The sequence below is a fragment of the Anomaloglossus baeobatrachus genome, chromosome 4, assembly GCF_048569485.1.
Source record: "Anomaloglossus baeobatrachus isolate aAnoBae1 chromosome 4, aAnoBae1.hap1, whole genome shotgun sequence".
Taxonomy (NCBI): Eukaryota; Metazoa; Chordata; class Amphibia; order Anura; family Aromobatidae; genus Anomaloglossus; species Anomaloglossus baeobatrachus.
The window spans coordinates 685465826-685537914 of NC_134356.1; the positions used below are offsets into that span (position 1 = coordinate 685465826).

Below are 72089 nucleotides of genomic sequence, written 5' to 3' on the forward strand. Positions count from 1 at the left end.
GTTGTGGCTTCTGACATTCATGCGGACAGGTTGGTTCGCGCCTTCCATCATGCTCATCCCGAGCGACCCGGTGGTGTGGGTGAGGGTTCGGTGACCCCTCCTCAAGGGGGGGGGTACTGTTGTGAATGTTAGTTATGTCTTGGCTGCTGGGAGGCTCCCTCTGGTGGCCAGGAAGGGTTTGGACAGAGACCAGGTGGGTTGTGCAGTGGGTGTTTCCTTTCCTAACTCTCTGCTTATTTAAGTCCTGGTCTGATTGCAGGCTGTTGCCGGATGTCAGTTGTTCTTTGTATCTCCAGCCTGCTTAATCCTGCTCTATATTTCATCCACTCCAGATAAGTTCTTGCTCTTTATTTATTGCCTGGTTCTTTTGCTTATCTGGGTTTGTCATTTGTTGTGGTTGGTTTCAGTTTATTTCCTTCCAGGGATTTTCCCCCTCAGTGGATTGTTGAGGAACTCCCTGCAGTTCTGTGTGGAGTATTGCTCCTTTGGGTCCATGTGTTTATGGCTTGTTGAATTTGTTATAATTCTTGTTTTCTGTTCATTGGTATGACAAGGGCACCTGGTATAGGACGGAGTTCAGATCGAGCGATCTGAGGGCCTTTTTGTACTATCAGGAAGTTGGTATTTTGCAGGGTTTTTCTCTGGCTACCATCAGTCCCTTTCCTGTCCTTTCCTATTTTAGTCAGTGGGGGCCTCACCTTTTGCTAATCCTGTCATCTACCTGTGTATTGTGTTTTTCCTATATCACCGCAGTCTTTGAATGTGGGGGGCTTGCTATTCTTGTCTATTTTCGGAGGCAGAGAATTATTCATCTTTCCTACCTATAGGATAGTTAGTTCTAAGGCTGGGTTCGCAGTGCACAGGATGTTAGTTCACCCCTCGGCTACTTCTAGTTGTGTTGGTTAGTAAGGGGATGGCGGCCAGATTAGTTGCCAAGGCTCTTGTCACCTTTTTGCCAATGATTTGTGATGATCTTCCATGGTTCCGGATCATAACATTCAGCTTTCTGAGGTTAGGCTTTATCTATTAAAGGTTTTTCTAGATATTGATAAAAAAAGTTACCATGAACCTGATAAAATCGCAAGGCCTTACACATTAGATGAACATGGAAGGTCAAACAGTAGAGTGAATGATTTTCTTCAAAGGCCCTAAATACACAGACTATAACAGCCAATTTTAGAGCATGCTCAACCCATATTTTAAATGATTCATACATGTCACCAAACCAGCCAACAGCTAATCGCCATCGTCATAATTTTGCCTTTTTGGTCAACTTGTGTATGAGCTCTCTTAACCTTCCCAATGGGATATTTTTTTAATTACACAAGTATTACTTACAGCAAAGATGGGCTGCAGTGTATACATCGCCCAGGCCAAAAACTAGTACTCTAGAAGGATACAGCTAAACCCCCAATAAGTAGAGGCATCACAGGTGCAGGAGGAGCAAATCACAGACATTTCCATGGAATGGAGGGGGCGATTGCTTGAGGATAAATCTGCACACTGATGGCTTGCATAGAGCACTATTCACACATGCAGATAAACAGTCACAAGCCCGCAGCCTCTTAGGTGACGTCCATACTATTAGATCAGGTGGGCTGAAAAGCCGTACTCCATATGTGCATCATGCAGGGGTCTGTCTGTATCCTATACAAAAAAATGAGGTTTTAGTTGGTATTATGGCCATAAAACGGAAGCCTTGTTGCTATTTTTATATTTAGCGTAGTGACCGACAAGCATGAGGTTCCCATGAGGAGGGTTGTAGGCTTCCGTTTTATGGCCATAATACCAACTAAAACCTCATTTTTTTGTACAGGATACAGACAGGCCCCTTTCTGTTAGACCTTCCATATTAGAGTTCCTGTCCCTGTATGGTGCACAGATGGAGTACGGCTTGGCAGCCCGCCTAATTTAATAGTATGGGCATCACCTAATATGAGGCGGGCTTGTGACTGTGCATCTGCATGTGTGAACAGCGCTCTTTGCAAGCCATCAGTGTGCAGTTTTATCATCTAGCATTCGCCCACTCCATGTTTTGGAAGTGTGTGTGATTTGCTCCTCCTGCACCTGTGATGCCTCTACCTAGTGGGGGTTTAGCTGTATCCTGCTGGACTACTTGTTTTTGGCCTGGGCGATGTATACACTGCAGCCCATCTTTGCTGTAAGTAATACTTGTGTAATTAAAAAAAATACCATTGGGAAGGTTAAGAGAGCTCATACACAAGTTGACCAAAATGGCAAATTATGATGATGGCGATTAGTTGTTGGCTGGTTCGGTGAAATCTATGAATCATTTAAAATATGGGTTAAGCATGCTTGATTTTACAGCACTGGCTGTAATGAAAAAAAATCTGTTATCAATTTTATTGAGAACCTGTTATCCCCCCTCAAAATCCGAATGGTCAAACACAAACTCAGAAATTGTGATGAACGTCAAGCACTGATTAGGCAAGAATGGGTTTTCATCAGTAAGAATTTGGCCCAGAAGTAAAGAAGTAGAGGTGAGCGGATCTGACGAAAATCAAATTTGTTAGTTTCAATGAATTTGTGGCAAATAAATTCACTTAAATCAAATAGTTAAAAAACCTCAAATTGTCTGTAAATACAGTTAGGTCCAGAAATATTTGGCCAGTGACACAATTTTGGCGAGTTGGGCTCCGCATGCCACTACATTGGATTTGAAATGAAACCTCTACAACAGAATTCAAGTGCAGATTTGTAACGTTTAATTTGAAGGTTTGAACAAAAATATCTGATAGAAATTGTAGGAATTGTCACATTTCTTTACAAACACTCCACATTTTAGGAGGTCAAAAGTAATTGGACAAATAAACCAAACCCAAACAAAATATTTTTATTTTCAATATTTTGTTGCGAATCCTTTGGAGGCAATCACTGCCTTAAGTCTGGAACCCATGGACACCACCAAACGCTGGGTTTCCTCCTTCTTAATGCTTTGCCAGGCCTTTACAGCCGCAGCCTTCAGGTCTTGCTTGTTTGTGGGTCTTTCCGTCTTAAGTCTGGATTTGAGCAAGTGAAATGCATGCTCAATTGGGTTAAGATCTGGTGATTGACTTGGCCATTGCAGAATGTTCCACTTTTTTGCACTCATGAACTCCTGGGTAGCTTTGGCTGTATGCTTGGGGTCATTGTCCATCTGTACTATGAAGCGCCGTCCGATCAACTTTGCGGCATTTGGCTGAATCTGGGCTGAAAGTATATCCCGGTACACTTCAGAATTCATCCGGCTACTCTTGTCTGCTGTTATGTCATCAATAAACACAAGTGACCCAGTGCCATTGAAAGCCATGCATGCCCATGCCATCACGTTGCCTCCACCATGTTTTACAGAGGATGTGGTGTGCCTTGGATCATGTGCCGTTCCCTTTCTTCTCCAAACTTTTTTCTTCCCATCATTCTGGTACAGGTTGATCTTTGTCTCATCTGTCCATAGAATACTTTTCCAGAACTTAGCTGGCTTCATGAGGTGTTTTTCAGCAAATTTAACTCTGGCCTGTCTATTTTTGGAATTGATGAATGGTTTGCATCTAGATGTGAACCCTTTGTATTTACTTTCATGGAGTCTTCTCTTTACTGTTGACTTAGAGACAGATACACCTACTTCACTGAGAGTGTTCTGGACTTCAGTTGATGTTGTGAATGGGTTCTTCTTCACCAAAGAAAGTATGCGGCGATCATCCACCACTGTTGTCATCCGTGGACGCCCAGGCCTTTTTTGAGTTCCCAAGCTCACCAGTCAATTCCTTTTTTCTCAGAATGTACCCGACTGTTGATTTTTCTACTCCAAGCATGTCTGCTATCTCTCTGATAGATTTTTTCTTTTTTTTCAGCCTCAGGATGTTCTGCTTCACCTCAATTGAGAGTTCCTTAGACCGCATGTTGTCTGGTCACAGCAACAGCTTCCAAATGCAAAACCACACACCTGAAACCAACCCCAGACCTTTTAACTACTTCATTGATTACAAGTTAACGAGGGAGACGCCTTCAGAGTTAATTGCAGCCCTTAGAGTCCCTTGTCCAATTACTTTTGGTCCCTTGAAAAAGAGGAGGCTATGCATTACAGAGCTATGATTCCTAAACCCTTTCTCCGATTTGGATGTGAAAACTCTCATATTGCAGCTGGGAGTGTGCACTTTCAGCCCATACTATATATAGAATTGTATTTCTGAACATGTTTTTGTAAACAGCTAAAATAACAAAACTTGTGTCACTGTCCAAATATTTATGGCCCTAACTGTATGTATATCACACTGGGATTTTGAATTGAACACATTTTTAAGCTTTGTAAGGCAAGCATGTCCAAATGGCTTAAACCTATCTGGCTAGAAGAAATGGATGGTAATTATAAGGAAATCCATGGGATCGAAACTGTGAGTATATGCTTAAAGAAACAATATAGGGACAAACCTGGTTGATCAGGTAGTGCAACTCTGTTTGCTGTTGTGCATCAGTTTTTCCACCAGCAGATATACCATATGGGCTGTCATTTCATATATATGGTAATCGGTGCTGCTGACTCGGAAATTTCATATCACACAGAAGAAAAGTAGGCGATCATGTGGTTCAAAAAACCGCATTACCACCGCAGCGATATTTGTCTAGGTAATGTTTATTCGTTGCTGGCTTACCCTGACTAACAGCGTTTTTTGTATTTGTGCTACTCCCAAACAGTTCTCTGTGGAAGCGGTCTATTTATGGTACATTGGTACCCTATGTGTTGCACTCTGGTTGTCTTATCCCCCTGGGCGGGTATATGGGGACAGGTGCCTCTGTCGGTTTTTTTGATTGCATCAATTTTCTGGAGCACTTATTGGATTTAGTCTTTCCTTTCAGTGGGAATTTTCTGACGGGTTTCAGTCTCCACTGTTATGTATCTATGTATCTATTAATGTGCTCTTTTTACGATTGTGCTGATCTTTGTTACCGACATAGGCACATGTCATAGTACACTGTATGAAAAATTCCCTTGCCCAAGGGGGAATGGGTCATCTATGATGTGCAGTCTATGGGTAGGTTTATAGTGATATCACATGTGCCGTTAAATATCCATGTCTGTGGCCATTCCTTACACAGTGTTGAATACTTCAGTGGCTTCCTTATTTTTTGGTATGCCGGCAGTTTTATACTGTGCTCTAGATATTCTATCTCTCTGGGCCTTCAACTCTGTGAATAGTAATGCATGTGTAATTTTTTACATTGATAATTAATGGGCTACTGGACAATCGATGGGATATTGACCCAATTCAAGGGCCCTTTTTTGCACTGTTTATCTGGATTCTGCCAGCTACTCTGTATGTACATCTAAATATGCTCGTTACCCCTCGACTGCGGTGACGTAATCCGTTTTGCCTTACCCTTTTCACCTCTCTGCACTAATTAACAAAAAGCATTTTTTGAACCACATGATCGCCTACTTTTCTTCTGTGTGATATGTTAGTTCTTAGCGATTTGGTTCATATATTGTTGTCCTTCTTTGCATATTATATGGTATATATATATATATATGTATTATTTTTCTTTTTAATATGCTGATGTTTATGCCGTTACTTATTCTGATTCTGAAATTTGTAAAGTTGCCAATTCTGTGAAAGAATATTACACCAATGGAATTCAAAGTATTTGGGTTTCAAAACTTTATTGTTTTTGTTTTGTACTGCCATATCCAGGAGCAGTTAAGTGTTTAATCTGTAGGGCACCGTTCACTGTGCAAAAGCTTTACCAATTAGGGAACATATTTTCACTGGTAATACACTAATTCCCCTGCCCCAACATTTCTTAACAATTTTGGAAAAAAAATGATAGTTTTTTGAAAGATAATTTCACTTTTGAAATTCAAAGAATGTTGTTTTGATAATTTTAAACAATTTAGCCATTTCTGACCTGCTCTGCCCAAAGGCCGCAGACACAGAGAAGTGTTTACTCTGCACAGAGCACATAGTGGTCACCTGGTAATAAATGTGGTCAGCAACCATTCCCTTTACAAAAACATCACCGTTGGGAGACCATAGATTTTCCTGCCATTATGTCAATTCAAGTGTTCCCAGAATTTCAGAATTATTTTGAAAAAAAAAAAATAATTTTGTTAAAGTAGATCAGATCGATTGCTGGGTGGGGCTGCGGAAAACCCAGCGGTCATGGTCCACATTGGGGCTTATAACAAAGTTAGAGGCAGGTGGAAGGTGCTTACAAATGATTACAGGGAACTAGGAGAGAAGTTGAAGTCCAGGACCTCCAAGGTGGTGTTTTCAGAAATACTACCGGTGCCACGAGCATCACTAGATAGACAGCAGGAGCTTATGGAGATATATACGTGGCTTAGAAATTGGTGGAGGAAAGAAGGGTTTGTTTTCATGGAGAACTGGGCCAACTTCTCTGTCGGCTACAGGCTCTACAGTAGGGGCAGACAATGGGAAGGGTGCAGCTGTGCTGGGGAAGAAAATGGTCAAACGGATGGAGAAGCTTATATACTGGGATCTGGGGGGAGGTGGGGTAGTTGTGCAAAAATGAGACAGAGAGTGTGAGACAGTAGGAGTCAAGGGAGGTTTAGAGGGGCAGAGAAATGCAAGGAAAGTAGGGAGCTGAGGAGTAAGAAATGTGTTAATAGTATTAAATGTCTGCTGGTAAATGCAAGAAGTCTTGTAAACAAAATGAATGAGTTGGAGACTCTTATGTCAACCATGGATTATAATGTGGTGGGCATTTCGGAAACCTGGCTGGATGAAAGCCATGACTGGGTGACAAATCTAGAGGGTTACACTACATTCAGGAAGGACAGTAAAGACAAAAAAGGTGGTTGGGTGTGTATATTTATCAATTCCAATCTAAGACCTGTGTTCATTGCTGACATTGGGAGGAACAACAACATTGTAGAGTCAGTATGGGTAAATGTACATGGGGTGGGGAATAATGCAAAGCTGCTAATTGGAGTTTGCTATAAGCCTCCTAACAGGTAGAGGGTGAAATGCTGTAACAAGTGGAAAAGGCAGCTAATAATAATAAGCGGGTCCTTATTATGCGTGATTTCAACTATCCAGATATTCAGTTGAACAGAGATTTTTCGGGTTGTCCTAAAAGCTGCAAGTTCTTATCTACTATTCAAGACAATTGCATATCTCAAATTGTAGATAAACCAACAAGGGGAAATAATCTGCAGGATCTGGTCCAGTCCTAGACCAGATACAATTTCAGATCTACAGGTCCAGGAGCACTTGGGCACCAGCGATCATAATATGATAAGCTTCGAAGTAATATTCAATAGAACATTAGAAAGGGGAAATGCTAAAACCTGGAATTTTAGAAAAGCTGATATCAACATATTAAGAGAGAAGCTTAATCGTGTAGATCAGGACAATTTCATGGTAACTGGGGATACCGAACATAAATGGGGTAAATTTAAGGATTTACTCCTAGAGTCCTGTAAACAACTTATACCCTCTGGTAATAAAATGTCCAGGAATAAAAAGAAACCACTATGGATAAATAAGACTATGCAAAGTATAATAAAAGAAAAACAAAGGGCGTTCAAAATGCTGTCAATACAGAAATAGCATTTCACGAGTATAAAGATATCAATAGGAAATGTAAAAAATAAATCAAGCAAGCAAAATTAGTTACTGAAACAAAAATCGCCAAGGACATTAAAATAAATCCCAAAATGTTTTATAAATACATCAATTCCAAAAAGAAAAAAAGGATGGTATCTGCCCCATAAAACATTCTAGCAATATAATTAAAGAGGACAAAGCAAAGACTGAGATATTAAATAGACATTTTTTATCTGTGTTCACCAAGGAACGGACTGTTCCAGGGATCATTCAAGAAGGCAAAAATCAAAGTCCTCTGGGATATAACTAATTTAAGACAAGAAGTACACCTGTGTCTGAGTAAATGGGTAAAATAAACATTGACACATTTTCCAGGCCAGATGGCATTCATCCACGGATATTAAGGGAATTGAGCTCAGTAATAGTCTTCTCTTGTAACAGAGTTGGTGCCTCAGGATTGGAGGATTGCTGATGTGATATCGATATTTAATAATGGTAAGATGGTAGATCCAGGCAACTACCGTCCAGTAAGTCTGACATCAGTGGTGTGTAAAGTTTTTGAGGGCATTTTAAGAGATGACATGCAAAAATATATTGCAGAAAATAATATAATAACTGACAGACAGCATGGATTCATGAAAGATAAGTCGTGTCTAACCAACCTGTTGGGGTTCTATGAGGAGGGAAGTGCAAATCTGGATATTGGTAATGCAGCTGATGGGATTTATTAGAACTTTGCAAAGGCATTTGATACTGTGCCTGGGTGATTTCCTCAGTACACACAACATTGTCAGTTATAAATGATTTAGTGATAAATTACACAACTGGTGGAGGAAGGTGAACTAGATGGACCAAGGATTTTTTCAACCTATGCAACTATGACTGAAATCATATAAGTAGAATAGTTTTGGTTTAATAATTTTCAACAATTTTACAAATTCTCTTAATCACGACGGGGTACGTAGACCATAGGCCGGAAAGTAGCTTAACGCGTTTCGGTAATTTAGCCCACTGGGGGTGATGACTTCAAGATTCATCCCCAACCTGCTCCAAAATCAAGGTACTAGCACACCGATGGGATAGGACTTTTACAATACAGTCCAAAGAAATCCTACGTGTGAACCCTGAGAGCAAGCTCACTCTGTTAGCCATACGGGTGAGCAGGACCCGAAAAGTTTTATACCTGAGGGTCCAAATAGAGACAAAGGTGCCAAGGAAAGGGCCACAGGTTAACAGCAACACCAAGGGCACGAACCCCAGCGTGCTCCCTACAAGCTGCAGTGGTGCTCAGAACTCTGGTTTACAAGCTGTCGGTGTTGTTATTCCTGGACTGAGTGAGTACACTGGAAACCCCCTTTCCAATTCACCACAGCACCCCAAGCACTAACCATCCAACGGGCCTCGGGACACAAAGCCCCTACCCACGGAGAGGTTAAACATCCGGCTGCTGCACCATCGTCACCGGGCTCCCCAACAGCAGCAGCAGTCCCTCACATTACCACACACCGTGGGTGGCGTCACGAACTTTCTATCTCCCTTCTACATATCCCCCCTCTTCTTTTAATTCGAGTGTCTGCGCGGACCCCCCGGATCCGGAGACCCCTTGAGCCACCGCGGCTCCGGATCCGAGTGGCTCGGCCGCTGGCACGGGGGCGGTACACTAAGATCTGTCATCTGCTGCTAACATTCTTGTTACCGTAATAATTTCCAACCAGCAATGGCTTTCTGCTCTGTACCATCCTGGGACTTCTTAGACATGGCAGATCAATTTGTACGAAGCTGACCAATGCTCCATTAAAGGGAACCTGTCACCAGATTTGGTAACTATAAGCTGCGGCAACCACCAGTTGGAAGCGGTGTGAAACACGTGTTGGAGTGGTTGGCAGGGGAGCAGTATTTTACCATTAATATGACAGCAGGTCTGGTATTCATATGAGCTAAGTGTGGTAATGGGCAGTTTTTAGTGCATACTAATGCAGATTTTTGCTGGTATTTTACCAATATAGGGATGTTGTAAACTGCTTTTGTAATGCTCTATACTTTGAGCTTGTTATTTGGCCTGCTAAAGATTCAGTAAATTTATTGTATATGCTTGGTTATTGTGGGTTTAGTACGTGCTCCCCTTGCCTTGATTTTTAATTAATGTTTGTGTCTATGTTTTTAATATGCCATCAATAAAGGAACTTTTTAGTAATCTATAGCTTTACTGTATATAAGAGCCCAGGCCGCTGTGTAGAAAGTAAAAATCGCTTTATAATTAGAGATGAGCGAACCGGTCGTGGTTCGGTTCGAGTTCGGTTCGTCGAACGGAGGTCCCGTTCGAGTTCAGTTCGTCGAACGTTCGACGAACCGAACTCGAACCGCATAGGAAACAATGGCAGGCATTCACAAACACATAAAAACACCTAGAAAACACCCTCAAAGGTGTCCAAAAGGTGACAAACAACTCACAACACAACACAAACACATGGGAAAGTGACAAGGACATATACTCATGCGAAAACAAAAGGGCTGGACAAGGAAAAAAGAGGAGGAGACACAGATATAGGCATGGCACGCCCTTCTAAAATCATGTAAAACACCGCAAGGTGACTCCAAGCGGAGTCTCCCTTTTTTCCAAAAATTGGGCCACACACACACACCCACCCCTTCAGTGGCAGCAGTTGTGCCCCAGTTGTACACTTCACAGCTAGATTTGCATCAAGCACATTCAAAAATACGCCATTCTTAACCGTCCCCAGGATGACACCGGGGTAGGTAGCAAAGTCTTTCCTGATCCCAGCTCTGTTCATCTTGGCTTCTTTTAAAAACACAGCAAGCAAGGGTTACTCCAAGCGGAGTCCCCCTTTTTTCCAAAAATTGGGCCACACAGACACTCACCCCTTCAGTGGCAGCACTTGTGCCCTATTTGCAAACAGGATGTTTTGATTTGCATCAAGCACATTCCAAATCCACAAGCATTTACTCTCCCCAGGATGACACAGGGGTAGTAAATTCCTTGTGGATCCATGACTTGTTCATTTTGATGAACATTAGTCTGTCCACATTGTCACTGGACAGACGCGTGCGCTTATCTGTCAGCACACACCCAGCAGCACTGAAGACACGTTCAGAGACAACGCTGGCAGCTGGACACGACAAAATCTCCAAGGCGTAACTGGAGAGCTCTGGCCATTTTTCAAGATTTGAAGCCCAAAATGAGCAAGGCTCCATTTGCAAAGTCATGGCATCAATGTTCATTTGGAGATACTCCTGTATCATCCTCTCCAGCCGTTGACTATGTGTCAGAATTGTTGTCTCTGGTGGCCTTGCAAAGGAGGGTCTAAAAAAATTATGAAAAGATTCCATAAAATTGCTGTTACCAGCACCAGATACGGTGCTACTGGTACGGGTAGACTGTTGAAGATGACGAGACCGTCCCATGTTTGTCAAGTTACAACTGGGAGATTCACTCCCTGCACCTGCACGGTTGTTTGGTGGAAAAGCCGAGCTAAGATCGAGTAGCAGCTTCTGCTGATACTCCTGCATACGTGCATCCCTTTCTATGGCTGGAATTATGTCACAAAATTTGGACTTGTACCGGGGATCTAATAGTGTGGCAAGCCAGTAGTCATCATCACTTCTAATTTTGACAATACGAGGGTCATGTTGGAGGTAGTGCAGCACGAAGGCGCTCATGTGTCTTGCGCAGCCATGTGGACCAAGTCCACGCTGTGTTTGTGGCATAGAGGTGCTAACCGTTCTTTCTTCCTCTGACATCTCCCCCCAACCTCTTTCAACTGAAATTTGACCAAGGTCTCCCTCATCCGCTGAGTCTTCCATGTCCATGGACAGTTCGTCCTCCATTTCTTTATGTTCTCCAGCACCTTCCTCAACATTTCGCCTGCTACCATGCGCCCTTGTTGATCCCTGTCCCCCATGGTCCCATGCCTGCCGCGTTGGTGATGATGAACGTCTGGACCTTGGTGATGTTGTTGTCCCTTGCGCATATGAATCCTCCTGTAGTTCCTCCCCTTCCTGTTGTCCCACCCCCTGACTCCGAATAGTGTTTAGCGTGTTCTCCAGCATGTAAATGACTGGAATTGTCATGCTGATAATGGCATTGTCAGCGCTAAACATATTCGTCGCCATGTCGAAACTGTGCAGAAGGGTGCATAGGTCCTTGATCTGAGACCACTCCATCAAAGTGATCTGCCCCACCTCTGCATCTCGTTGGCCCAGGCTATACGTCATGACGTATTGCACCAGAGCTCGGCGGTGCTGCCACAGTCGCTGTAACATGTGGAGAGTCGAATTCCAGCGTGTTGGCACATCGCATTTCAGGCGATGAACCGGCAGGCCGAAAGACTTCTGGAGCGATGCAAGTCGCTCAGCTGCGGCGGTTGAACGGCGGAAGTGAGCAGACAGTTTTCGTGCCCTGGTCAGAAGGCCATCTAGGCTGGGATAGTGTGTTAAAAATTGCTGGACAACAAAGTTCAACACGTGAGCCATACAAGGCACGTGTGTCACCTTGCCCAGGCGAAGGGCCGCACCCAGGTTTGCAGCATTGTCGCACACGGCCTTACCAGGCTGCAGGTTGAGTGGAGACAACCATTTATTAAACTCGGACCGCAGAGCTGACCACAACTCCTCAGCTGTGTGACTCCTATTCCCAAGACATGTCAAGCTAAAGACCGCCTGATACCGTTGCACTCTGCTGCCAGCATAGTAATGAGGGGTGCGTGATTCCTTCTGCGCAGTGCGAACGCTGGTGGCCTGACCAGGCAGGCTTGGGGCGGAGGTGGTGGACCCAGATGAGGTGGAAGAGGCAGAAGCAGTGGCGGAACTTGGACAGACAGAGGATTGACACACAAGTCATGGGGACGGCAAGACTTGTGCAGCAGACCCTTTACCATCTATCACCATAGTTACCCAGTGCCCAGTCAGCAACATGTAACGTCCCTGTCCATGCTTACTGATCCAAGAATCGGTGGTGAAATGCACCCGTTGACACACAGAGTTTCTCAAGGAAGCGGTGATGTTTTGTGCGACATGCTGGTGTAGCGCGGGCACACCTTTCTTAGAGAAGTAGTGGCGACTAGGCATCTGGTACTGGGGCACAGCGACAGACATAAGGTCTCTAAAATCCTGTGTGTCCACCAGGCGGAAAGGCAGCATTTCGGTAGCCAAGAGCTTACAGAGGGATAAAGTCAACCTCTTAGCTTTGTCATGGGTCGCAGGAAATGGCCTTTTATTTGTCCACATCTGAGGGACAGAGATCTGGCTGCTGTGTGTAGACGGTGTTGAGTAGGGTGTTCCTGGAAAAATGCAGGTTTGTGAGGAAAGTGCAGGCGTAGACATGATGTTGCCTTCATCCAACGTTGGTGCTATCGATGTCTGAGAGAGCTGTACACACGTACTTGTTTCCCCTTCCAAACCAATTGATGACCTACCAAGCAAACTGCCTGTTGCGGTTACAGTGGTGGAAGTTGTGCTTGGAAAACCAGGTGTGACAGCTGTCCCCACAGTCCTAAAAGATGAAGAGCGCGCAGATGGTTCGCTCCGCTAGGCCGCATTGCAGCACGGTGAGCTTCCCACCGGGACATATGATATTTATTCATGTGACGATTCATGGAAGAAGTTGTCAAACTGCTGAGGTTTTGCCCTCTACTAACAGAATCATGACAAATTTTACAGATCACATAATTTGGGCGATCTTTTGCTATGTCAAAAAAGGACCAGGCTAGGCAAGGCTTAGAGGGCATGCGACCTGCTGGTCCACCCCGTCTAGTGCTCAGAGGCACAGTGGTGGCTGAGGATGCAGTTGTAGACGTGCTACCAGTACTCCTACTCTGTCCAGGAAGGCGCAAGGTAACTTCGTCGTCAGTTGCATCCTCCTCCACCATCTCTGTTGACCTCCTCGAGGGCCTGACTGTGGGTTGACAGTAGGTGGGATCTAGAACTTCCTCATCAATTGTTGTGTTTGCACTCCCCTCACCCTCAGACCGAGCCTCTTCTTGCCCTGACCGAATATTTAAGTTGTCATCCCAATCTGGTATCTGCGTCTCATCGTCATCAGTATGTTCCTCATTGTCTATTACAACAGGTGTTTCAGTTTGTGAATAAGGGTCAACATTATGCTCAGAAACTTGGTCATCATGGCCTGAATCTGAGTCACAAAGGTTCTGGGCATCACTGCAGACCATTTCCTGGTCTGTACTCACTGTAGCTTGGGAGCAGACCTCTGATTCCCAGGCTATAGTGTGACTGAACAGCTCTGCAGACTCAGCCATCTCAGTTCCACCATACTGTGCAGGGCAGATGGAGACTTCAGAGCTGGGAGAAAGCAAGTTTGATGGGGATGACAACTCAGAGGACTGGTGTTTTTTGGATGCGGTAGTTGAGGTGGCTGAGAGGGCACTTGTTGGACCAGTTGAGATCCATTCAAGCATTTTCCTTTTTTGGCCATCATCTACCTTTGTTCCAGTTGTTCGTGTCCATAAAAAAGGGAGCACATCGGATTGTCCACGGTAAGTAGTAGACATCTTACTTTTGCTGGAAGATGGTCTATCTTCAGCAGATGTTAATGGAGCTTTGCCACCTTCCCCACGGACAAACCCTTTTTTTCCTTTTCGACCACATCTCTTCCCCTTTCCACCAGCATCTGTCATTTTGCCACTCATTTTGATTGCGACAAGATTGTGCACTTAAAATGTTGTAGTAAAAATTGAGAGGTGGTGTAGATTGCAGCGGTAGTCTAGCTTTATTAACAGCAGAATAAGCAACATAAATTATCCCTGACAATGCAACTACGGCCCTTAAACTGGCAGCAGTGTTTGCTAGTATAATGGCTTAGTAACAATGAGTTTGAGCGTGCAATGCAGGCAGACGTGCTGCAAATATCTTTGCACTAGTGGGACAATACAGAAGTCCAACAGCCACTTTTAGGATGCCACTAAGTTCACTCAGTGTTTGCTAGTATAATGGCTTAGTAATGGCTTAGTAACAATGAGTTTGAGTGTGCAAAGGGCAGGAGGGTACAGTGGCAGGGTTGTGGGTCTCTGGGTAGAGGAAAGGAAGCCTGCCTTTCTATCCCTCCTAATGGGGAAATGCAGCGAGGAAATCCCTGACCTTAGCTACACAGACGCTGTCATCTTGTGTAGCTGTTAAACTCTGTTTTCAGGACCTGTCACCTATGGCTCTGACCCTGCCGGTATTAGCCCTTAAAAGTATGCAAATAAGAAAGCCGCGGAGACACCATCACGTGTTTCTCAACGCTGGCAGGAAACTAGCCAGGTCTTTCACTGGGAAGGAACAACCACGGGAAGGGCAGTCTCCAGTCAAGGAGACCACCTATACCAAACATGGTATCCATCCACAGACAGCCGTTTCGGGGTATTTGCCCCTCATCAGTGTGGAGTAGGAATCTGGCTAGTGGGGGCAATGCCTAGTAAAAGACTACTTAAGCAAGCATTGTTGACCTTAGGGAGATCAACATATCCACTGCGGAGACACCATCACGTGTTTCTCAACGCAGTGATTCTAGAGCATTGCCCCCTGGGAAGTATGCAAATAAGAAAGCCGCGGAGACACCATCACGTGTTTCTCAACGCTGGCAGGAAACTAGCCAGGTCTTTCACCGGGAAGGAACAACCACGGGAAGGGCAGTCTCCAGTCAAGGAGACCACCTATACCAAACATGGTATCCATCCACAGACAGCCGTTTCGGGGTATTTGCCCCTCATCAGTGTGGAGTAGGAATCTGGCTAGTGGGGGCAATGCCTAGTAAAAGACTACTTAAGCAAGCATTGTTGACCTTAGGGAGATCAACATATCCACTGCGGAGACACCATCACGTGTTTCTCAACGCAGTGATTCTAGAGCATTGCCCCCTGGGAAGTATGCAAATAAGAAAGCCGCGGAGACACCATCACGTGTTTCTCAACGCTGGCAGGAAACTAGCCAGGTCTTTCACCGGGAAGGAACAACCACGGGAAGGGCAGTCTCCAGTCAAGGAGACCACCTATACCAAACATGGTATCCATCCACAGACAGCCGTTTCGGGGTATTTGCCCCTCATCAGTGTGGAGTAGGAATCTGGCTAGTGGGGGCAATGCCTAGTAAAGGACTACTTAAGCAAGCATTGTTGACCTTAGGGAGATCAACATAACAAGCTACTGCCCTTCCCGTGGTTGTTCCTTCCCGGTGAAAGACCTGGCTAGTTTCCTGCCAGCGTTGAGAAACATGTGATGGTGTCTCCGCGGCTTTCTTATTTGCATACTTCCCAGGGGGCAATGCTCTAGAATCACTGCGTTGAGAAACACGTGATGGTGTCTCCGCAGTGGATATGTTGATCTCCCTAAGGTCAACAATGCTTTCTTAAGTAGTCTTTTACTAGGCATTGCCCCCACTAGCCAGATTCCTACTCCACACTGATGAGGGGCAAATACCCGGAAACGGCTGTCTGTGGATGGATACCATGTTTGGTATAGGTGGTCTCCTTGACTGGAGACTGCCCTTCCCGTGGTTGTTCCTTCCCGGTGAAAGACCTGGCTAGTTTCCTGCCAGCGTTGAGAAACACGTGATGGTGTCTCCGCGGCTTTCTTATTTGCATACTTCCCAGGGGGCAATGCTCTAGAATCACTGCGTTGAGAAACACGTGATGGTGTCTCCGCAGTGGATATATTGATCTCCCTAAGGTCAACAATGCTTGCTTAAGTAGTCTTTTACTAGGCATTGCCCCCACTAGCCAGATTCCTACTCCACACTGATGAGGGGCAAATACCCCGAAACGGCTGTCTGTGGATGGATACCATGTTTGGTATAGGTGGTCTCCTTGACTGGAGACTGCCCTTCCCGTGGTTGTTCCTTCCCGGTGAAAGACCTGGCTAGTTTCCTGCCAGCGTTGAGAAACACGTGATGGTGTCTCCGCGGCTTTCTTATTTGCATACTTCCCAGGGGGCAATGCTCTAGAATCACTGCGTTGAGAAACACGTGATGGTGTCTCCGCAGTGGATATGTTGATCTCCCTAAGGTCAACAATGCTTGCTTAAGTAGTCTTTTACTAGGCATTGCCCCCACTAGCCAGATTCCTACTCCACACTGATGAGGGGCAAATACCCCGAAACGGCTGTCTGTGGATGGATACCATGTTTGGTATAGGTGGTCTCCTTGACTGGAGACTGCCCTTCCCGTGGTTGTTCCTTCCCGGTGAAAGACCTGGCTAGTTTCCTGCCAGCGTTGAGAAACACGTGATGGTGTCTCCGCGGCTTTCTTATTTGCATACTTCCCAGGGGGCAATGCTCTAGAATCACTGCGTTGAGAAACAAGTGATGGTGTCTCCGCAGTGGATATGTTGATCTCCCTAAGGTCAACAATGCTTGCTTAATTAGCCCTTAAAAGGACTGATAGAAAGTGCTATCCCTAAGCTGTCCAGCGCTGTGTATGGAGCGTATACAGCAGTATCGGAGATAGGAGCTGCGCCAGTGATGACTGACACCAAGGACGCAGAAGGCAGATAATGGCGTGCTGGAGGAAAATGTCCGGTTTTATAATGCAGGGACATGTGACATGGACATCCTATTACACATGCCGTTGCTTCTCTGGCTAAAAGTCCACTTAGCTGTGTGTGTGTCTGGGATTGGCTGACATGCTGGCCCGCCCCACTACACGCGCGCGCTTAGGGAAGGAAGACAAGGGAAAAAAAAAAAATGGCAATCGCCATTATCCAAACAGCAGTGATCTGAATGCGCTGTTCCCGCACACTATACACTGAAATTTCATAATAGTGTGAGTATCATAGTATCATAGTATCATAGTTTTAAGGTTGAAGGGAGACTCTAAGTCCATCTAGTTCAACCCGTAGCCTAACATGTTGATCCAGAGGAAGGCAAAAAACCCCAATGTGGCAAACAAGTTCCAATGGGGAAAAAATTTCCTTCCTGACTCCACATCCGGCAATCAGACTAGTTCCCTGGATCAATACCCTGTAATAAAATCTAATATACATAACTGGTTATATTAAATTTTTCAAGAAAGGCATCCAGGCTCTGCTTAAATGTTAGTAGTGAATCCCTCATTACAACATCATGCGGCAGAGAGTTCCATAGTCTCACTGCTCGTACAGTAAAGAATCCTCGTCTGTGATTATGATTAAACCTTCTTTCCTCAAGACGTAGCGGATGCCCCCGTGTTCCAGTCGCAGGCCTAGGTGTAAATAGATCTTTGGAAAGGTCTCTGTACTGTCCCCTCATATATTTATACATTGTGATTAGATCCCCCCTAAGCCTTAGTTTAATAACCTGTCTTGGTATTGCAGCCCCCCCATTCCTCTAATAATCTTGGTTGCTCTTCTCTGCACCCTCTCCAGTTCAGCTATGTCCTTCTTATATATCGGTGACCAGAATTGTACACAGTATTCTAAGTGCGGTCGCACTAGTGACTTGTACAGAGGTAGAACTATATTTTTTTCATGAACACTTATACCTCTTTTAATACATCCCATTATTTTATTAGCCCTGGCAGCAGCTGCCTGACACTGTCCACTAAAGTGAAGTTTACCATCCACCCATACACCCAAGTCTTTTTCTGTGTCTGTTTTACCCAGTGTTCTACAATTAAGTACATAATCATAAATGTTATTTCCTCTACCCAAGTGCATGACCTTACATTTATCTACATTAAACTTCAATTGCCACTTCTCAGCCCAATCCTCCAATTTACATAAATCTCCCTGTAATATAAAATTATCCTCCTCTGTATTGATTACCCTGCAGAGTTTAGTATCATCTGCAAATATTGAAATTCTACTCCGCATGCCCCCAACAAGGTCATTTATAAATATGTTGAAAAGAAGCGGGCCCAATACTGACCCCTGTGGTACCCCACTATGAACTGAGACCCAGTCCGAGTACGTACCATTAATAACCACCCTTTGTTTCCTATCACTGAGCCAGTTTTTAACCCAGTTACAAATATTTTCCCCTATCCCCATTATTCTCATTTTATGTACCAACCTTTTGTGTGGCACCGTATCAAAAGCTTTTGAAAAGTCCATATACACAACATCCACTGCATTTCCCTGGTCCAGGCTTGAACTTACCTCTTCATAGAAGCTGATCAAATTAGTTTGACAGGATCGATCCCTCATAAACCCATGTTGATACTCTGTCATAAGGTTATTTTTCTTGAGATACTCCAGTATAGCATCTCTCAAGAACCCCTCAAGGATTTTACCAACCGTAGAGGTTAAACTTACCGGCCTATAATTTCCCGGCTCAGTTTTTGTCCCCTTTTTGAATATTGGCACCACATTTGCTATGCGCCAGTCCTGCGGTACCGACCCTGTTATTAAGGAATCTGAGAAGATTAAAAATAATGGTCTATCTATCACGGAACTCAATTCCTGTAGTACTCTGGGGTGTATGCCATCCGGGCCCGGAGATTTGTCAACCTTAGTGATTTCGAGGCGGCGGCGTACTTCCTGCTGGGTTAAGCAGGTAATATTCAAGGGTGAATTTATGGCATCACTGGTCATGTCATCTGCCATGGCATTTTCTTGTATAAAAACCGTAGAAAAAAAGTCATTCAGCAGGTTGGCTTTACCCTCATCCCCTTCCACCATTTCACCAAGACTATTTTTAAGGGGGCCAACACTATCGCTTTTCAGTTTTTTACTGTTTATGTAGTTAAAGAATATTTTAGGATTATTTTTACTTTCTCTCGCAATGAGTCTCTCTGTCTCAAACTTAGCTAACTTAATTTGCTTTTTACATATTTTATTTAATTTTCTATAATTATATAATGCCTCATCACTACCTACCCTCTTTAATTCTTTTAAGGCTTTCTGTTTTTCTTTTATTGCTTCCCTTACAGCTCTATTTAGCCATAGGGGTTTCCTCCTATTTCTAGCATGTTTGTTCCCATAGGGTATATTTTCTGCACAAGCCCTATTCAGGATGCTCAGAAAAGTCTCCCATTTGCTTTGTGTACTTTTATTACTTAGTACATCATCCCAGTTTATTGCACTAAGATCATCTCTCAACCGTTTAAAATTTGCTTTCCTGAAGTTTAGTGTCCTTGTAGCCCCTCTACTATACATCTTACTAAAGAATACATGAAAACTTATTATTTTGTGATCACTATTCCCCAAGTAACCCCCAACTTGTATATTTGATATGCGGTCTGGCCTATTGGTTAGTACAAGGTCTAGTAGTGCTCTCCCTCTTGTGGGGTCCTGTACCATTTGTGAAAGGTAATTATCTTTCATTGTTATCAAAAATCTATTTCCTTTGCTGGAACTGCAAGTTTCTGTTCCCCAATTTATATCAGGATAGTTAAAGTCCCCCATAATAATTACCTCTCCGAGACTCGCTGCTTTATCAATTTGCTTTATGAGGAGATTCTCTACCTCTTCCATAATATTCGGCGTCTTATAACACACCCCTATCAGTATTTTATTATTCATTCTCCCCCCCCCTTATCTCCACCCATAGGGACTCTACATTCTCAGTACCCTCACATATGTTGTCACGCAGGATGGGTTTTAAGGATGATTTTACATATAGACACACACCTCCCCCTCGCTTATTTGTACGGTCATTCCTGAATAGGCTATAACCCTGTAAATTAACAGCCCAGTCATAGCTCTCATCCAGCCATGTCTCTGATATCCCCACTATATCATAATTTTCTTCCAACAATATTAATTCTAATTCCTCCACCTTATTTGTGAGGCTTCGCAGAGTGACTTACACTATTACAGCGGAAAGCCAGCTAGGAATTAGCTTGTCTTTTTGCTGCTAGAACCGTTCTCGAACGTATCTAGAACTATCGAGCTTTAGCAAAAAGCTCGAGTTCTAGTTCGATCTAGAACAGCCCCCAAAATCACTCGAGCCGCGAACTGGAGAACCTCGAACCGCGAACCGCGCTCAACTCTATTTATAATACTCACCTAATGGGCCGTGCGGTGCAGACTGGTCGGATGGGTGGCTCAGTTCTCTGATACTGGCGCCTCCTCTTTCAGCCATCTTTGTTTTCTTTCTTCTGAAGCTAGGGTGCATGACGCGTCCTACGTCATCCACACTCGCCGGCATTGAGGTCCCGAGCAGGCGCACTACAATACTTTGATCTGCCCTGCTCAGGGCAGATCAAAATATGCCTGTGCAGGACCCAATACCCACCTGTGTGCATGACGTAGGAAGCATCATGCACCCAAGCTTCAGAAGAAGGAGGGGAAAGATGGCCGACAGAAGAAGCACCGGTACCAGAGAATGGAGACACCCATCCAAACAGTCTGCATTGTACCGACCGTTTAGGTGAGTATTATAATGTGATTTTTACATTCTACACAGCGGCCTGGGCTCTTATATACAGCATGTTAGAATGCTGTATACAAGAGCCCACTGGTGATTGCCGCAGCCTATAGTCAGAAAATCTGGTGACAGGTTCCCTTTAAATACTATATTGGAAATATTGGCTTCTCTTATAGAAAATGGCATCTCAGTTTTTCAATGTCCCATGTGACATGGTTTCTTTTAGATTTATCATGATCTGATCAGAATCTATCAGAAAAAAATATGTATTCCAAGGTAAAATCTGGATTATACAAAGGCGGAGTTTTCTTTTACTGCTACTTATACTGTACTTTCAGCCGCATCTATTTTCGGATCTATTATTGTTGTGCGTGTGAATATTTTTGCAATATTTACATACATTTAACAAGTTCTCTTTCTCAAATTCTCACAGTGTTCTTCTGGACACTGGAGAGTATTTCTTACGTAATCTCTCATTACCACTAATGTAGATGGCATCTCGCCCATTCTTCGTAGCCGGGAATTTAGCTCACCACTCCCATCCATTATGTTGGTTTCATAATATGTTTTGTTATTACGTCTGAAATCTCCATCATGAGAAAACATTTGAAGGAGTTGGTTATTCTACCTCTCCACCTTGTCCAGCTATCCTTCTCCACGCAGTAGAAGAAGAACAGAACTGGACCAGACCTTGACCATTTGTGAGTTGATATTTTTGAATGCAGTAATTAACCAGTATGTGACCTAGTGTCATCCAGAGGGTTGGGGCTAATCATGATTTACTATGGGTTACTATATTTATTTTAGCTAGTAAGCTGATCCCTATAGAATCCTATAGGTATATTTGCCATAAATGCTGCTTTGTAGCCTCGTAAGCTTCAACTTGACCATTAACCATCAGTTGTATGAGTCCATTAATGGAGTATGGACCACCTGGACAATCACTTTCTCTGCTAGAGACCCAATGAGTAAAGCAGAGTGATAATAAGACCTCACAGAGACTCTTTAGGGTCCAATGATAGTATAAAAGTTATGATCCATTAGTCTGGTCTTTTGGAAGAACTTTCAGAGTTGTATCAGAACATAAGTAACATTTGCAGGAGAACAGTATCCTATAAACACAGCCTTGCAGCAAGTAATGATCTTTTTTATGCCCCTTCAGCATATCCTACTCATTACCATCATAGAAGTGAAATTTAGCACTCATTCTACTTTTTGATGTGTCAAGTGGACCCTGGTTAGACGACTTTTGGTCTCCAAATATGTGCAAAGGGTGTGACATGAAAGATTTGGGTGTACTCCATATTACAGTATTAGAGAAACTTAATAACCTGACATTATACATCATCATATTTCTTTTTTGTTTAACCTGTATTGTATATTGCAGTAGACTATGGTGTGATGGTGGGATATGGGGGAGGTGTATCTTGCTGTACAGATTCCTATTTTAAGCTTGGTTCACTGTCCATTATTTGTACTGCTTCTGTGTACATTGTATTGTTTGCAAGTAATCACCCCCTGTAGTGCAAGGTTATAGCCTCTTGAGGCGCTTCCGTCCCTGAGTGTGGGGGGAGGTGGGCCTAGAGTCCACTTACGGTAAACTCTCTGCTTTCCTTGGAGATTCAGGCAGTCTTTTTGGAGAACTTGAAGTGAGAAGGATTGAACCTCTGGGAGAAGCTGGGACTTCTCAGAGAGACCTGGACATTTATCGCTTATTGGATTATATTCATATTTCTGGACTAATTTTACCCTCTGTTTTGTGGATTATGTTTTGGACCATTTGATTTGCTTAGAATAAATGCTCTTTGGATTGTACAGCCATCTCTTGCTCTGTTGATTGTGTGATCTGGGAGAAAGACCCTGTTACATATGGCATTTTATATAGGAATATCTAATAAAAGTATAAACCACATGCTTGTTTATGAATGGGAACCCATGGGTGACATACATGGTATATCAACAGCATTTACTGGCATATGTAAAAGGACCTTCTGTGGTGTGTTGCAGGGTCTTCTGCTCTGTGCCACAATGCATACAATATTCATAAATAGTTGAGTACATAACAAAGAGCTCAAAATGATGACTTGTCTCCCAATTTTCCACATCTCATTGCAATGAATTATCTGTGGGATGTACTGGAAAAACAAGTCAGATCCATGATGGGCACATAGATCAACTTAGAGGAGTTTTAGGATCTGCAGCAATTATCCTAGATAACAAAAGACACCTGCAGATGTCTTCTGGTGGCCATGTATCAATGGCTTAGAGCTTTTTTGCACATAGCTGGCGTTCTCTTGCAGAGATATTAGCCATCAAATGATCTCCACCTAATGAGATTATTTTATGTCCAAGGAGATGTTATTATAAACATAGATTTTCTCTGTATGTATGTCTGGCACCCCAGTAGCCTGGTTGTCAAAGTAGTGTTGCCCCCACAGAGGGGTTAATACTAAGTCTGGAAGCAAACGGTGTGTCCCTTGTTCAGCAAGTACCTACATTTAACACAGTTCCTACTCCGGGCCAGCAGAGGGAGCTCTAAACCTGGTGTTCTGGGGAGTTTCCCCAGAGGAGTGACAGTTGGGAGTTGACCGTTGGAGAGAGAGGAGTTTGAGGAGAGCAGACTGGTTTTACCTGAGGTCGGGGAGCTGAGAGAAGCTCGGCATAGGGGAACGGAGTCTGAAAAAGAGGCAAAAAGGAGCAAGACACTCGTGAGTGGAGCTAAGCGGGATTGCCCCAGAAGGGCACGCTAGCAACCGGACACCAGAGTCCATAGCGGCTCAGGTACTTGAGCCCCGGTAGCTAAATCCGGAGGGCACGAGGATTACCAGTCTCCTGGCCCCCACAGACCACCTGAAGGCAAAGCCACAGATTAGGGACCGGGATCCGCTGTCAGTAAAGCGGTACCTGCGACGGCCCGCGCAGCCTGTCATACGGGTGAGAGAATTACCACAAGGGACAGAGGAGCGGGCCTCAGCCAAGCTGACCCAGCAGGGGCTCTGAAAACCAGGAAAGAGCGTAGCAGGTAGGCCTCACACCCATCTAGCCAGGGAATCTTCCCTGATTGCTTCCAGGCCATTTGGACCACCATCATCACCACCTGTTCCAGTCTCCCAGGACTTCCTCACCGATTACCAAGTAATGTGAAAGGTAACAAAACTGCACTCCTTGTCTGTTATTGTCCAAATTCCTGGCCCTGCACACTGAGGCCCACCAGTTGCCCAAAATTAGACTCTCCAACGATTGCCCAAGGGTCCTGCTCCACCTGTGGGGAGCAATATCACCTCAGGTGCGCCATCATTATCTGCCCCGGGGAATACACAACGCAGCTGCCGCCCACATACCACAGTGGTGTCACAAGCTTTTACTTTTAACTACAATTCCCATCATCATAATCATCATCCCTTTATTATTGAAAGACACCGCCAAGGTCACGGAACCGGGCCACGCTGCCGCGACATTACCAGACTAGTCCAGCCCGGTAACAAGTACCCCCAGGCCCTGGAGCTGGGCATGTCATATGCATCATCTTTTAACCATTGTTTCAACATGTTAGAAATAATGCTCAAAAATTATAATTTCAGGGACAAAATCACTTACATCCCTGCCATGAGGGTCCCATGGAGGAGGTTGTCCCTTATAGATTGCCCCAGGAGATTGCAGCACAGGACTACATACACACTTGCACAGGTTAATACTGCTAACTGTGCAGATTCTCCTTTATCCAGTGCTGCTAGGGTTAAGTAGTTCCTCTGTTCTCCTATGTTCTGGATGAAAGCTGTAATCAGCTGTTCTGACTTGCTAATTACACTATAAAAAATACTCCTCTCTTAGCTCAGGCAGATGCTAGTGACAGCTTTTTCTATACTTGTCTCTAGAGGGAACCTGTGAACAGTGGACCAGGAAATCATTCTGGGATCATTTGCTGGAGTTTGCTGTTTTAAAGCTGTGTTGTGTTGTTCCCTTACCCCATTTTGGTTTACCTTACTGGTCCATTCCTCTTTACTTGCTCTGGTCATTTATAGTGCCATGTATGATTGCTGTTTACTTTACCCTTGTCTGTCTTATCCACTCTGTGTTTTTAGCCTAGAGTGGGATTGGCGGTCCCGCTGCCCTGCTCATTAAACAGTGATGTGCCTCCAATCCTTCCTTGTGCCAATCTTGCTGGAGCGCGATAACCAGGAGCTGCCCTGGAGTGGTACTTAGTGCCTAACATCACACAAATGCATCCTCACCATCTAAGGCTCTGCCCTCAGCTGCCCAAAATTGTCATATCCATTAGATGTGACAATTCCAGCACCTTATCAGACTCATCTCGATTGCCCTGGTGCAGTGGCAATCGGGATAATATAAGAGGTTTTGTCAGCTGTCATCAAGCCCTGAATTAGTAATGGGGAGGGGTCTATGAGACACCGCCATTAATAATCCTGTAAGTCAAAATAAATAAACAGAACACACAGAAAAATCCTTTATTTAAAAAAGCAAAAAAAAACCCCACGCTCTTTCACCAATTAATTAACCCCCAAAACACCGCAGCATGTCCGATGTAATCCATACGAGGGCCCACGATGATGCTACATCTGAGGTTGCAGTGCGTGGTCACATTAGGAAATGTGACTATTCATTGCGGCTGTCAGGGAAACACTAACTGAGCCACAGCTGTGAGTGGTGACTGAGTTCACCTGATGTCACAGCTGGAGGATCTCACGGTACTACAGCTGTGACCGCAGGTGAACTGACCTCTAGTGAACTAATTCAACTCAGTGATCTTACCTCACTTGAAGTCATTGAACTCAATGCTGGATTACCTTGTGTTTTGATCTGTGTTTTTTTTTTTCTTTTATATATAAGATGAAGATTTGGTGCAGGAATTTTGTGTATAAATTTCACCACCATATCTGCATCTCTTAGAAAAAAATATGCACTTTAGGTCTGCACCAGATTTCTTTACCAAATTTGCATCTCCTGGCATCAAAACCACAGTTTTGAGCTGCAGGATTCGGTACAGTCGCAACACACCTACATCTCTGTGCCTGGGTGATAATGATAAGGATGTGGTACCATGTAGCCTTAATTTAACTAATTGAAAATATGAGAATGTAGACCAGCATTAGTCTATGTACGGTATATTGTAGTTTTTAAATGTCAAAGTATGTTAAACATTTCTCTAATATTGCATAATTTATTTCAGAAGGCAGAATCTCTACACACCGTTGACAAGAGGCAATGACAAATGGTAAATTAAAATTATGATGTATTTTGTAATGAAAGTTGGTCACTTTTGTTAAAGCTTGTTGCAAAAAAAGTGGTTTAACCAACAGGGAAGCAAATGGCTAAAATTCCTATTAGGCCTGTTTCACACGTCAGTGAAAAACACAGACGTTTTTCAATGACGTGTTAAAAATGCAAATATCTGTGATTCACGGCACACGTGGGTTGTCCATGTGCAATCCGTGATCCGTGCTCCGTCATCCATGATTGGAGATGGAGATAAACTCACCTGTCCCCGCTCTTGCTGTCCGTGGCGCTGAAGAGTCCCGCGATGCAGCATCCGGCCGCTGCTATGTCACCTCTGCATCTACTACCGAGTTGGCTGTGTCGTGGATAATGAATATGCACAACAGTAGTGAGTTGGGCAGGAAGCAGCAGAGAACAGAGGCTGAACACAGCGTCACTGGAGAAGGAGAGTATAAATGCTTTTTATTTTCAATGTCCGTATTTTTCTGGTACGTGTTTCACGGATCACACTATAGTGTGGTTAGTGGGACATCAGTGATGCCAGAAAAAAACAGACATGTCTCTGTGCGGCAATCACGGACATGGAAAAACGGTCAGTGAAAAATCAATGATGTGTGAGTAGACCCATTGATTCTGATGGGTCTGTGTATGTCCGTATTTCTGGTACATATAAAAACTAGTGCATACGTTCCAGAATCACTGATGTCTGAAAGAGGCCTTAAGCAGAGATGTCAACATGTGAGAACCTCTGAGGAAGCAACATGTTCAGTGGTGATGCACCAAGACTATTCATTGCTCTGCCACTTGTATTTAGGGTCCTCATTACATATATTAATTGTATAGTGAATTATGAATTCCCTGCTTTTGTCTTTCTATGACTTTTTTTTGCATTTCACAGATTATGGATTACCTCCCATCCAAACACAACCACAAACACCATGGCAGCCGGCGAATGGCTACCAGGGCATGTACACTCCATCCACCGCCTCTGCATATGGTGAACTGCAGAATCTTACAACGGTGAGTAATGTCTGTACTCATGAGTCCAATAAAAGTCTTGTACAGATATTATATATGAGTAATCCATATAAATGTTTATCATTTATTTATTGCAGATACAAGAAATTATATTGAAGGATGAAGGTAAAATATTGGTAGAGCGTTATCATTTACAATAATCCCCGTCTAGTAGTAAAGGGGTTATTAAGATTTCTAAAATAGGTAATAATAGGCAGTGAAAAGAAACTTTGCAATTGACCGGTTATTAAGAGTTCTCTCCGATTTCAAGAACATACGGCTTTTAATCCCATAGGTCACTGCTGGTTGGTTAAGTTTAATCTACCCGAGGTGGGCCAATTTTAAAGGCAAAGAGCAGTTATTGCAATTCCTTTCCTGTACAGCTTCAGTGCTACTACGCTTCTACAATTCTTCTGGGGAAGGTCAGTCTCAGCTACAGCATCTGAGGGAGGTCAGACCAGTTATGATGCTGGTGTAACTGTCAGCCATGTGGAGTACACCATTCCTCGGCAAGCAGGAAGCTGGAAGACAGAGGAGCAATGTGCTCCTGAAGACAGAAGAAAATAAACCTTGAATTGTAGAGAGTGGTCTACCTTGCCACCAATCTTGTGAATTCAGTTACGAGGGAATAGCTGAATTTGTAGACCATGTGAGAGGCCTCATATTTACTCCATTGACCCAGGCAGAAATTGATCCCAATGATTATTCTGTAACAAGATACTTAGGGGTACTTTGCACACTACGACATCGCAGGTGACGCACATCCGGCATCGCAGGCGACATCGTAGTGTGTAAAGCCTAGATGATATGATTAACGAGCGCAAAAGTGTCGTAATCGTATCATTGGTGTAGCGTCGGCGTAATCCATAATTACGCTGACGCGACGGTCCAATGTAGTTCCTCGTTCCTGTGGCAGCACACATCACTGTGTGTGAAGCCGCAGGAGTGAGGAACATCTCCTACCGGCGTCACCGCGGCTTCCGTAGGATATGCGGAAGGAAGGAGGTGGGTGGGATGTTTACATCCCGCTCATCTCCGCCCCTCCGCTCCTATTAGCCGCCTGCCGTGTGACATCGCAGTGACGCCGTACGACCTGCCCCTTTAATAAAGAGGCAGGTCGCCGGCCAGAGCGACGGTCGCAGGACAGGTGAGTCCATGTGAAGCTGCCGTAGCGATAATGTTCGCTACGGCAGCTATCACAAGGATATCGCAGCTGCGACGGGGGCGGGGACTATCGCGCTCGGCATCGCAGCATCGGCTTGCGATGTCGCAGCGTGCAAAGTACCCCTTAGTGTAAACTGCACTTTTAGTTTAGATATCATAAATTCAGATTGTGCTTAGATAAACTTTGCTTACACAGTTAAAAATCTTTCAGTCTTTCAGACTCGTGATGGGAAACCACTCTTCACAATTCATCATGACATAGTTTACCCTAGAGCAAGCCTAAACCTATGCCTCAGAGACTTTTCCAATAAAGACGTAGTTCGGCTTGACTTGATCTCGAATAATGGACCTGGTGGTCAGAACTCATATGTAAGTATTGTAAATTCTTTACTCTATGGTAGATTATCTTGGGGTTGAGTTTCAACCTGTGTCATACTAAGCACCAGACTGACACAACTCCTAACTTCATGGTCCATAATACTAGGATCTCATAGACTCTATTGCTACCATGACTGGAAAGATATATAGTTTGAGTATTTCGCACAGAAACCGTCCATAATTCCGTACCTAGGACTGACGCTACTGGGGGAACAGAAGTAAAATCAAGATAAAGCACCTAGGTACCTCCATGATTCCAAAGGCCTCCTTGCTATATTAGACGTAAATGTTATATATAATTTCATAGTTTTTAAGGTAAACAAAAGTCCATCAAGTTCAACCCATGACCTAACCTAACATGTTGACCAGAAAAAGGCAAATACCCAATAGGGCAGACAGTAAGCTCCATATTAGAGGAAAAATTCCTTCCTGACTCCACATATGGCATAAGACTAGTTCCCTGGATTGCAGAATCTGGTGCACATAACCAGTAATGTGACATATGACAGATGATAGCTGGGAATTGTTACAGGTTAGACACTGGTGCCCAAGAGATTTCAGTTACGCAGATGTCTGTACCCTTCTTCAGCCCTGTACAACCATAGAATGGTGGAGTTGGAAGGGACCTCAAGTGCCATCGAGTCCAAGTCCCCTGCGAGTGCAGGCTTTCGTAAATCATCCCAGCTATACGTTTATCCAGCTTTTGCTTGAAGATTTGCATTGATGGAGAGCTCACTACCTTCTGCGGTCGCCTGTTCTACTCCCTGACTGCACTCACTGTCAGAAAGTTTTTCCTAATGTCTTATCTGAATGTCCTTCCTTTCAGTTTCATCCCATTGCTTCATCTACTTCCTTGTGCTAATGAGAATAGGGTAGTTCCCTCTGCACTGTGACTGTCTTTCAGATATTTGTAGACTGCTTTTAAGTCTCCTCTCAGCCTTCTCTTTTTCAAACTAAACGTCTCTAGTTCTTTTAGCCGTTCTTCATATGACATGGTTTGCAGACCTTCTACCATCTTGGTTCCTCTTCTCTGGACTTGCTGCAGTATATCGATGTCTTTCTTGAATTGGGTTGCCCAGATCTGTATATGGTATTCCAGGTGTCGTCTGACCAGGGCAAAGTATAGGGGAATAATCACCTCTATTGATCTAGATTCAATGCATGTCTTGATACAGCCCAGAATTTTGTTGGCCTTTTTAGCTGCAGCTCCACATTGTTGGCGCATGTTGAATCGGGGATCCACTATTATGCCCAATACCCTCTGTTCAATTAATGACTAGATAATGTGAGCTCAATTTTCCAGGTTCAATATTTTAGTAATGGGTTTGGTGTACCTTCATTCACTGATTTCCAGCCATTACATTTGTATACACTTTATTGGAGAAGCCTCAACTGTCTCCATAACTCGGCCATCTCTATTTTGAAGTGTATGGAGATTGCAGTAACCAGTAATTGAGAATAGTTGACACTAGTAGAGATGAGAGAACCTTTGGAAGTTCGGTTCGCAGGCTACAGTCAAACCTTACATAAGGTTCAGTTTGTGACCCTGACTTGACCCAAACCTCAATGGAAGTCAGTAATTGGGCAGTTTGTGTCTCCACCCACATGCAGTCAGCTATAAGCAGAACACGTCCGGGGAAAGATAGGCGGGGTTTTTCAATTTCTTTTTTGTGTGTGGATGCACATTATATCTGATCACACTGGTTTTAACCCAGTGAGAGCCGTTCAAACACTGCACGCGGCTTGCACAGGGTTGAGCATCACTCATACCCAAGCACAGTGCTGATCGCTTGGGTGGTTGGCTTGTAACTCAAACTCAAAAACTGTTGGGTTTTTTTTGTAGTCTGCATTCAAACCCGGACTTCAAACCTTGAACCTTAAGTTCGCTCATCTCTAGACACTAGATGCCTTTCTAATGACTGGAATTCCAGCTCTAAAGGCCCAGTCACACACAACGACTTACCAGCGATCCCAAAAACGATGCGACCTGATAGGGATCGCTGGTAAGTCGCTGGGAGGTTGCAGGTGAGATGTCACACAGTCAGATCTTACCAGCGATGCAGGAACAATAGAGGTCGCAGTAGCGATCTCAGCAGTCACTGTGACCCTGTCACACAGTGTCAAACACAGCGATGTGTCCTGCCCAGCAGGACATCACCTTTGAAGAAAATGGCCTGGACCATTCGGCAACGACTAGAGATCTCACAGCAGGAGCCTGATCGCTGGTAGGTGTCACACATAACAAGATCGCTAACGGGATCGCTACTGCGTCACAGAAACCGTGACTCAGCTGCGATCTCGCTAGCGATCTCGTTATGTGTGACGGTACCTTTAGTCCCTCACTCACAGCTGTCATGACATCTCATTAGCACCTTCCCGCAAGATCTGTAAAATAATGAGCCTTGGAAAGCAGGGACGACCCATCTGATTAGTCAGCTTTAAAGGCCTCTATGAAAGTGCTGTTTGTGGGAAGAATGACGAGCATGTAATATATATCATGGCTGTTTCATTTCATGTTGTCATAATGGATAGAAGCAATTTCAATATAAGATGATTATGATTTCCCAGATACAGATGGAACAAAGGTTATCATGACTCACAATGAACTCATTTAATAATTTGTCACTTAAGAGGATTAATATAATTTAATATTGTATAAGACACTGACTGACTAGGTCTAGTTAGGTGTTGAGTTAAACTTCTTTTGCTGTGTTATCTGAGTCAAGATAACCTTTGCCAGATCTGTAAATACTCTTTCTCTTCTTTAGGTGCAGATTGTTGCCCTTCCAATGCAGCCTTTAGGATATGTAAGAATAACATCTGTTTCTGGAAACCTGAATATTTGTATTCAGATGACAGAGGACACATCTACATTTATTGCTAACCTTCCAATGGGCCTAAATAAGCAGAGGAACATGACCATGGAGGTGAGAGATCTAAGTAACTTAAGTCCAGCAATAGATTTGGGAACCAGATAGGTATGGGGTCTTTATAGGAATCATCTTAGGAGGAAAGTACACAAATAACTTCTTAAGCACCAATCAGGAAAAATCATTGCTCTAAAAGGGGCTTTACACGCAACGACATTGCTAACGAGATGTCATTGGGGTCACGGAATTCGTCACGAACATCCGACCTTGTTAGTGACGTCGTTGCGTGTGAAACGCACGAACAACCGTTAGCGATCAAAATTACTCACCTTATCGTTGATCGTTGACACATTGTTTTAATCCCAAATATCGTTGTTGTTGCAGGACGCCGGTTGCTGGTCGTTCCTGAGGCAGCAGACATTGCTACGTGTGACACCGCAGGAACGACGAAAACCACCGTATATGCGTCCTCTGACAACTAGGTGGGCGTATCTTACCTTCAGCTGCTCTCCGCCCCTCCGCTTCCATTGGACAGCTGCCTTGTGACATTGCTGTGACGCCACACGAACCGCCCCCTTAGAAAGGAGGTGGTTCGCCGGCCACAGCGACATCATTAGGCAGGTAAGTCCGTGTGACGGGTCCTAGCGATGTTGTGTGCCATGGGCAGCGATTTTCTCGTCACGCACAACCGATGGGGGCAGGCGCTCTCACGAGTGACATTGCTAGCGATGTTGCTGCGTGTAAAGCAGCCTTAAGTCTACGTGCGCACAGTGCGTTTTTCGCAACGTTTTTGCGAGTTTTATGGGTGCGTTTTTGTGCGTTTTTGGGCTCAAAACTGCATGACTTTGCTTCCCCAGAAAAGCCTATGAGTTTTCATTTTTGCTGTCAGCGCACAAATTTTTTTTTTAGCTGCGTTTTTGAGCTGAAAAAAAAAATGGACATGTCAATTCTTTTCTGCGTTTTACTCCATTTTCCACCCATCCAATGCATTGGAAAAACGCAGAGATCAAAAATGCAGCAAAATACGCACCAAAACGTGGCAAAAACGCATGTGTTTTTAACGATGCGTTTTTGCCGTAAGTGCGTTTTTGTGCGTTTTTTGCGGCAAAAAACGCACAAAAATGCAGTGTCAAAAAAACGCAGCATGCGCACATAGCCTAAAACTCAATGTCAAACCTTTAATGAGCTTCGCAGCTTGACATCCAAAAATGACTGTTTCTGAGGGCTTGCCCCTCATCAGTAAAAAAAAAATATTCTGGCTGATTAAGACTCCCTTGAGAAAACTTTGGAGAAGTTCTACTTAACCCCTTCATGAAGTTTGATGCACTGGTACATGAAGGGTCATGTCCCTGCCTTTGATGCAGGCTCAAATGCTGAGCCCACATCATTCCTCGCACTTGACGGCTGATTTCATCAGCCGTCATGTGCCTATAACAGCCGTGGGTGGATTTAATTTCCAATTGTGGCTTTTAAACTGTTAAATGCCACTGTCAGTCTCTGAGAGCAGCATTTAAAATTACCAACAGGGGGAGACATCATTCCTCATTCCCTTTGGTGTGCCCCTGATATGATCATGGGGCTAAGATGAGTTGTCATCTGATGATGACCCCCGAACCTGTCATTTTGATTCTTGTGTGAACGACAGCCCATAGCCAGTGTTCATAGGATATCATGATTTCTACTATACATTGCAATGCTGATGCACTGCTATGTATAGTGCAAGCAAACAGATGATCACAGGTTCAAGTCTCCCAAGGGGACTATTAAATACATTTTAAAGTGAAAATAAGTTTTAAAAAATATGAAAAAACCTAAAAAAAAAATCACCCTTATTTTGTCATAACTGTGTGTGTTTTGTCTGTCTCCTCCATGTTCACAGTTTGCATTTTTAATATGCATTAAATGAGTTAATTTTCTGTGCTGGATCCTTTCTTTTTTGTTTGTTCCCTGTTGGGTTTTTTTCTGATCCATGCACGTCTTGCAGGTGAGTTGGTTTTTCCTTTTTTTATTTTTGTTTTTTCATCATTTCTACTATACATAGCAATGCTGATGCACTGCTATGTATAGCACAAGCAGATGATGACAGGTTCAAGTCCTCCAAGGGGACAGTTTAATAAGTTTTTAATAGGGATGATTGAACACCTCAAATATTCGGCTTTGCGAATATTTTCTGAATAGGTTGCCGCTATTCGACTATTCGCGAATATTCGATGCGCAATGTAAGTCTATGGGAAACCCAAATAACAACTATTCGGAACTATTTGGGCTTCCCATACACTTACATTGCGCATCGAATATTCGCATAGTGGCGACCTATTCAGAAAATATTCGCGAAGCCGAATATTTGAGGTATTCGATCATCCCTAGTTTTTAAAAATATAAAAAAAACTAAAAAAAAAACATTTTGTCATATTAAAAATAGCACAATAAAAAAAATATACATATACATATTTGGTATCACTGTGTTCACAAACGTCCCGATCTATCAAAATATAAAATAAATAAATCTGTTCGATAAACAGCGTAACAGGAAAAAAAAAATTAAAACAAGAGAATATTTTTTTTTTGGCGTTCCCAATGTTGCAATAAATTGTGGTAAGAGGCAATGAAAACATTAAACCTGCCCCAAAATGGTATCAGTAAAAATATCAACTTACATTGCAAAAATCAAGTCGCCACACAGCCCCACATCCCAAAACTGTAAAGCGTTACGGGTCACAGCAAATGATGACAAAAGAAAAAAAAAAAAAAAAATTCCTATAAATTCCGATTTTTTTTTTCACCACTTAAAAAAAAAACCTATCCATCTTTGGTAGCTGTGCACTCGTACTGACCTGGAAAATCATATTGCCTCATTATTTTAACATTATTGGGAAAATAATAAATAAAAAAAACAAAAAACGATTGTGGAATTACACTTTTTATCAATTTGAACTGACTTGGATTTTTTTTAGCACTTTCCATCACATGATAACATGAATAATGATGTAATTCAAAATTATAATTTGTCCTGCAAAAAACCCCAAAAAACTATGAAGATAGAAAAATAAAAAGATTATGACCCATGGAGGGAGGGGTAGAAAAAAACGAAAGCGCAAAAATGGAAAATTATGAGGCCGTGAAAGGGTTAAGAAGACTTGTTGAGCATGAGTCTTATTAGCAATACAAATATGCTTTTAGAAAGGGGTGTGGGGATATTTTTCATTGTTTTCATCATATATCCTTTATTTGGCATCTACTCGTACCATCAAGTCCTCACCACAGCCGACATATCTTGGATACTGAGAACAATTGTCTTCTTCTCATCGCTCAGATTCTAAACATGAACGGGTCTCATCAAGTTGCCAAAATAACAAGTGAGGTAGAAGGGAAACCAGCTCATGTCGTCTTCCAGTTCCCTCAATATTTGAGTCCCGGTGCAAAAACTGTAATCCTCGGAGCTTTCCTCTACTTGGTGAGTATGTCTGCAGCTTTCACTTCTAATAAGTGGAAAATAGACTGTACGTCATGTTCTCTGCCTTTAGCAACTAGTGATGAGCGATCACTACCAGGCTGGTGTGCTCAGTACTCGTAATGATAGGCGAGCACTACCATGCTTGGGTGCTCAGTACTTGTAATGATAGGCGAGCACTACCATGCTTGGGTGCTCGGTACTTGTAATGATAGGCGAGCACTACCATGCTTGGGTGCTCGGTACTCGTAATGATAGGCGAGCACTACCATGCTTGGGTGTTTGGTACTTGTAATGATAGGCGAGCACTACCATGCTTGGGTGCTCAGTACTCGTAATGATAGGCGAGCACTACCATGCTTGGGTGTTCGGTACTTGTAATGATAGGCGAGCACTACCATGCTTGGGTGCTCGGTACTTGTAATGATAGGCGAGCACTACCATGCTCGGGTACTCAGCACTCGTAATGATAGGCGAGCACTACCATGCTTGGATGCTCAGTACTTGTAACGATAGGCAAGCACTACCATGCTCGGGTGCTCAGTACTCATAATGATAGGCGAGCACTACCATGCTTGGGTGCTCGGTACTTGAAATGATAGGTGAGCACTACCATGCTTGGGTGCTCGGTACTCGTAATGATAGGCGAGCACTACCATGCTTGGGTGCTCGGTACTCGTAATGATAGGCAAGCACTACCATGCTTGGGTGCTCGGTACTCGTAATGATAGGCGAGCACTACCATGCTTGGGTGTTCGGTACTCTTAATGATAGGCGAGCGCTACCATGCTTGGGTGTTCGGTACTTGTAATGATAGGTGAGCACTACCATGCTTGGGTGCTCGGTACTCGTAATGATAGGCAAGCACTACCATGCTTGGGTGCTCGGTACTCGTAATGATAGGCGAGCACTACCATGCTTGGGTGTTCGGTACTCTTAATGATAGGCGAGCGCTACCATGCTTGGGTGTTCGGTACCTGTAATGATAGGCGAGCACTACCATGCTCGGGTGCTCAGTACTCATAATGATAGGCGAGCACTACCATGCTTGGGTGCTCAGTACTCGTAATGATAGGCGAGCACTACCATGCTTGGGTGCTCAGTACTCGTAATGATAGGCGAGCAACTACCATGCTTGGGTGCTCGGTACTTGTAATGATAGGCGAGCACTACCATGCTTGGGTGCTCAGTACTCGTAATGATAGGCGAGCACTACCATGCTTGGGTGTTCGGTACTTGTAATGATAGGCGAGCACTACCATGCTTGGGTGCTCGGTACTTGTAATGATAGGCGAGCACTACCATGCTTGGGTGCTCGGTACTTGTAATGATAGGCGAACACTACCATGCTTGGGTGCTCAGTACTCGTAATGAAAGGCGAGCACTACCATGCTTGGGTGCTCGGTACTCGTAATGATAGGCGAGCACTACCATGCTTCGGTGCTCAGTACTCGTAATGATAGGCGAGCACTACCATGCTTGGGTGCTCGGTACTCGTAATGATAGGCGAGCACTACCATGCTTGGGTGCTCAGTACTCGTAATGATAGGCGAGCACTACCATGCTCGGGTGCTCGGTACTCGTAATGATAGGCGAGCACTACCATTCTCGGGTACTCGGTACTCGTAATGATAGGCGAGCACTACCATGCTCAGGTGCTCGGTACTCGTAATGATAGGCGAGCACTACCATGCTTGGGTGCTCGGTACTCGTAATGATAGGCGAGCACTACCATGCTTGGGTGCTAGGTACTCGTAATGATAGGCGAGCACTACCATGCTTGGGTGCTCGGTACTCGTAATGATAGGCGAGCACTACCATGCTTGGGTGCTCAGTACTCGTAATGATAGGCGAGCACTACCATGCTCGGGTGCTCGGTACTCGTAATGATAGGCGAGCACTACCATTCTCGGGTACTCGGTACTCGTAATGATAGGCGAGCACTACCATGCTCAGGTGCTCGGTACTCGTAATGATAGGTGAGCACTACCATGCTCGGGTGCTCAGCACTCGTAATGATAGGTGAGCACTACCATGCTCAGGTGCTCGGTACTCATAATCATAGGCGAGCACTACCATGCTCGGGTGCTCGGTACTCGTAATGATAGGCGAGCACTACCATGCTTTGGTGCTCAGTACTTGTAATGATAGGCGAGCACTACCATGCTTGGATGCTCGGTACTTGTAATGATAGGCGAGCACTACCATGCTTGGGTGCTCGGTACTCGTAATGATAGGCCAGCACTACCATGCTTGGGTGCTCGGTACTCGTAATGATAGGCGAGCACTACCATGCTTGGGTGCTCGGTACTCGTAATGATAGGCAAGCACTACCATGCTTGGGTGCTCGGTACTCGTAATGATAGGCGAGCACTACCATGCTTGGGTGTTCGGTACTCTTAATGATAGGCGAGCGCTACCATGCTTGGGTGTTCGGTACTTGTAATGATAGGTGAGCACTACCATGCTTGGGTGCTCGGTACTCGTAATGATAGGCAAGCACTACCATGCTTGGGTGCTCGGTACTCGTAATGATAGGCGAGCACTACCATGCTTGGGTGTTCGGTACTCTTAATGATAGGCGAGCGCTACCATGCTTGGGTGTTCGGTACCTGTAATGATAGGCGAGCACTACCATGCTCGGGTGCTCAGTACTCATAATGATAGGCGAGCACTACCATGATTGGGTGCTCAGTACTCGTAATGATAGGCGAGCACTACCATGCTTGGGTGCTCAGTACTCGTAATGATAGGCGAGCAACTACCATGCTTGGGTGCTCGGTACTTGTAATGATAGGCGAGCACTACCATGCTTGGGTGCTCAGTACTCGTAATGATAGGCGAGCACTACCATGCTTGGGTGTTCGGTACTTGTAATGATAGGCGAGCACTACCATGCTTGGGTGCTCGGTACTTGTAATGATAGGCGAGCACTACCATGCTTGGGTGCTCGGTACTTGTAATGATAGGCGAACACTACCATGCTTGGGTGTTCGGTACTTGTAATGATAGGCGAGCACTACCATGCTTGGGTGTTCGGTACTTGTAATGATAGGTGAGCACTACCATGCTTGGGTGCTCAGTACTCGTAATGATAGGCGAGCACTACCATGCTTGGGTGCTCGGTACTAGTAATGATAGGCGAGCAATACCATGCTTGGGTGCTCGGTACTCGTAATGATAGGCAAGCACTACCATGCTTGGGTGCTCGGTACTCGTAATGATAGGCGAGCACTACCATGCTTGGGTGTTCGGTACTCTTAATGATAGGCGAGCGCTACCATGCTTGGGTGTTCGGTACTTGTAATGATAGGTGAGCACTACCATGCTTGGGTGCTCGGTACTCGTAATGATAGGCAAGCACTACCATGCTTGGGTGCTCGGTACTCGTAATGATAGGCGAGCACTACCATGCTTGGGTGTTCGGTACTCTTAATGATAGGCGAGCGCTACCATGCTTGGGTGTTCGGTACCTGTAATGATAGGCGAGCACTACCATGCTCGGGTGCTCAGTACTCATAATGATAGGCGAGCACTACCATGCTTGGGTGCTCAGTACTCGTAATGATAGGTGAGCACTACCATGCTTGGGTGCTCAGTACTCGTAATGATAGGCGAGCAACTACCATGCTTGGGTGCTCGGTACTTGTAATGATAGGCGAGCACTACCATGCTTGGGTGCTCAGTACTCGTAATGATAGGCGAGCACTACCATGCTTGGGTGCTCGGTACTTGTAATGATAGGCGAGCACTACCATGCTTGGGTGTTCGGTACTTGTAATGATAGGTGAGCACTACCATGCTTGGGTGTTCGGTACTTGTAATGATAGGCGAGCACTACCATGCTTGGGTGCTCGGTACTTGTAATGATAGGCGAGCACTACCATGCTTGGGTGCTCGGTACTTGTAATGATAGGCGAACACTACCATGCTTGGGTGTTCGGTACTTGTAATGATAGGCGAGCACTACCATGCTTGGGTGTTCGGTACTTGTAATGATAGGTGAGCACTACCATGCTTGGGTGCTCAGTACTCGTAATGATAGGCGAGCACTACCATGCTTGGGTGCTCGGTACTAGTAATGATAGGCGAGCACTACCATGCTTGGGTGCTCAGTACTCGTAATGATAGGCGAGCACTACCATGCTTGGGTGCTCGGTACTTGTAATGATAGGCGAGCACTACCATGCTTGGGTGTTCGGTACTTGTAATGATAGGTGAGCACTACCATGCTTGGGTGTTCGGTACTTGTAATGATAGGCGAGCACTACCATGCTTGGGTGCTCAGTACTCATAATGATAGGCGAGCACTACCATGCTTGGGTGCTCAGTACTCGTAATGATAGGCGAGCACTACCATGCTTGGGTGCTCGGTACTTGTAATGATAGGCAAGCACTACCATGCTTGGGTGTTCGGTACTTGTAATGATAGGCGAGCACTACCATGCTTGGGTGTTCGGTACTTGTAATGATAGGCGAGCACTACCATGCTCGGGTGCTCGGTACTTGTAATGATAGGCGAGCACTACCATGCTCGGGTGCTCGGTACTTGTAATGATAGGCGAGCACTACCATGCTTGGGTGCTCAGTACTCGTAATGAAAGGCGAGCACTACCATGCTTGGGTGCTCGGTACTTGTAATGATAGGCGAGCACTACCATGCTTCGGTGCTCAGTACTCGTAATGATAGGCGAGCACTACCATGCTTGAGTGCTCAGTACTCGTAATGATAGGCGAGCACTACCATGCTTGGGTGCTCAGTACTCATAATGATAGGCGAGCACTACCATGCTCGGGTGCTCAGTACTCGTAATGATAGGCGAGCACTACCATGCTTGGGTGTTCGGTACTTGTAATGATAGGCGAGCACTACCATGCTCGGGTGCTCAGTACTCGTAATGATAGGCGAGCACTACCATGCTCGGGTGCTCAGTACTCGTAATGATAGGCGATCACTACCATGCTCGGGTGCTCAGTACTCGTAATGATAGGCGAGCACTACCATGCTCGGGTGCTCGGTACTCGTAATGATAGGCGAGCACTACCATGCTCGGGTGCTCAGTACTCGTAATGATAGGCGAGCACTACCATGCTCGGGTGCTCTGTACTTGTAATGATAGGCGAGCACTACCATGCTTGGGTGCTCGGTACTCGTAATGATAGGCGAGCACTACCATGCTTGGGTGCTCGGTACTCGTAATGATAGGCGAGCACTACCATGCTTGGGTGCTCAGTACTCGTAATGATAGGCGAGCACTACCATGCTTGGGTGCTCGGTACTCGTAATGATAGGCGAGCACTACCATGCTTGGGTGCTCAGTACTCGTAATGATAGGCGAGCACTACCATGCTCGGGTACTCGGTACTCGTAATGATAGGCGAGCACTACCATTCTCGGGTACTCTGTACTCGTAATGATAGGCGAGCACTACCATGCTCAGGTGCTCGGTACTCGTAATGATAGGCGAGCACTACCATGCTTGGGTGCTCGGTACTCGTAATGATAGGCGAGCACTACCATGCTTGGGTGCTCAGTACTCGTAATGATAGGCGAGCACTACCATGCTTGGGTGCTCGGTACTCGTAATGATAGGCGAGCACTACCATGCTTGGGTGCTCAGTACTCGTAATGATAGGCGAGCACTACCATGCTCGGGTGCTCGGTACTCGTAATGATAGGCGAGCACTACCATTCTCGGGTACTCGGTACTCGTAATGATAGGCGAGCACTACCATTCTCGGGTACTCGGTACTCGTAATGATAGGCGAGCACTACCATGCTCAGGTGCTCGGTACTCGTAATGATAGGCGAGCACTACCATGCTTGGGTGCTCGGTACTCGTAATGATAGGCGAGCACTACCATGCTTGGGTGCTCAGTACTCGTAATGATAGGCGAGCACTACCATGCTTGGGTGCTCGGTACTCGTAATGATAGGCGAGCACTACCATGCTTGGGTGCTCAGTACTCGTAATGATAGGCGAGCACTACCATGCTCGGGGGCTCGGTACTCGTAATGATAGGCGAGCACTACCATTCTCGGGTACTCGGTACTCGTAATGATAGGCGAGCACTACCATGCTCAGGTGCTCGGTACTCGTAATGATAGGTGAGCACTACCATGCTCGGGTGCTCAGCACTCGTAATGATAGGTGAGCACTACCATGCTCAGGTGCTCGGTACTCATAATCATAGGCGAGCACTACCATGCTCGGGTGCTCGGTACTCGTAATGATAGGCGAGCACTACCATGCTTTGGTGCTCAGTACTTGTAATGATAGGCGAGCACTACCATGCTTGGATGCTCGGTACTTGTAATGATAGGCGAGCACTACCATGCTTGGGTGCTCGGTACTCGTAATGATAGGTGAGCACTACCATGCTTGGGTGCTCAGTACTCGTAATGATAGGCGAGCACTACCATGCTCGGGTGCTCGGTACTCGTAATGATAGGCGAGCACTACCATGCTCGGGTGCTCAGTACTCGTAATGATAGGCGAGCACTACCATGCTTGGGTGCTCGGTACTCGTAATGATAGGCGAGCACTACCATGCTTGGGTGCTCGGTACTTGTAATGATAGGCGAGCACTACCATGCTCGGGTGCTCAGTACTCGTAATGATAGGCGAGCACTACCATGCTCGGGTGCTCAGTACTCGTAATGATAGGCGAGCACTACAATGCTTGGGTGCTCGGTACTCGTAATGATAGGTGAGCACTACCATGCTTGGGTGCTCAGTACTTGTAATGATAGGTGAGCACTACCATGCTCGGGTGCTCGGTACTCGTAATGATAGGCGAGCACTACCATGCTTGGGTGCTCAGTACTCGTAATGATAGGCGAGCACTACCATGCTCGGGTGCTCGGTACTCGTAATGATAGGCGAGCACTACTATGCTTGGATGCTCAGTACTCATAATGATAGGCGAGCACTACCATGCTCGGGTGCTTGGTACTCGTAATGATAGGCGAGCACTACCATGCTTGGGTGCTCAGTACTTGTAATGATAGGCGAGCACTACCATGCTTGGGTGCTCAGTACTCTTAATGATAGGCGAGCACTACCATGCTTGGGTGCTCAGTACTCTTAATGATAGGTGAGCGTGTTTGCCACTGTTCATTACTTGATTAAGTATTGGAGTGCTTGGGTAAAATCACTGCGCGGTCAAGTATCACGAGTGGTCGGATGTTTCATCTGTGAAACAATGACCATAACGCACAGACTCGCTTCACTTCAAGAGGCACCTCAAGACCCACCTCTTCCAACAAGCCTACAACCTACAATAACCCTCAGTCCAGTACACCACTGCGCAACCAGCTCTGTACTCACCTATTGTACCCTCACCCCTTCCCTGTAGACTGTGAGCCCTCGCGGGCAGGGTCCTCTCTCCTCCTGTAGACTGTGAGCCCTCGCGGGCAGGGTCCTCTCTCCTCCTGTAGACTGTGAGCCCTCGCGGGCAGGGTCCTCTCTCCTCCTGTAGACTGTGAGCCCTCGCGGGCAGGGTCCTCTCTCCTCCTGTAGACTGTGAGCCCTCATGGCAGGGTCCTCTCTCCTCCTGTAGACTATGAGCCCTCACGGGCAGGGTCCTCTCCCCTCCTGTAGACTGTGAGCCCTCGCGGGCAGGGTCCTCTCTCCTCCTGTAGACTGTGAGCCCTCGCGGGCAGGGTCCTCTCTCCTCCTGTAGACTGTGAGCCCTCACGGGCAGGGTCGTCTCTCCTCGTGTAGACTGTGAGCCCTCGCGGGCAGGGTCCTCTCTCCTCCTGTAGACTGTGAGCCCTCGCGGGCAGGGTCGTCTCTCCTCCTGTAGACTGTGAGCCCTCGCGGGCAGGGTCCTCTCTCCTCCTGTAGACTGTGAGCCCTCGCGGGCAGGGTCCTCTCTCCTCCTGTAGACTGTGAGCCCTCGCGGGCAGGGTCGTCTCTCCTCCTGTAGACTGTGAGCCCTCGCGGGCAGGGTCCTCTCTCCTCCTGTAGACTGTGAGCCCTCGCGGGCAGGGTCGTCTCTCCACCTGTATGGGGAGATAAGGTATGCACACCAGTGACTATGGAAGGGGAATACATGTAATAGCAGAAACTGCTGTGTGAATACTGACATGAAAAATTCAATAGCTATATGGAAGAATGAAATGTGAAAAATGGAACCTGCATTACTGCCATGAATATATGAATAAAGAGAAATTTAGCTACTGAATTGATCAATGCAATAGAGCCCCAACACTACGCCAAAGTATTTCTCTACGTTGGGGTCCCTAGCTTGTGTGTGTCCTCTCATGCAGTTAAAAAACCTACCGTGTATGGGACGCTGAGACCCAGGCTATATATGCGATGTGGATTGGCAATAGGTGTGTATGGGGAGGGTTCACAAACGAAAAACTACTGACATTAAGGAATAACGTTTGGAACTCCATTCTATGTCTGAACTGGGTGCAAAAAACCTAAAAAACATCACTATGGGGAGATAAGGTATGCACACCAGTGACTATGGAAGGGGAATACATGTAATAGCAGAAACTGCTGTGTGAATACTGACATGAAAAATTCAATAGCTATATGGAAGAATGAAATGTGAAAAATGGAATCTGCATTACTGCCATGAATATATGAATAAAGAGAAATTTAGCTACTGAATTGATCAATGCAATAGAGCCCCAACACTACGCCAAAGTATTTCTCTACGTTGGGGTCCCTAGCTTGTGTGTGTCCTCTCATGCAGTTAAAAAACCTACCGTGTATGGGAAGCTGAGACCCAGGCTATATATACGATGTGGATTGGCAATAGGTGTGTATGGGGAGGGTTCACAAACGAAAAACTACTAACCTTATCTCCCCATAGTGATGTTTTTTAGGTTTTTTGCACCCAGTTCAGACATAGAATGGAGTTCCAAACGTTATTCCTTAATGTTAGTAGTTTTTCGTTTGTGAACCCTCCCCATACACACCTATTGCCAATCCACATCGTATATATAGCCTGGGTCTCAGCTTCCCATACAAGGTAGGTTTTTTAACTGCATGAGAGGACACACACAAGCTAGGGACCCCAACATAGAGAAATACTTTGGCGTAGTGTTGGGGCTCTATTGCATTGATCAATTCAGTAGCTAAATTTCTCTTTATTCATATGTTCATGGCAGTAATGCAGGTTCCATTTTTCACATTTCATTCTTCCATATAGCTATTGAATTTTTCATGTCAGTATTCACACAGCAGTTTCTGCTATTACATGTATTCCCCTTCCATAGTCACTGGTGTGCATACCTTATCTCCCCATAGTGATGTTTTTTAGGTTTTTTGCACCCAGTTCAGACATAGAATGGAGTTCCAAACGTTATTCCTTAATGTCTCTCCACCTGTAGACTGTGAGCCCTCGCGGGCAGGGTCCTCTCTCCTCCTGTAGACTGTGAGCCCTCGCGGGCAGGGTCCTCTCTCCTCCTGTAGACTATGAGCCCTCGCGGGCAGGGTCCTCTCTCCTCCTATACCAGTCTGTCTTGTATTATTAATGATTGTTGTACATATACCTTCTCTCACTTGTAAAACGCCATGGAATAAATGGCGCTATAATAATAAATAATAATAATAATAATAATAATAATGATGTGTGCAGGTGCCAGGGGGCGCCACTTGCAGTCTCTGAATGGCTCTCACTCCGGTTAAAGCACCGTATTCGGATTTAGTGACTCAAATGAAAAAATCCTGCCCCAGAAATCTGGTTATGTCTGGCTGTATGTGGGCGGAGAGCCAGACTGCCCAATCATTGACTTCCATTACAGTCGCTACTCAACTTGCGCTCTTTCAGAGTGTCTGTTTTGCTCCACTCGAGGACCGAGCACTCGACCATTGTAGTGCTTGCCCATCTCTATTAAAGAGCTGTCGGGCACTAGGACAGGCACGACTCAAGCACCAAATATAATAAAAGTCAACAGGAACTCAAGCATTTTTCCATCTTCTGGAAAAATACTAGAATTCCCCATCGACTTCCATTATACTTGGTACACGATTCGAGCCCGTCTAAGTGGCTGACTGCTCGGTACAAGTACTGAGCACTGAAGCATGGTAGTGCTCGCATTGAGTTGTGATCTTCGTACCACCATGAGACACTGGAGCTGCCGGTAGGTCACATACCCAAAAAGACCAACTGGAGGACTACTGAAAAAAGGTGAAGCCACCAAGATGAGCATCAGACAAGGGTCACGTTACTTAGATATAAAGCACCACTCCATCAGTGGAATATAAAAAAACATTGGAGAGGTGCATTAAGTGTTTACCGAATGGAGTTGGGTAGATTAGTGGATGGTATTATTGCCATGTGTTAATTCTACTGACAAGCAATCTAGTTCACCTAGGATTCTGGCATGACCTAATAGGTCTCAATACATGGAGGTTCTGGAGGCCATTACTAGACCTGCTATTGAAACATAAATCCTATCAGCTGCATATCCAAAAAATAAAGAGCCATACATTTTACACTCACAACCTGGGAGACATAACATAGGAGTGAGGGGAATGATAGGCGGCACAATGACCATGTGTCCTCCGGTGGTGATTGAGAACAGGGCTGGGCAGGATCACTGATCTCCTGACCCCAATGGCTAGATAGAGTGAGATCCGTCCTGTCACCCATCAGCCCATACATGACTGAAGTTAGCAGATAGTGTAAAACTCCAAGTTATTTGGGCTAAAATGTAGCACATTGCCCAATAAAGCCTTTATTCTTTACATCTAAGCACTTGGACTGCTTCTTTTTTGTTTAATTGTTATTGTTTGGATGTCTAGCTGTCAGGATTGCGCTGCCAGTAGAAGGAACGGTGATGTCTAGGTACACAATGTGCGGACAATTCTTAGGTTGTGCTGGAATCATGGGTGAACTAGCCTACCCAATATGACCATGCTCGAGCCAAGGGAAGCTCAGAACAAAAAGGAAGTGAACATTTGCAAACATTTAAAATACATATTTATTAATAATAATAATAATAATAACAATAATAATAACAATAATAACAATAATAATACTAATTATTATTATTATTATTATTATTAATAATAATAATAATAATAATAATAATAATAATAATAATAATAATAATAATAATAATAATAAATACACTTTAAAAATGGGAAATTGTGCTTAAAGAACAAGAGATGCCACAATTTCCATCATACAATGTGAATATGGTTTGGAATTACATCGATAGTATTACAGAGAAGATAAATTAGATCATATCAGTCATGGTAACTTACCATGTTTTTGTTTTTAAGAAAATGTTCATATTTTTTAAGTGATTTTATTATTATCATTATTATTATTATTATTATTATTATTATTATTATTATTATTATTATTATTATATTATTATTATTATAACCACCTTATTTTTCGGATTATAAGACGCATTTTTCCTCTCAAACATTTGTGAGGAAAGTAAGGGGTGCATCTTATAATCTGAATGCAGCTTGCCGGGGTGGTGGAGAGAGGTCGCAGGAGGCCAGGAGAATGCTATGGCGGCTGTGCAGGGGCTGTGGTGTCTAGGCTGGTGCTGCGGCGGCTGTGCACTGTCTGAGGAAGCTGTGCGGGGTCTGCGATAGCTGTAGTAGTAGTGTAGTAGAGCACAACAGGTGGGCAGAGTCAGGCAGAAAGGCACGCCCACCGAGGAGACTACTGTCCTGGGGCAGGATGTTCAAAGAGACAAGTTTTTTAGTTGACAGTGAGTGGTAGTGGAGCAGTTGTCAGGGACCCGGGTAGGAGGCTGGGCCCCTTGTAAACGTCAGGCAGGGAGACGGTAGTGGCTGTCTGCAGGAGTACCGGTACAGCAACTGGCGGAACCGTACGGACCAGGCCTGGGTTGGAGCCCGCCGGTCCCGAACCGGGGAGTCAACCGTGTACCGGAGCACCAGAAACCGGGTACTCAGACCCCTCCTAGCTTAGAAGCCACTGAGTATAGGCAAATTGACTGATTGCTGGCTGGACCTCACGGGTTCATCCACACCCAAAGTCCCGAAAGAAGGCAAAAGCCAACCGAGACCGGGTGAGAGCCACCGCCAAGGGCCAAACACCCGACGGGCCAGCGCCTGCGGGCAACTGAGGGCTCCTCTGGCAGCTCAACGCTGGAGAGCGGGCTACCACTGCTCAGGCAGGGGAGCCGAAACACAACATCCACAGGTGCATGAAAAAAGGGGCCACCATCAACCCCACAGGGGACATCAGCAGCCGGCCGCGGGATCCGACCACATCCGAACTTTGGTTTACCAGTGACTCTGAGTGTGAATTAATCGTGAGTACACCAGTGCCATCTGGGCAAGACACTACACCGCGGCATGGCACCCTGCAACCCGACAACAACATCAGTGCTTCAGTCCCCACCGAACCGGGGCCCCGGGACACGCCTCTCCTACCCACGGAGGGGCTAACATCTAGGCTGTGGCTGCAACACCGATCCCGGATGAGCCTGCCTTCACTCCAGCTGTAGCGATGGTGCATCCCGTCACCACGACCCGTGGGTGGCGTCACGACCCGTAGGACAGCGACGCGGCCCTCCCCGGCTGCGCGCCTCGTCCCACACCACCACCACCACCCCGCTACCTCTCCACTCCAACAGAGCGACGTGGCCCCCGGTCCGGAGGCGCTCATGCCACCGACAACCCGAGCCCGGGCCTCGAGTGGCTCGGCCCGAGCAAGCGGAGGAAGCGGCCGGGCCCCTCTCAGGGCGGTACACCAGCACAGCCTACAGTTTTATGGCACCCACCGCCCCAGCCTCCTGTGACTCCTCCACCACCACCACTGTCCCCTCCGGTAAGACTCTACCAGATTATAAGACAGACCCCAGATTTTTTCACTTTTTTTGGTCTGAATTTTGGGTGTGTTTTATAATCCGGTGCGTCTTATAAGCCGAAAAATACGGTACATAAAATATGTGTTTTCAAACATTTGCAAATATTCATTTTTGTTCTGAGCTTCATTTGACTTGAAGTGTTTCCCTCTTGGGGTCTTTTTTCATATTATTGGGACTTTATGTGATTAATAAATAGACTGACTGCCAGATATGTATGACAGATGTCTATGATAATGACTGTAATACATCATCTGGTGAATTCTGGGAAACAAAAAAAATGACATTAGAGTTCCTGTTTTTGCTGATCTCACTTCTAAGAGAAACAGAGTAAGCAGTGACCTTTGTAATATGGAGCGATTCAGTCATTATTACTAGTGATGAGCGAATACTACATATTCGGGTTCAGATTATTTGTACCGAATACCTAGTATTCATCATGAATGACGAACCTAATGCAAGTCAACGGGGAAGCCGAGAATTGTTCTGGGAAATCTTCAAGAAAAATGCTTGAGGTTCCCTATTGACTTGCATTAGCTATTCGTGATGAATACTGGGATAGTAGGCATTCGGTAGAAATATTCTGAATATTCAGTATTTGCTCATCACTGGTTATTACCTGTTTTTTTGTGTTTTAGAACTTCCACCTCCATCAGACCTCAAGGCCGGAAAATACTACAACCAATTTTCAAGACATAGAGCTTCTAGACGGTGTGGACCGGTCCGGCTGGAGCAACGACCCTTACGGAATACAGACGGGTGACACTGCCAATTATTCCAATGAGAAAATTGGCCGCTGCTGTAAATGTGGCCCCGAATGCATGAAAGTCTTGTGCGGTTTAGGGAGTGTCGTTTTCCTCTGTGCTAATCTCGCCAGTTGCATCGTAAATTGCGTTTCACTTTGGCGAATGTGTCCTAGGACTTGATAGCATTCGGACAATTTGAGGATTAAATTTGTGTTTGTTTTTCGTCCATGAGGCCCATACGTGTGCAAGGATTCAGCTATTTTCAGTTGCGTGCCTTCGACTGTTTGTACTAGTTTCCAACATAGACTGTCAGGACGTGGATACAGCGGAAACCCATAAAATAAGCAAATTGATCCATATTCTACAAATGTCTATTTTTTAGTCCACGTCGTTTTAACCTAAAATCTGCGAGGACCAAGATGTCTTTCTATTTATTGTGAGATCAGGGTTAGAAAAATAAGTTTTCATTTTTGGAGATGGTGTGGGTGGGATAGAATGGGCATCTGATGGGCATAGAGGGGATTTTATATTATGTGGGGGACACATTGGCAATGTTACATTCTAGACATAAATATCCTGCTTAAAGGGAACCTGTCACCACTTTTTCGTTTACCTAAAAGCCGTGGCCACCACAAGTGAGCTCTTGTATACAGCATTCTAACATGCTGTATATAAGAGCCCAGGCCGCTGTGTAGAACATAAAAAACCCTTTATAATATTCATCTAAACCAGTCGCTGCAGTGGAAGTGGCTCAAATGGGCGTCTTCATCCTCCACTGCCGGCGCCTCCTCTTTTGGCCATCTTCGTTCTCCTTCTGAAGCTGGGGCGCATGACACGTCTATGTCATACACACTGGCCGGTCCCTGCTCAGGGCAGATCAAAGTCCGCCTGCTCAGGACCTGAATGCCGGCGAGTGTGTATGACGTCGGATGCGTCATGCACCCCGGCTACAGAAGATGGAGGACAAAGATGACCGAAAGAGTAGGCGCCGGCACCGGAAGACGAAAACGCCCATTTGAGCCACAGTTGAGTATTATAAAGAGTTTTTTTTATGTTCTACACAGCGGTCTGGGCTCTTATATACAGCATGTTAGAATGCTGTATATAAGAGCCCATAGGTGGTGGCCACAGCTTATAGGGCAAAAAACTGATGACAGGTTCCTTATAATGGCAGAGGGGTCTTACTGTATTGAAGAAGGAAGGGGGTAACTTATCAAAGAAAAAAATCCAAGAAAAATCCAGTAATCTCAAACGATAAAAAATTCTAAGACTTTCTTTCACAATCTAAAATTTCATGGTTAAGACTCCATTAAAAGGGAAACAGATTACGCTTCTCAGATCCAACAGACATGAGTAAGGATCTGTTGGATCTGAAACGCGTAATCTGTTTTCTTTTTAATGGAGTCTTAACCATGGAATTTTAGAATGTGAAATAAAGTCTTGGAATTTTTTATCGTTTGGGATTACTGAATGTTTTTTTGGATTGTTTCTTCTGGTGACCGGCTGGACTCTGATCCGTGCATCCCTCTCCCTATACCAGGAATTGCAGTTGGTGGTGGAGTGGCTGATAAGTATTTTTAGGGGGTAACGTATGTTTAGGGGCAATATACTGGCCAGGGGGCACAGCTGCAGATATAATCACTTTGTGTGGCACTAAGAAAAGCACAAGTACTGTGTGTGGGAAAGGGGGGACACTGCGCCCAATACAAGCTACAGAAAAAGAGGCCAATGCAGAGTTTCTGTGCACTACAAAGAGGTGGGAAAGTGAAGAGCTGAATATCCAATCACCACTAGGGGAACAATTTCAGGCAAATTGTATCCTTGTCAATTAATACCAGGAAGAATTGTAAATTCAGCAGTCCTTCCCCTGAGGATGTGCGCTCACAGTCTTTATGCTGAAAAAGAAGATTTGAGGAGGATTTGGACACTTTACACGCAATGTATGTGCCCCAAAATAAACTGTGCGCATCTCTTTATTAAGCTAAATTCGTGTATCTATTTCTATTTTTACATCCATCAAAAATAAACGCTTTTCCTCCAGTTTTGTTTCTGTTCTTTATATGTTTTTTGTGTCATCCTTTAAAAGAACTGAAGGAAATAAATTCCGAACTGTTGAAACAGATGAAAAATTGACGACTTCCTTGTTATATCCTTTTTTAATGGTTCCTCATAGACTTGAGTTGGCATCATTATAGTATCCAAAATAACATATGCACTCAAGTAAGGGGAGGGGGCAGGAGGTTTGGGGAAAAAAGGAGTTACTTTGCAAATAAAGATGGCCAAATTTACTTGAGCACAGTTGCACCTTGGCATGGTAATTGGGCACAAGTAAATTTGGCCATTTTTAATTGCTAAGTAACTCATTTTTTTCCAAAAACTGTATTAATGTTTTCTGAGTAGTAATGCATATTCTCATTCCTTTGTTCACTATTTACATCCTTCAGATATTTTTCCCTCCCCTTTACTTCAGTGCAACTGTTATTTTGGATATGAATCATATAAGAAAATGCGCTCAAGACATAGATAGATTAAAAGGAATTATTTTTTATTAATTAAATTATTAAAACCTGAGTGAACATGATAACAACTGTGGAAGAAGAGAGGACAGAGACCACACAAAGGCAGGTGAATGTAACAATAGGTAGAAACAATTGCTCAAATCAAAATGAGGATATAAACAATAATGACACCACTAAAGACGAAAAATATCATTAATAATACATAGGACCCCAAATTGTGTTTAAGTAAGTCTTAATTGGGTGTGAAGAAATGGGATAACTAGGACAAAATTATATATAACAATGGGTTGTATGGGTAAACAAAATACAATCAGGGGAAAGATGTGGAAGCATACAACATGTGTGAAAAGTATTTGGTGGTAGATAACAGGGGAAAACCAAGTATAAATAATATATAGCTACTGAAACACATATGCCAAAACCCCCAGAAGAAAAGTGATTGCCAAGATACCACCAAGGAAAATAAACAATAAAACTAGTGGTCAAATACTGGCCCAAAGTGTGAAGTGTCCTCAATCCCTACGCGCGTTTTGACATGGGAGAAGTGAATCGCAGGATCCATATTGAATATTGGCATTGCCATTATATTTGTATACTGTTTGTAAACAAGGTTTTGATCTATGTTGTTTTGGATATTATATGTTATGTTCAGTTTGCACCAGTTCAGACTATAAGTTTAGAAAGTGTTGGCAATTCTCCTATTTTGTATTATGGAGTCATGTCTTTTGTCTGCACACCCCTCCCAGTTTTTTCAGTTATTTTAATTTTTCTTTTGCAGGTTCTTCTCTAGCCCTTATAAAGAGGTCAGGAATGACACGAAAAGAGGCAGAAATATAGATTGGGACCCACTTGAGAGTTACGCATTGGTGTGGTAACTGGGCTCAAGTAAATTTGGTCGTCTTTCTTTGCAAAGTAACTTATTTTTTTTCAAAACATTTTCCATGTTTTCTGGGCAGTAATGCATATTCTTAGTCCAATGTTCACAATTTATACCCTTCAGGTTTTTTCCCCTCCCCTTTACTTGAGTGCAACTGTTATTTTGGATTATTTATGCTATGTTCAGATCAAACCATAAGTTTTGGAAGTGCCGGCAATTCTACTACTTTGGCATCATTATAGTGTCTTAGGTCCTTTCACACGTCAGAGTTTCCGATACGTGTGTCATCTATACACGTGACTTTTTAATGATTACCACATGAACCCATTACAATGACAGAAGCATTTTAATTAATCTTGCCTATCCACATTTGCTGGAAGGGCAATTGTCCTGCTTTTACCCCCATTTAGGTTCTTTTTGCAGCCCCATAGCCCTTACTACAACTATTTTACAGCCCAGAACTTCATCTCATCATTGACTTATGTGGGGTTCGTTATTCAGGGTCAAGTTCACCATCAGGTTTAGCTGCCAAACGTGACTTTTGTTTTGGATTGTGCTGGTTCAACGAACCTGAATATCCATGGGGTTTGCTCATCACTACTTAGAAGCAAACAAAGCCCTATTTTGCATTACTTTGGATTCTATGAGTTAGTAAATGTTCATGAGTTCAACCTTAGGAGGACACTGAAGAACAATGGTGTGCATGGCAGAATTAAAAGAAAAAAGCAACTGCATTGGTGCCACTCTGCAGTTTGCTAAAAATCACCTGGACAAGGCTGTTGGAACAATATTTTGTTGAGAGATGTGACCAAAATAGAGCATTGCATGGAGCAAGAAAAACACTTCATCAAGGCATAAATATCTCATACCATCTGTGAAATGCGTAGTTGGCAGTATCATGGTTTGTGCCATGAATCGCAGCTGTCAGTGTTCCCTGGAGCGTGGCCAGTGGAAGGAGCCCCCCTCCGTGCCTCGTTTCCAGCATCATGGCACCTTATCTTTGGGTCATTTCGATTCATACGGCGCCAGTTATAATTCTGCTCTGCAGTGTATTCGCTGGACCCGGTAAGTTGTTTGTTCTTGCCCGTCCTCCTGACTGCATCTGACCTCCTTGCCTCCTGTCCTCCTGACTGCATCTTTTCTCCCTGACACCCGTCCTACTGGCTGCCTCCATCCTACTTGACATCCATGCTTCTCACTCCTGTCCTCCCCCTTCTGTTGTTCCGCCTCCCTGTGCTCCCTGCTATTTTCTGCTCTCTTGGCTCCTGACCTCGGCTTGTTATTGAGTTTGGTTTGTGCCTTCTCCCCTGGTCTTTGACGTTCTCTCTTGATTTTGGACCCAGCTCTCCCTTGACTCTGCCTCCATCTCATCCCTGGTATCATGCACCCTGGCCCATATGACCATCCGCCTCTTCCACTAGGGAGACTAGTGACATCTAGTGGATATTTTCTGCCTTGCACTTTCCTGGTGCTCCAGCTCCCCGTGCTGGTTCATTACAATTTGAGTCTGTTTTACTGCATCTGGCTGTCATTATTGATGGAACAATGAATTCTAAAATTATACCAGCAAATTCTAAAGGAAAATGTAAGATAACTGTCCATCAGCTGCATCTCAAGAGAACATCATGCAGGACAACAATGGCTCAAAATTCACAGGTCATTCTCCACAAAAATGATTAAAAAAAGAATCATGTAAGAGTTTTGGAATAGCCAAGTCATTAATGACCTTAATTCTATAGAAATGTTGTGGAAGGACCTGAAGCGAGCATTTCATGGGAGAAACGCCACCAATGTAATAATTGAAGCTGTTTTGTATAGAGTAATAGGCTACAATTCCTCCAAACCAATATTCAGAACTAACAATTACCAGAACTGTTGAGATGCAGTTATTGCTCCAAAAGTGGGTACGGCCATATATTGAAACCCGAGGCTTACTGTACATACTATTGTCATTCAGTGACCTTTGATATTGCATCATTTTCCTAATTTAGCAAATGACAAAGTCTAATCATTTTCACTAGCATTCGACAGATTAATGCAGATAAATTGATTTAATTGAACAGATTCCTAGTTACCGGCTGCTTGATGTAAGACTTGCAGATACCTTTCCTTCACGGAACCTCTTTGCAACTTGTGGGTCCACTTGACTGAAGGTACCATTCACTTGCCTGGGAGAGGGAACTGAACCGGCTGCTGAGTCTTCACTACTGCCACTGAAGGTGGCAGCAGCTACACATGCTGGTAAGCAGCCAGCAGAGGGCAGTCCCAGGGGATCAGAGGTGGCCTGGCAGCTGGTGCTATGGACACAGTACAGTCTCTGGTGGTACCGGCAGCAGCGCAGGCAAAGTCGTGGATCCATTCGGCATGGATGGTGTCACGCTCCCCGGGTCCCCTGTCACGCTCTCCGGCTCCCCTGCCACGCTCCCCGGCTCCTCTGCCACGCTCCCCGGCTCCCCTGCCTCGCTCCCCGGCTCCTCTGCCAGGCATCCCCCGCTCCACAGCCTCCATGCTCCATTACCTGCGGTCCCCAGGCAGCCCGGCCCCCGCTCCCGGCGCCCGTCGGTAACTCGGCCCCAGCCCGGCTCTCCTGCCTCCTGTTCACCGCTCCCTGCTCTGGCTTCTGGCACCCGGGCCTCGCGCATGCGCATAAGGGCGCGCGCGCGGTTATTGACCCTCTCTTAAAGGGCCAGTGTCCTCCAACAGGATATTGAAGAATCAGGTACAGGGTATATAGGGGGATCCTTTCCAAGTGGGCGGGGCCTGTTCTTCGTGTTTTGCTAAGCTAGGAGTCAGGTCTCCTTGTGTCTTCTGGTATACTTACCTATCTCTCTCCTAGAGCCGCTCCTGCCTCGCCATCCGGTCCTGACGATTCCCGAACCCCGAACGGTGACTGTCCGCCATCCCATCAGTCCATACCATCTCTGATCCCTGTGGTGACCCGTCTTCTCGCTCCGTCGGTTCCGGACTCTGCCTGACAACATCTCGGCCTCCGAACCTGAGCTTTGTCACCCGGACTACCTTCAGTGTCTCCGTGGTCCCAGGGACTTCTACACTCCACTCCTTTGAACGGACTGTCCTGCTACCTGTAGTGCTCCGGCTACCGGACACCTTGCCTTCGGTGAGGTGTTCAGCCCAGTGGATCCACCTCCTGGGTCTGCCCGTTCACCTGGCCCTAACAGATGGATAGTTACAGCAGCAGCGGCCAGCGTGGATACTTGCAGCAGCTGGTATAGGGATAACAGCCAGCTTAGATGGTAATAGCTTAGAATAAGATAAACCTGGCTCAACCGCGTAGGAGGTGCTCTGAAGTAAAGCAGTAACAGTATAAAAAGATAACTTCAACACTCAAAGGCAATAGAGAGACATAGACAAGAAAATGTGTGTTCTTATTTTATTGTGAAAAGAATTTTTAAGAAAAATATTTCAAAAAAGAAACATTCCTATATGTTCCCAACGTTTCGGCCATAACAAAACGGCCTTAATCACGGTGATAGGAATCTATAAATGAAATAATCACAATTAACAGTGTACACAGTGATGGAACAATCCAATGTAGATAAGAAATACAGAAAGAAATCACAAAAGTATAAGTTCTCAATACAATGCAAAGGTATATATATATATATATATATAAAGAGAGCAAAAGATGAGCATAGTCGTACCTATCAAAAAATAACTCAATATTCAGTGTTTTTATAATTGCTGGTCTGTTGGGAATATGTATTGCAATTCTAAATTCTAGTAATCCTAACTGACCACAGGGGGGCGGTAAAGAGTAGAAAGGTAGGGAACAGATATGAAAGAGAGAACAGATATGAAAAAATGATATCTAGAGTAGTTCCTATGGGGTATGATACCTCAATGACAAGCATACATGTTCATTTCTGGGTGTATCCACCAGATTTAAATGTCGCTGCAGTATTAGCTGTTTTATGCCCACAAATGTCACAAATTGATTCCTATGGAAGATCAATCATAGCGTCTCTGTGTATCTATGATGGGCCAACGCAAGCATATGGAAATAAGGTGGACATACCTCTGTCAAAAATGGAACCTTTAGGGATGTATGTCCCTTTCTATAAGAGATAATAGGAATCCTTTTATTGGAATGAAGACTAGGGTCAGGTTTATATATTTATGCGTAAAAAAAGGGGAAAAAAAATAAATAAAAAGTTAAAAATAAAAAGTTCTATAATGTATCAAAGTTGTCATATCATTGACAAGCTTATTATGTATAAGTCATACCTGTAAACATATACTGTAATGTATATATCAATTGACAGTATTATATCAGGGCACGTGTGGAGATACGAAGTCTGAAAAAGGATGATTAGTATGTGATTCAGGTTATAATCATGTTGAATCATTAAAGCAAAAAAGGAAAAGAGAAGAACATACCTGATATGGCAATGCATTAATATATAGCGGTATGAAACTGCAGTGTCCACTGATATAAGTGAACCATGCGGCAAAATAGATCATATCATTGGACCTACATGGTTATATATAACGTGAACAGGTAAATATTTGATATATATATTTTTACATATGAGTTGAGGTCTTTACAGGACATGTATCTGAACACATACCTATGTAATGATGGGCATGTTAGTAATAAAGTCTGTGAGACGTGCTGCTGTTTCACTTGTAGGGAAAGGATCTATGAAAAGTTATAGATATGGTGGTTCGTGAAGGATTATTAGATATATACCCAAGTGAGAACTATGCATTTAGATGGTAATAGCAGCAGCAGCAACAGCAGATAAAGAGTGCACTGTAACAGATGCACAAATCAGGAGCAGCATATAATACAATACTAGCAGCAGCACAGAGGCTTGAGAATGAGCAACATTACTAATTCATTGCCCAGGCACCTCCCGTAGGGGAAAGGTGCCTCTATTACCTACAACCGCTCAGCTGACCTGAGAGGCTCTTCCGGGTAGGGTAAGCTTTCCCTTTAAGAAAAGAGACATGGCCTCTTGTGCACCCTTCGGGCAGAACCACAAAGCCTGTGAGGTGTACACAGGCCTTGGGGGCAGCAGCATGGATCGGGATGGGACAGATACCGTAGGATGTATGAGCAGGTGAGGGAACCGACGTCTCCACAGGTAGAGGGGTGCAGGAAAAGCACATTGACGCCAGTATCGGCGTTACACCTGGCTTATCAAATGTCGTGCCCGGGATCCTGGAAGGTAAGAGATTTGAAAGCCTTCCATCTAATCGCCAAAGTCTAGTGATGTCGCCGATAAACCGGAGTCTGCACATCTGTACTGTGATGGGTTTTATGATCCGGAACCATGGAAGACCACCATAAATCATTGGTAAAAGGTGACAAGAGCATTGGCAACTAATCTGGCCGCCATCCCCTTACTAACCATCACAACTAGAAGTAGCCGAGGGGTGAACTAACATCCTGTGCACCACAAACCCAGCCGGAGAAACTAGCTATCCTAGGAGGATGAGAAGAAGGAGAGATGAATAATTCTCTGCCTCAGAAAATAGATAAAAAATATAAGATAAAGAATAGCAAGCCCCCCACATTCAAAGACTGCGGTGATATAGAAAAACACAATACACAGATAGATGATAGGATTAGCAAAGGTGAGGCCCCCACTGACTAAAATAGGAAAGGACAGGAAAGGGGCTGATGGTGGTTAGAGAAAAACCCTACAAAATTCCATATTCCTGATAGTACAAAAAGGCCCTCAGATCGCACTATCTGCACTCCGTCCTATACCAGGCGCTCTTGTCATACCAATGAACAGAAAAGAGGAATTGTTACAAATTCCAAAAGCCACAAACACATGGACTTATAAGAGCAATACTCCAAACATAACTGCAGGGAGTTTCCCAGCTAAGCAACTGAAAGGGAAGATCCCTGCATGCAAATAAACTGAAAACAACCACAGCAAATGACAAACTCAGATAAGAGTAAAAGAACCAAACAACAAATAAAGAGCAAAGCACTTATCAGGGGTAGATGTGGTATGAAGCAGGATGAAGCAGGCTGGTGAACAAAGAACAACTGACATCCGGCATAGCCTGCTATCAGACCAGGATTTAAATAAGCAGAGAGTTAGCAATGGAAATGCCCATTGCTCAACACACCTGGTCTCTGTCCAAACGATTCCTGGCCACAAGAGGGAGCCTTCCAGCAGCCAAAGCATAACTGACATTCACAACAGATGGGTAAATACTGACAATTTGTGTTCAGATTATTCGTAATAAATCCCAAAGTACTATTACGGTATGTGTCACATGTAATGAACCTAATGCAAGTCAATGAGAAAATGGAGCACTTTTCTTGCCATCATAAATACTAAAATAGTACTCGGTATTCAGTCGGATAAGTAGTATTCACCCATTACTAGCTTTTAAGTCTTGGGGAAAAAAATCTAATGCACTCCTTGGTCAAATTGATGATGAAATGTGGAAAACTCGGAAGGCTTCAAAACCATTCAAACACCACAGTAGCACACCTAAATTTCATCTGTCATTGTATCCTCACAAGCTAATAATATTGAGATGATTATTGACCTAATCCTGAGGAATGTCTTTAACTAGGAAATGACTGAATATTTTTAATTAAAATGAGAATTCTAGAAATTTGGTTTTGGATTTCTTGGTTTCTAAAACAATATATCATTGGATTTAATAAGGGTGTCCCCAAAGTGTACAGCAGAGACAATATCTTATTAATGCTATCTGATTGACCTCCAGAAGGAAATAAATATATACTAAGAAGTGAACCATAGTAGGTACCTACAATGAGTAGGTGAGAACTACAGGTTGAGAAAGTCTTCTTTCTTCCTGTAGATGAGGCTATACCAATGATTGTCCAAGAAATGGAGAAATAACTGCCTAGGACAGTCAAAAAAGGCAAAAGGACAATGACATTAGCAAAGAAAAATGTTTCCATGATGATGGGTGATACATCAGAGCAAGAAAGTTCTAACAGCGGAATGAAGTCACAGTAGAAGTGGTTGATGGTCGTACTACCACAAAAATCCAACTGGCAAAGCAATGAGATGGTAATCAGCACAAAAAGGAAACCAAGTAACCAAGACCATATTGCAAAATGCAGGCAAAGCTTACTATTCATGACTGACGGGTAACGCAATGGGATGCAGATGGCCACAAATCGGTCAAAGCACATGACAGTAAGAAGATAGCATTCAGTGGCGGTGCAAGAAGCAAAAATATAGAACTGAATAAGACAACCAGAAAAAGAGATGGCGCTTCCACCTTCCAGAGTTATCTGCATCATTTTGGGGATAATATTGGATGAAAATAGAAAATCACAAAGGGACAGGTGGCTCAAAAAGAAATACATGGGAGACCGTGAAAGATGACTGGTGGCCACCAATGTGATAATGAGAAGGTTTCCACCAACAGTCATGATGTAAACGTTCAGTATGAGCACGAAGAAAAGGATCTTGTAATTGCCAATATTCTGGAAACCAGTGAGGAAGAAATATGAGACTGTCGTTGAGTTTTTTGGAAACATTATCTGTAGGTAGAAAAAGTCAAAATGAAATTCAGATTTATTTAGCTGTAAACAGTCTTATTCCTAACTTACCTTCCTTCACCGGCATGTATAGATGACTTGGAAGGAGAACATTCATGATGCAGCTTCTGATGTTGCTCACTATAACAGCAATGCCCTTAGAGATGGGTCAAAACTTAACCGGGCCTTCTATTTAGGGCCCACAAGGCAGTCTCTTGGCCAGCCTCTGTGGTAGACATCTTTCCTGCCTTTTAACCTATATGAGATATAACTCCGTCCATGCACCTATAGCAATCTCATGAGCATCCTCCATGGAAGTCACTTTCTTGATTGCTGGGCAGGCAGACACATAAACTTCATTAAAAAAATAGGATGTATTTTCTTCCCAATAAGTGTCCAGTATAGAGTTCTGTAGATAAATCAAGCAACTTAAGCATAGTAATATCCAAAATGCAAGATAATGTTCAATATCTCAAAGAAACAGTCAGAAATATTATTCATGTAGTGGATTAGTGTGATGCAATGATGTAGTATATGAGTGTGATATGGTGGTGTAGTGTAGTAGTGTAATATAGTGTAGCCATGTAACGTAGCTGTATGATATAGCAGAGTGTGGTATTAGTGTGATATACAGTACATGCCTGTGACGCGCCCACGAGGCCTTGAGGGATACCTGTCACCGGTGTCAGTTTGGGATGTCACAGTGGCCTTGTCTGGTTCCGTGACCTCGGCGGTGTCAATAAATGGGGGATTGGGGATGTGGAGTATGTCTTCATGACGCCACTTGTGGTGTGCGGCTATAATGGGAGCCGCCGCTGTGGGAGGTCTTCTCTCTGGGGCAGATGATAATGCTGCTCAGATGGTGCAGCTCTCCACAGGCAGAGCTCAGGCCCCAGGGAGGATGTTGGGAGTAGCAGTCTCCTCCGGGGCAGGGGCTCGATGCTGGGAGCACCGGCAATGATGGGAAGACACAGAGGGCGCAGTTCAAGTTCTTTACTGACTGAAGTCACACCGCCTTTGGTGTACCGAGTCCCGCTGTGATGGGCTCCAGCCGATGCCGGATAGTTCAGAGGTCAAAGCCGGTGATTCCCTCTGTGTGTCTTTTCCAGTGGTCTTCCCTCCACCCCAGCTCCTGGGCCGTGGAACAGGTCACGGGTGCACTCCCTGCAAACCCTGAGATCCTCTTTCTTCCTAAGAACCCTGGACAAGCCTCCAGCTCCAAACCACGGGCCGCTGTCTAATCTCTGTCTTCTTGCTGACATCCCTTCCTGAATTTGACCTGGCGCTTGCTGCGCCTGGAGCTAACTGAATTAAGTGTGAGATGGCTCTTAACTACCCATACAGGTGCTCCGCCTCCCGGGTTGCTGAACTAGTGGGCAAGAGGTCCCATACCTCATGATGGCCACCCCTGGCACCTACCCTGGCCCAGTCCCAGTGACAGAGCCCCCGTGTTATGAGTTGAATGTGTTGCTGTGGTTTAGTGGTGATGACCTCTTCCATATCCGAGATGAATACCACACCTCGGATGAGGTTCAGTACCCTGTGGCGCCTGAAGCCGCAGGGGTGCCACATCTGTACTTGTAATCTGCTCTACTGGGGAGATTCTCCATATCTCTGATCAGTCTATAGGATGCCTGCAAGGGAAGAACTTGAGGAGTGTAAGGTGAAGGGAGGCAATTTTTGTCCTTTCATCAGCCAGAATAACTCTCCTTATCCAGTTTGATGGGAGTACAGTCGTCTGACGAGAGTTATACCTCACCACAAAACTTCATTGACCACAGGCCAACATGAAAATTGTGTGGCTCGTGAATAAGAATTATATACATGTGGCTGATGTCTGTTGGATTTATCAGTTTAAAGCCCGCTTTACACGCTACAATATATCTTACGATGTGTCGGCGGGGTCACCTCGTAAGTGACGCACATCCGGCATCGTAAGTTATATTGTAATGTGTGACAGCTACGTGCGATAGCGATTGAATGTTAAAACGTTCATCGCACGCACGTCGTTCAATTCCTAAAAATTGAACGTGAGGTTGTTCAATGTACCCGAGGTAGCACACATCGCAGTGTGTGACACCCCGGGAACAATGGACACATCTTACCTGCGTCCCGTGGCTCCCGCCGGCAATGCGGAAGGAAGGAGGTGGGTGGGATGTTTACGTCCCGCTCATCTCCGCCCCTCCGCTTCTATTGGCCGGCTGCCGCGTGACGTCGATGTGATGCCGAACGTCCCTCCCACTCCAGGAAGTGAACGTTCGCCACCCACATCGAGGTCGTATAGACTGGTAAGTACGTGTGACAGCAAATAATCGTTTGTGCAACACGGTCAACAAATTGAACCTGCCGCACATACGATGGGGGCAGTTACGATCGCATACAATATCGTATGCTTATTCGTAACGTGTAAAGCAGGCTTAAGTCAAAGAATACTTAGATGCTAGGTCTTATTCTCTGTCTTCTTGCTTTATGACACTTTCCATCAACAGCCAAAGAAGAAGCTCATCTGAAGTGCCATCAAAAACCTTGCATCTCCTATAGTCTGCTGGAATATAGAGGAGACAGTGGTGGTTCTGCTTTTAATTGTAACTTGGATGATGGAAAGATTCATACTTTATCTCTCAAATCCCTGACGTACCCTATTTAGGAAGTACTAGAAATACAACAAACAACTTTATCAGAACAATTAACTTTTTGTATTTTAATTATATTCTGCACAGGCAAAAAACTATTCCCAATATACAACTGACTGCAATTTTTTTCCGTCAAAAAGTATGGGAGTCTAGACTGAGGTCTTAATCAATTTCTTTATGGCTGGAGGTCATAATTTTGTAGTCCAGAGTTAATTTTATGGGTCTAGGGTCTGAAATTATTTAATGTTATAGTCTAGGGACTGTAAATTTGTTTGGTATCTAGTCTAAGATGTACATTTTTGGGGGGGTTTAATAAATGTAAAGCTCTAAATTTATTTATGTTGCTATAAAAAGTGGAGATGACAAGTTGCCAAGACGTCTCTGTAGTGATCTATGTAGCTGTGAAAAGAAGCCATCATAATGGTCTGGGCTGGATGGAGAAGAAAAGGAGATCTACTCCAAATTTGGTCACCTGTAAGGTACTGGATTCCTAGAGGAGTTGTCGCCTCTTTTGGATTATCTGTTATTGTATGATCCTATACACATCTGCAATGCAAAATTTGCCATGTTGTGTGAAGCTATTTTTGCTCAATATGTGTTACGAACCGGCGCCGCCATAGCCGCAAGCAACCTGCTGCCATTCCTGTTGCGGCCAGGCGCCGGCTGCCGTTCTTGGCCGTGCCTCGGGTCGTCCAGTTGGCTGTTCCTTCCACCACGTCTAAGTGTGGAGAGGCGGCTAGTGCGCATGCGTGCGCCGATTTACCCCAGCCAGAGTTTAAGTCCGGTGTTTTGCCGAGTGAGCATGCTCAGCCTGATTGTGTTTTGTCTGAGACTAAGTCCTCAGTTCGGGCTACTGAGCATGCTCCCACAATTAACCCTAACAGCCTCTTTGCACAGGTACTTGGACTTCGTGCTGTGTCGAAGTTCTGGGATGTGCCTACTGAGCATGCTCAAACTGATAGTCTGATTTCTGAGCCTGTTGCTCAGGCTACTGGGCATGCTCAGGCACTTAGTGCACCAGAGGCTAGGTCCGGTAAGGACCTCACTGAGCATGTCTGTGAGGTGGCAGGCCCTGATAGGGCAGAGGGTGTCAGGTGTCCTGATGACGTGGCAACTCCGGACTGGCTCGCAGAGGCCCACCCCTATGATCTGGCACCTCAGTATTGGTCGTCAGACGATGACTGGTGAAGTGTTTGGGGCGTGGCTGCCATGAGGTCATCAATGATGTAGCGGTTCCGGATAGGTCGCATGTGACGTCACTGATGACATGGAACTCTGCTATTGGACCTTGGTGGTTGCACCCTGGGTTTGGGGCGGACCCAGGTTATAAAAGGGGCTGGAGACAACATGGAGGTGCGCAGTCTTCACTTTTGCTCAGTCAGAGCACACCTCCACGTTAGAGCCTCATTGCGGCATAAGCCTATGTTGGGAAGCCGTAGGTAGGGTTAGGCGAACGGTGCCTGTCACGCCAAGATTCGTGGCTCGGCACATCAGGGTCAGGCGCCGTGCTTCCCTCCTGCCGTTCCAGTCTTGCTATAGCAGCCCAGTGGCGTTAACTGGGCTGCGGCTGCTGTGCTTCCTGTCCGATTGTGCCCCCTACGCACACGGACAACGCACCTGCTGCTCCACCTGTCCGATTGTGCCTCCTACGCACATGGACAACGCACCTGCTGTGCCACCTGTCCGATTGTGCCCCCTACGCACACGGACAACGCACCTGCTGCGCCACCTGTCCGGTTGTGCCCCCTACGCGCACGGACAGCGTACCCCAGGACCCCTGTGGAGTTAACAGGGTGTTCCTTATCCTCCTCGGCTTCCCGGTCAACGCTACTGGTGTACCCATCTGGCCTGACGTGTCCTACACACACATGGCCAGTCGAGAGGGGGCCAGAAACGCTAATCGGAGGACCGCTCGGCCTGACGTGTCCTACACACGTGGCCGACAGGGCGCTTTCGTGGCGGTCTTCCGGTCAACGCTACCTGGTTACCACCCGGCCTGACGTGTTTCCTGCACACGTGGTTGGTGTAGCGCTAGGTGCACCAAAACGCTAATCGGGTTGTCGTCCGGTGTGACGTGTCCCAACACACGTGACCGGTTCCCAGAGTTCCTGGGTTATCTCAGAGCCATCCAGCTCTATAGTCTCCGCCTAACCCTCAGGTGCCAGCAGCTCCTTTGTCATCTGGAGCACGGTGGGCCCCGACTGGCGATTAGGATATATACCCCCTGGTCCTAATCTGCCGGTCCCCCCGTAACAATATGAGAGGTGTGATAATGTATATGGGCTAATGTGCTTTGTGTCTGACAGATAATATATTGTCCTAGTTTAGTAGTTGTGATGTAGCAGTGCGATTAACAGAGTGACATGGCAATGTGGTGCAGTAGTGTAATGTAGAGTTACAATACAATATTTATTTAGTGATAACTTATGATCTACTATGGAAGACATCCCAGTTTGACCCTTAAGCAAAAATGGCTTTTTGACCCAATTAATTACTTTTACTGGGGTTTGTTTTGTCATATTTTATGTCTTGTGGTATATATTGACATAAGTGAAGCAACATTTTTGAAAATGGTGTGATCCATGACTTTTACCCCAAAAATAAAAATGTTCTTTTTTTCAATCTTTAACCATTTTGTCACTTTTTAGCATAAAAAGATGACATGTATTAAAAAAAAGTTGCATAATTTGTGCAAAAAATTACTGGCAAAAAGAAAAAAAAAATCGCAGGAAAAAGGGGAAGGAAGGACTGGAAGACGTTCGTGCAAAAACTTAGTGAGTATTTGAAAAGTAAAATTGATGAATTAGATCCAAAAATCTGGAACGGTAAAACAATGAAAAAAATGACTAATATCAAAAAAGGTGAACGCATATAATATAGTCTTTAAGAAAGGTGCAAATTCAAAGAAAAATAAGATATAAATAAAAAACAGACAATGAACATAAAAAAATAAAGAAAAAAAGGTGCAAGTACAATAATGAATTTGTCCTGAAGTGTGAACATGGATCAAACTAAAGTTTTCTGTAGTTTTTTATGTGTTTAGTTTTATAAATTTCACCGATTAATCTGAATATTTGGAAATGTAATGGAATAAAAATCAGGAAAAATAAATCCTATAAATAGGGAAACAATGTTTGCAAGGGTTTTGGAAAAAAATATTTTTATTATTGGAAAATAATAAAAAAAAAATAAAGGAAAAACTTAACAAAACAGGGTAAAACATAAGATGAACCTAGATATTGAAGTATCATATAAGCTAAGCAGCAGGACTCAATGTCTCTCAGCAGCTGGGAAAACAAACAAGAACTTGTTTTATAAAAAGAGATAAAAATAGGTTTTTGAAGATATATAAATAATATTGAGCAACCTGTGACCTTGGGGTGTAATATTCTCTTTCTATAACTTAGTTGCAAGACCACAGCTTAAGTGTGATATTCTGCTTTGAACTCCATACTGTAGATACTGTAGCATATTAGAAAGTTAAACATGATTCAAAGGGGACAACTAGATAATTAGAGGCAGACCCTGAGACGCGTTTCGCAAGAGCTTCATCAGAGGGGTGATGCCTCCGATGAAGCTGACGCGAAACGCGCGTTAGGGGCTGTCTCCATATTTATGAGTGCATCTTCCTACAGTGATTACCCTAACCTTGGTTTAAATATATTTTCCTATGTATTTTAGGCTATCATAATGTTACAATCTTATCTAAATTTTGTACTTCTATGTACTGTATTATCCCCAAGGTTTTTTCATGAAGCACTGATTATATTCTGTTTTTCTGAACACTGTCCTCCCAAAAAATCTTTTAATGTTTTTAATTATGTGTACTGGTTATTATTTCAACCAATGGTCCCATCTACTTATGCAGGTGTATTCATTTTTTAAACCTATATAGCTAACTAAATAAGTAAATTAAAAAGAATTTTACTAGACCATTTCTCATCTTTTCTCTCTACTTTTTTAAACAATCAAACAAACAAACAAACACTCACATGTTCCGGTAGACACAGTGGACATCGGTTCAGCACAGCCTGCAGAGTCGTGTCATTGATGATAGAAAAGCTGGTTTTATATCTTTAGTATCTAGGTAGAAATAGAGCAGACTGAGCAGTGATAATTTGCAGAATCCCCTGGTGATTTAATTACAGTTTTTAAATGGTGCTGAGGACTTTAGTATTAACTTTCCTAGAATTTCTAATTCTTTTATAAAAGTGAACTAGTAAAAAAAAATACAAAAATATTTTCAACTTTTTGACCAGAAATTTGTAGAGTACTAGGAAAGGCCTTAAGACCTTGCTGGTCAACCATTGCATATCATTATGGTGCCTAGCCCACAACTCATAACCCTCAGGGATGATTCCTATCTACTCTCTGTTGTCCACCTCCACTCTATGGCAGGCAATGGGGGCTCTATGTCAATTACTAGAGCAGTTTGTCTGGAATTCTATGGCTGTCATTTTGACAGATAGGTTTTGGTGATTTGCAATATATTTGTATATATCTATCTACCTTTTAAAATGTAGAAAAATTAGTCCTTCAAACCCTCTAACGGTATTAGAAAAAAAACCATACTAGACTAAAAACACTTGATTATAGGGATTCTGTTATGATTCAGGACCCAGGGAGGATGAAATAATGCGGAATCCCAAAAAGGTAACAGAGTGGCTGGAAAGTTAACGGACTGCAGACCTAATCCTAACACACAACTAACAGTAGCCGTGGGGCGTGCCTACGATGACCTGGACGCCTCAACAAAGCCGGAGAGCTAAATAATCATACAGATAGAAATATAAGAAAGCTAATCTGCCTCGGAGTAGTCCCCAAAGATAGATGTGTAGCCCCCCCCATGTAAAGGCTACGGTGATATAGAAAAACAAAATACAAAGCCAGAAAAGACAGATTTCAGCAAAGGTGAGGCCCAAACTATCTTTATAGAAAAGGATAGGAAAAAGCAACTGTCTTCAGCCGTAAAAACCCTAATAAATACCAGCACTACTGATATGGAAAAATCCTGAGGTTACTAAACCTCTCCCCCACTGTATCAGCACTCTGATGTTACTGGGATCCAAAAATCACTAATACAGATGAGGGACTGAATAATACCAGGCATGACAAAACACAAATCTTGCAGCATTTTGGAGCTAAGTATACAGACACTCCCAGCAAGGAATGATCCCATTCCACCATGAACTCCACACAGACAAATTTGGACTCATGCATAGTATCAAAGCAGAACAACAACAAAAGGTGGTAAACAAACAACAGAGGTGCAAGACAACTTATCTGAGGGAAGTTCTGGAAGTGAGCAGAGCTGGTTGCAGAATGTCCTTAACACACAGGAGCAATTGACCACCGGCAAGTAACAAGAGAAAGCTACAAAGTTAAATAGCCCAATATGACTGCAAGTCCTCTCAGGTGTGTCGCTTCCATTCCACACACCAACTGCACCACCAGCACTGACCACAAGAGGGAGCTCCAAACTGGAAAACATATTCACAACAGAATTCGTTATCTACATCAAAGACTTGCTCCAGAAACTTTAATGCTGGGTTTACACACTGAGACTTTCTAGCGATCCAACCTGCAATCTCAACCTAGCCGGGATCGCTACAAAGTCTCTGGTGAGCTGTCAAACAGGCAGACCTGGCCAACGACCTAACAGCGATCCGGACCTGCAGAGCGACTAGCTGGTCGTTGGGGACGTGTCAAAAAAGAAGGTGAACTTCACCCGACTTCATTTAATGCCGCGCGGCTCTGTGTGCCGTGTAAATAAATAAATAATTAAAAAATCCGGCGTGCAGTCCCCCCCTATTTTAATACCAGCCAGATAAAGCCATACGGCTGCAGGCTGGTATTCTCAGGATGGGGAGCCCCACGTTATGGGGAGCCCCCCAGCCTAACAATATCAGCCAGCAGACGCCCAGAATTGCCGCATACATTAGATGCGACAGATCTGGGACTGTACCCGGCTCTTCCCGATTTGCCCTGGTGCGTTGGCAAATCGGGGTAATAAGGAGTTAATGGCAGCCCATAGCTGCCAATAAGTCCTAGATTAATCATGTCAGGCGTCTCCCCGAGATTCCTTCCATGATTAATCTGTAAGTGACAGTAAATAAACACACACACCCGAAAAATCCTTTATTAGAAATTAAAAACACAAACACATTCCCTCATTACCAATTTATTACCCACAAGAAAGCCCTCCTTGTCCGGCGTAATCCACGGTCGCATCCAGCTCTGCTGCATGCAGGTGACAGGAGCAGCAGAAGACACAGCCGCTCCTGTCACCTGCACGCAGCTAATGAAGAGAGCCGTGTGATCGGCTAAGCTGTCACTGAGGTTACCTGGATCCAGCGGTGGCCGCGGGTAACCTCAGTGACAGCTCAGCTGATCGCGCTACTCACCTCATATTCTGCGTGGAGCTGACCGGAGCGGCGGTAAGTAGCGCGATCAGCTGAGCTGTCACTGATAGTTACCCGCGGCCACCGCTGCATCCACCGCTGGATCCAGGTAACCTCAGTGACAGCTCAGCCGATCACACGGCTCTCTTCATTAGCTGCGTGGAGGTGACAGGAGCGGCTGTGTCTTCTGCTGCTCCTGTCACCTGCGTGCAGCAGAGCTGGATGCGACGCTGGAGGACCGTGGATTACGCCGGACAAGGAGGGCTTTGTTGTGGGTAATAAATTGGTAATGAGGGAATTTGTTAGTGTTTTTTATTTCTAATAAAGGATTTTTCGGGTGTGTGTTTTTTAACTGTAATTTACAGATTAATCATGGAAGGTATCTCGGGGAGACGCCTGACATGATTAATCTAGGACTTATTGGCAGCTATGGGCTGCCAATAACTCCTTATTACCCCGATTTGCCAACGCACCAGGGCAAATCGGGAAGAGCCGGGTACAGTCCCAGAACTGTCGCATCTAATGTATGCGGCAATTCTGGGCGGCTGCTGGCTGATATTGTTAGGGTGGGGGGCTCCCCATAACGTGGAGCTCCCCATCCTGAGAATACCAGCCTTCAGCCATATGGCTTTATCTGGCTGGTATTAAAATTGGGGGGACCTCACACCGGATTTTTTAATTATTTATTTATTTATTTTACTGCACAGTATAGACACGCCCACCGGCTGCTGTGATTGGGTGCAGTGACACAGCTGTCACTCAGCGTGTGGGCGTGTCTCACTGCAACCAATCATATTTGCCGGTGGGCGGGGAAAAGCAGGGAATACAAGATTGTTTAGTGAGCGGCCGGCTTTTTCAAAAAAGGAAAAGCCGCTGGAGCAGAGTGAACGCCGTGAATGCCGTGCAACGCCGGTGATCGGGGATCGGTGAGTATGAGAGAGGGGGGGAAACTTCAGTCACTCGGGGGATTAGCGGTCACCGGTGAATCCTTCACAGGTGACCGCTAATCAGGACGCTACACAGACAGAGCCGCAGAGTCGCTGTAAAGTCCCCTTTACACACTGAAACTTGCTAGCGATGCATGCTGCACAGCGGGAAACAAAGGACCTAGGAATGGTCCTGAATGATTTGTAACGATCACAACTTCACAGCAGGGGCCAGGTCGCTGATGTGTTTCACACACTGCAATGTCGCTGGGGAGGTCGCTGTAACGTCACAAAACCGGTGATGTTACAGCGATGTCGTTTGCGATGTTGCAGTGTGTAAACCCAGCTGTGGAAGACAATATAGATAGACAGGGAACTAACGGTTTATGAGCCTTAAGCCCGCTACACACGCTTCAATATATCTCACAATCCGTCGTTGGGGTCAAGTTGTAAGTGACGCACATCCTGCATCGTTTGTGAGGTATCTGCGTGTGACAGCTACATGCGATCAGGATTGAACGCAAAACCGTTGATCGCAAACACATCGTATCATTCTCTAGAATTGAGCGTTTTGTTGCAAGAACCTAGTGAATTGTAACGTGTGACATCCCTCATACGATTTTGGTGTCTGAGGCTATGTGCGCAGGTGTGCGCTCTGCACCGCAGCTTAAAAAAGGTCTGCTTCAGAGCGCAGCTAAAAAGCTGCGTTCTGAAGCGCCTCACAATGTCTGTCATGCACTAATCTCTGTCAGTCCGTCACTATCTCTGTCCCTCACTCTCAGTCCATGTCAGTCTATCCCCCTCTCTCATATACTCACCGATCCCCGATCCCTGGCGCTGCACGGCATTCACACTGCTCCGGCGGCTTTTACTGTTTTGAAAAAGCCGGCCGCCCATTAAACAATCTCGTATTCCCTGCTTTCCCCGCCCACCGGCGCCTATGATTGGTTACAGTGAGACACGCCCCCACTCTGAGTGACAGGTGTCACACTGCACCCAATCACAGCAGCCGGTGGGCGTGTCTATACTGTGTAGTGAAATAAATAATTAAATAATTAAAAAAAACGGCGTGCGGTTCCCCCCATTTTTAAAACCAGCCAGATAAAGCCATACGGCTGAAGGCTGGTATTCTCAGGATGGGGAGCTCCACGTTATGGGGAGCCCCCCACCCTAACAATATCAGCCAACAGCCGCCCAGAATTGCCGCATACATTAGATGCGACAGTTCTGGGACTGTACCCGGCTCTTCCCGATTTACCCTGGTGCGTTGGCAAATCGGGGTAATAAGGAGTTATTGGCAGCCCATAGCTGCCAATAAGTCCTAGATTAATCATGTCAGGCGTCTATGAGACACCCTCCATGATTAATCTGTAAGTTACAGTAAATAAACACACACACCAGAAAAAATCCTTTATTAGAAATAAAAACACACACATATACCCTGGTTCACCACTTTAATCAGCCCCAAAAAGCCCTCCTTGTCCGGCGTAATCCAGGATGATCCAGCGTCGCTTCAACCGCAGCTGCATGGAGGTGACCGGAGCCGCAGCAGACACAGCCGCTCCTGTCACCTCCATGCAGCAAATGAAGACAGCCGTGCGATCAGCTGCTGTCACTGAGGTTACCCGCGGCCACCGGTGGATGCAGCGGTGGCCGCGGGTAACCTCAGTGACAGCAGCTGATCGCGCGGCTGTGTTCATTTGCTGTGTGGAGGTGACCGGAGCGGCTGTGTCTGCTGCAGCTCCGGTCACCTCCATGCAGCTGCGGTTGAAGCGACGCTGGATCATCCTGGATTACGCCGGACAAGGAGGGCTTTTTGGGGCTGATTAAAGTGGTGAACCAGGGTATATGTGTGTGTTTTTATTTCTAATAAAGGATTTTTTTCTGGTGTGTGTGTTTATTTACTGTAACTTACAGATTAATCATGGAGGGTGTCTCATAGACGCCTGACATGATTAATCTAGGACTTATTGGCAGCTATGGGCTGCCAATAACTCCTTATTACCCCGATTTGCCAACGCACCAGGGTAAATCGGGAAGAGCCGGGTACAGTCCCAGAACTGTCGCATCTAATGTATGCGGCAATTCTGGGCGGCTGTTGGCTGATATTGTTAGGGTGGGGGGCTCCCCATAACGTGGAGCTCCCCATCCTGAGAATACCAGCCTTCAGCCGTATGGCTTTATCTGGCTGGTTTTAAAAATGGGGGGAACCGCACGCCGTTTTTTTTAATTATTTAATTATTTATTTCACTACACAGTATAGACACGCCCACCGGCTGCTGTGATTGGGTGCAGTGTGACACCTGTCACTCAGAGTGGGGGCGTGTCTCACTGTAACCAATCATAGGCGCTGGTGGGCGGGGAAAGCAGGGAATACGAGATTGTTTAATGGGCGGCCGGCTTTTTCAAAACAGTAAAAGCCGCCGGAGCAGTGTGAATGCCGTGCAACGCGGCGCCGGGGATCGGTGAGTATATGAGAGAGGGCTGCTAACTTCAGTTACTCAGGGGATTAGTGGTCACCGGTGAGTCTTCACTGGTGACCGCTAATCAGGACGCGACACAGACAGAGCCGCAGCATCACAATGAAGTCGGGTGAAGTTCACCCGAGTTCATTCTGACAGTGCGGCTCTGTCTGCTGTCATCTGCCATTCAGCTCTGCTACATGGCTGTCTGTGTCTGCTGTTAGCG

General features: G+C 44.9%; 2 protein-coding genes across 4 annotated transcripts; one reads left to right on the plus strand and one right to left on the minus strand.

The window, feature by feature from the left end:
• Positions 1-21405: 21405 nt before the first annotated feature.
• LOC142304400 (uncharacterized) lies at positions 21406-49807 on the plus strand. Of its 3 annotated transcripts, none has more exons than XM_075346727.1 (8): positions 21412-21558; positions 26046-26090; positions 26991-27112; positions 27208-27235; positions 28485-28642; positions 31420-31578; positions 34835-34975; positions 48431-49807. In XM_075346727.1, exons 2-8 carry the CDS (start codon positions 26081-26083, stop codon positions 48716-48718), a joined length of 906 nt encoding a protein of 301 aa, XP_075202842.1. In that variant the 5' UTR covers positions 21412-21558; positions 26046-26080; the 3' UTR covers positions 48719-49807. The 3 variants fall into 3 exon arrangements, with proteins under 3 accessions (XP_075202844.1, XP_075202842.1, XP_075202843.1); XM_075346728.1 differs by having other exon boundaries at positions 26049-26090; XM_075346729.1 differs by lacking the exon at positions 34835-34975 and having other exon boundaries at positions 21406-21558.
• Positions 49808-58490: 8683 nt separating this feature from the next.
• On the minus strand, positions 58491-59441 carry LOC142302833 (olfactory receptor 11L1-like). The gene has a single exon (XM_075343945.1). The coding sequence runs from the start codon at positions 59439-59441 to the stop codon at positions 58491-58493; it is 951 nt and encodes a 316-aa protein (XP_075200060.1).
• Positions 59442-72089: the final 12648 nt, after the last annotated feature.

Bases quoted from the DNA above. Each gene is read 5' to 3' on its own strand.
- LOC142304400 (XM_075346727.1), top strand. The intron at 27,113-27,207 runs GTGAGTAATGTC...TATTTATTGCAG, and splicing joins AACTGCAGAATCTTACAACG to ATACAAGAAATTATATTGAA. The intron at 27,236-28,484 runs GTAAAATATTGG...AAAATCTTTCAG, and splicing joins AATTATATTGAAGGATGAAG to TCTTTCAGACTCGTGATGGG.
- LOC142302833 (XM_075343945.1), bottom strand. From the start codon at position 59,441: ATGTTTCCAAAAAACTCAACGACAGTCTCATATTTCTTCCTCACTGGT.